Genomic DNA, 70,270 nt, shown 5'->3' with positions numbered 1-70,270 from the left:
GGAGTTCGGCAGGGAGACGGGGCTCTCGGGCCTGGAGGGTGGCTAAGGATGCGGTGACCATCCCTGTGCGGGCGCTGACTCCCGCGGGCCGCCGAGGCTCTAGCTCACTCTGCAGCAAATGCTTTTGTTCCCGGAGGCTGCCCTGGGGGAAAGACGCCCCTTACCCCTGCCTTCGACCCTGGAGAGCCCAGTGCCTGCCCGGGCAGGGCTGGAGCCGAGTCGCCCCAGGCAGAGTCCGCCGAGGCCTGGAGTGGGAGCCGCGACTTCTGGATCTGTCTCCGAGCTCAGCCAGAAGACTGCGCGCACCTCGTCCGGCGCCGCCCGGCGCGCAGAAGCGGGTCTAATGTTTATAACGTTAATAATGACACAGTTACAGGAGGGCTGGGGAGCCGGGAACCGAGACATCACCCTGCCGCCGCCCAAGCCTTTGATCGTTAAAGAAACAGACAACTAATCAGGTGTGTGGAAGTAGGGGCGGGGAAGGGGAGGGTGATAAGATTCCAAGCCGCGATCGCAGAGGGCCCCAGATTCAGAATCTGCGGAATCCAGACTAAGGCTCTTAACCAGGCTGGGACCGATCCCAGGCAGACCCAGGAATGGAGAGCTGGAGCGCCTGGCCGCTTTTGGCGGATCGACCCCTGACTTCAAAGTCGCGAACCCGGAGCGTCGGGAGGGTGGGGAAGGTTGAAACCCGTTGGATCTGGGGACTTGGTCCCGCGACTGCGTCCGTGCTGTCCTAGGGCCCAGGCCTGGTCCGCGCGCGCCCCCTGCTGGACGCCGCTTGCCGGGCGCAGAGGCGGGTCAGTGGCAGAGGATGCTGGCTGGACCCCTGCAGTCCCGCGGCGCAATATTCCAGAGGGGCGCGCGTAACCAAAGTTCCGAGGCTTTATTTCCCAGGCCCACCCAGTCTATGTCCCATACAAGAGGTATCTGCAACCTCTTGTCCCCTACACAGCACAGGCGCGGTCCCTGCTTCGCGCTGCGGAGTGTTTCTAGTGCCCAGGGCGTCTCCTAATTCTTGAGCTACAAGTCCCTGGCACGAAAGTTTTCTATACGCCTCTCCCACTCTCCCTTCTCTCTGAGGCTTATGACTTTGTCAGGGGCCTATTAAAATAAATGTGTGAGATCTGAAAAAGAAAATCTGTTGGCGCCAAGAGGGGCAAAGAAAACTGCAAAATTGGAGGTAATCGATGTTTGATCGAATGTTTAGGGCATGCAATATTGTGCAAACGATTCTGTTGCAACTGCACTCAGAGTCGTACATGCCCTTGTATTTTAATGTGACACGTGGAGGATTTAATGAACTTGCCTAAGGATGTGGGAAGGGCCTCTGAGAATAAGAAAGCTGGGGCCCAGATGGGCATCAAACATCGCAGCATAGCAGCTGGCTAAGGCTGCGGAGACCTTCCCCACAGCTGCCCTCCAGCCAGAAGCCCCCGAACATTCACTGCTTCCCATCTTTCAGCTTCTGCGCGCGGGCGCGCGCACACACACACACACACACACACACACACACACACACACACACAGTTCTCTTCAGCCCCTCACCTCCAAGAAGCTGCTTTCCTTTTCTAATTTCCAGTCGAAAGATGACTCCTCAGGGAAACCAAGCCCTGTTTATACTCCCGCCACGGGCCTTTCCTTGTACAGGCAGGCTCTATGTAGTCATCAGGAGGGCAGGTTCTAGCATCAGACTCCATCATGTACTGGCTGTGTGTCCTTAGCCAAGTTATTTAACCTGTCTGTGCCTCAAGAAGAAAAGGCATAAATAAGAGTATCACCCAGGCATGGTGGTTCATACCTGTAATCCCAGCACTTTGGGAGGCCGAGGCAGGCGGATCATGAGATCAGGAAGGAGTTCCAGACCAGGCTGACCAATATGGTGAAACCTCATCTCTACTAAAAACACAAAAATTAGCTGGGCGTGGTGGCACATGCCTATAATCCTTAGAAGACCGAGGCGGGAGAATCGCTTGAACTCAGGAGGCAGAGGTTGCAGTGAGCCAAGATCATGCCACTGCACTCCAGCCTGGGCAACAGAGTGAGATACTGTCTCAAAAAAGAAAAGAAAAGAAAAAACAGGGTATGGTGGCTCATGCCTATAATCCCAACGCTTTGGGAGGCCGAGGCAGGCAGATCACTGGGTCAGGAGATCAAGTCCATCCTGGCTAACATGGTGAAATGCCATCTCTACTAAAATACAAAAAAATTAACCAGGCGTGGTGGTGCGTGCCTGTAGTCCCAGCTACTCAGGAGGCTGAGGCAGGGGAATTACTTGAACCCAGGTGGCAGAACATGCCATGAGCCGAGATTGCGCCACTGCACTACAGCCTGGGCGACAGAGCAAGACTTTGTCTAAAAATAAAAAATAAAAATGGAAAAAAAGAGTACCTATGCTTCACTTGAGGATTAAATGAGTGAGTCAGTGTATGCAAAGCACTTAGTACCTGGCACTTAGTGCTAAGCACATGAGCTACTTTTTTTCTACAATGGCTGAATTAGCCATTATTATTGTCTTGCAGAGTTGGACACAGGTATGGTAAAATGTTCTGCTGCACACACCCCTACAGGTTTGTGTCCTGCCTCTGCCTTAGACCTCGCTCTTCACCACCACCACCCTCTCTGCACACACACACCATGGGTATTGGTGGCAACCAGAATTACTATTATTATCTGTCAAGGTTTCTAGTTTCAGACACTCAGACTCTGACTCTGATGCTAGTGACTGTCGCCAGCATGCCTGTTTGCAAAGAGGGACCTGCAACTGCAGAATTGGTGGAGGGATTTTAATTAAAACTACATTCTGTTGAAGTATTTACTGGGCTTTGTGACTTCAATTATTTTCTAGGGAAAAACAAAATATCCACATTTGCCTATGAGAAGACTCTTGATTTCAGAGGAAAGTAGCAACCTGTGGCAGTTCGCTGGAGGCAACTGAGAGGAATTTTCTGAATGGTTCAAATGAAGCTCGACATTATTAATATCTGGGATCCAGCCCATGACCCTCCTCCCAGCACTTTCATGAAATTAGCTTAACGTACTGTCAAGGACTTTTATTGCCATCAAAATTAACAATAGCTCTTCCAGTGGCAGCTCATGTAATTATCTGGGTCTGTGCTTGTCTCACTGAATAAGAGGAACTCCTGCCTGGAAGAGGCAATACTCCTGCATTCAAGGGGCAACATGGCTGAGCAAGGTGGCTCATGCCTGTAATCCCAGCACTTTGGGGTGCCAAGGTGGGAGGAGTATGTGAGCCCAGGAGTTCAAGACCAGCCTGGGCAACATAGTGAGACTTCATCTCTACAATTTTTTTTTTTTTAATTAGCTGACTGTGGTGGCACCCGTCTGTGGTCCCAGCTACTCTGGAGGGAGGCTGAGACCAGAGGATCGTGTGAGCCCAGGAGGTTGAGGCAGCCATGAGCCATGATCACACCACTGCACTGCAGCCTGGGCAGCAGAGTGAGACCCTGCCTCAAAAAAAACAAAAACCAAAAAGCAAGAGGTGTGGGGTGCAACATACTTAGCAATCTCACCGTAGTTCAGACAGGACTGGTTTCCCTAAGCGACGTTCTGAGGCAGCCAGCCCTCCATGGCAGGACTTGCCATAGTAAAGGCTGGGGCCAGGTAAGGCAGGGGAGTGGGGGCCGGGGATGGTGTGTAACATTTCCATCAGCAAACAACGAGATTCCCACCTCCAAGGATGGAACCTATTAAGTGTATCATCTCACAAAGCAGGAAGCAAGGCTGGATTCACGGCTGTTAATTCTGCAGCTCAGTGACATCACCAGTCACAAGTTCTTTCATCTCTCCCGTCTGCCACCCTTAATAGGGCTTCCAGCCCGGGGACTGAGTCCCTTGGTGCCTTAGTGTCACTGGAGGGCTTCTGCAGCCACCAAGGAAACAAACCTATTGTGGGTTCTTCTTTTTTATGAAATGGAGTCTCTGTCACCCAGGCTGAAGTGCAGTGGTGTGATCTCAGCTCACTGCAACCTCCGCCTCCTGGTTCAAGCGATTCTCCTGCCTCGGCCTCCTGAGTAGCTGGGATTACAGGTACATGCCACCATGCCCAGCTAATTTTTGTATTTTTAGTAGAGATGGCGTTTCACCATGTTGGCCTAAAGTGATCCATCCATGTCAGCCTCCCAAAGTGCTGAAATTACAGGTCTGAGCCACTGTGCCCGGCCATAAACGTAATGTTAACAGACTAGTGGGTTAAAAAGGCAGATTTCTCTTTTCTGAAGCCACAGCCTCTCCCTTGGGTCTCGATGCCTATTGGCATGGGACTATTCAGCTCCAAACCAGTCACTGGTGAAGGGGAGGAAATTGACTGGTTTAGAGTAATCACTTAGCCCTGATATGGCTATGGAGGAGTCAATCTCAAGACTTACTACAAGCAAGAAATCCCTTTTAAATAGAAGTATTGGGGAATGGCATGTTCAGAGTAGCCTAATATCGTGTCAAAATGAATTGAAATGAGAGTGACCAGGATTATAATGGACCGTACTAGATACTTCCTTATCCGGAGTTTAGATTCATCTGTATCCACAGTCTGAGATCATAGTCAGACTCAGGGCGGTGTGTGTGACCAGGTTCTGGAAACTCTGGTACGCATGCAAACCAGAGGATTCTTTGCTTTCACGGAATTCTTGGATTGATTATTTTTATATTTAGTTTTTATTTACTTATTATTTATTTATTTGGGCTGAGGATCTCACTGCATTGTCCAGCCGATCTCAAATCTTGGGCTCAAGCGATCCTCCTGCCTCATCTTCCCAAGTAGCTGGGCACACATTGCACCCAGCTCTTTCACGGAATTCTTGAAAGGATAAAAATCTGTTCTTGGAAATGCCTGTGCTGGGATCCAAAGCTATTTTGGGAGCAGTGGAAGCTTCAGTCTTTAGTCGGATATTTATGAACAGGAGATGTTTATGAACTCAAAGATGTCCCTATCTGACTTCACATCCTGAACGTGGCTCCCAGTCCTAAGGCCAAGAAGAGAGACACTTTGACTGTCTAGGTGGAAAACAGGGGAAGACTTCTACCTTGGTCTTAGGAAAAATGTGGGGCAGGGGCTTGGAGCTCCGCCGCCTGAAACCTCACTCCAGCTTCACAAACTCTCTGAGTGGTCTTAAGCAACTCTTGCCCTCTCTGCTAAGTTTCCATCCACGCAAAGGCAGGGGAACGGGCTACATGTGTCCTGAGGCCCCTGGCGTGCTGCGACTTTAGAAGAAGCCAGTTTGCAGGTTGAGTTGGGGCTTCTGAGCAGCAGGCTGCCATCTGAAGGGGCTTCCTGCAGGAAGACACCTCCTTGGGAGTCTGGGGTTGTGGATTCCCCTCTTCCTTATGGCCCTTGGCAGTTTCTATGTCTGCCCTCCCACTACACTGCAACCCACCTAGTCTCTTGAGGTCCACTTGGGACCCAGGACTGCCCCCTACCCCAAAACTGCTGTGCACTACTCTGTGGGCAGAGGGAGTCTTCCTGCTTCAAAACACTTCCCAAAGGGTCTTTCCATAGCAGGATTCAGGAGTAGTTGGGGCACTGTTATTTGAAGCTAAAATCTGATCACTGAGTATTTCAGGAGCCTGGTACATTGACCAGGGAAGAACAAGGCTGCCACCCCTCCCTGCTCTGCAACCAACCCTCAGTCCTCCCTTTCCTGGGGCCATCACAGGACATAGAGAGGCCACAATAAACACACATTCAGAGACCCACCCCCCCGCAACTTTGCCACCACCTCCTTTGGCCTCCTGCGGGCTGCAGGGGGGCCAGACCCAAAGTCTCCTCCTCCTCCTCCTCCTCCTCCTCCTCCTCCTCCTCCTCCTCCTCTTCCTCCTCCTCCTCCTCCTCCTCCATCTCCCAGACTCAAAGCTCCTGGGGTGGGGGTGGGGTGGTTGCCCAGGGCTTTCTCCTCCACTGTCCCCATCAAAGCCCAGAACAGCATAGAAAGGGCACACAGGGAGATGAAATAAAACTGACTTCTCCCCCGGAGACCTTCAGTCTCTTACCGTCAATAGGCTCTTTTCATTTGCTCTTGGAAATGGCTTCCCAGAAGCAGACTGAGACAAGGTTTTGTGTGCAGGTGGTTGTTTAAAAAACTGCCCAAGCAAAAAACAACCAGAAGAGAGAAGGGGAAGTAGGAGAGGAAGAAGACGCAGCCAAGCAAGGGTGTGATTTCAGGGACAGTCTCAGCCTTGGACTGATCCCAGGAAGCTCCAGAGTGAACTTGAATCCTGTTTGTCCCATCGAGAGGCAGGGAAGCTCACCGGCACAGAGGCACCGCAGTCGGACATCGGTTAAGCGCTGCCCCGGGGGAGTGGAACTCCCAGGCACTTCCCCTTCTCTGAGCCGGTAGGCAATCAGCTCTAATAGACTGGAAAGACTCTGTGAAGCCTGCACCCACCTTAGGGAGATGCAATGACAGCCTTAAAGGATCACAGAGTCACCCAGCATCAGAGCTTGGGGCCCAGAGGTCCTCTGTCCCTTTCACTTTACTGGGAGGGAGACAGAGGCCAAAAGAGAGGTCACAGAGCAGGTGGGGATGGGACACGTCCCCAGCATGTAGTTGTCTGAGCTGCCTCACCTGGGCAGTCTGGGTTAAGGATGTACCAAGCCTGGTGGCTGTGGGTGAGCTTGCTGACTAGGAGGCCCTTAAGGCTCTTGGGCAGATGTGGCCTTGACAGTGGCAAGGGCAACTGTCTCTGGGGTGGATGGGACAGGCGCCCCCATTTCAGGCCTCCTGTGTCACTACCCCCACTCCATTGCCCACGGGTGCTAGAACAGAATCCCATCCACGTGTGGCAGAGACTGCGGTTGTACCCTCGAGTTATCTATAGCAGGATGCTGACCCCAAATCAGGCCCCACAGAGAGAGCATCTCATCAGGCAGCTGGCTGGGGCAGAGAGTTGGAGGGAGGAGAACCCTCCCGGAGGTGGATCCTGGCATGTTGCAGAGATACCTGCAATTCTAGGCAAGGCCAGTTTGAATGGTCACGTCTCGGGGAAGCCAGGCATGATTCGGTGTAAGGGGGTCTAGGGCAGGAGATCAGGGGTTAGGGGGCTGTATCTACTGTTCACTGACTTCCTGTGAGACTTTGGAAGGCTCTCTCCCTTCTGGGCCTCAGTTTCCCTTCCTGTGCTGGGAGGCTCAATGTTCTTCCTGCCTGCCTCATCTTGGGGTTGAGTCTGCCACATTCTCACTCCTCAGGTCTGTCCCTACCGAATCCCAGCCGAGGAAGGGCGCCTCAGCGCAGCGCCTTCCAGGCAGGGATTGCCCAGGTATAGTCCTCTTCTGCGTCCTTTCTGAAGGGCCCCCAAAAGACTTTCCCGGGGAAGCCAGAGGAATCAGGCTGTGAAGGGTGACCCCGTGCAGTGCAGCATCTGTGAACCCTGCAGCCCCACCTCCCTGCATCCTTATCTCCAGACCCAGCTGGGAACTTGACGTATTTATTTGCCTCTCCTGGGGGCCCCCCTGTGTCCAACCCACATATCTGCCGGCTGTCTGGTAGCCCCGTGCAGGCAAGGAGGGAGAGGATTGCTATAAATCCCTGCAGCCTGCAGCCTGCAGGGTGACCCTGTCAGGTAGAGGAGACAATCAAGGTGGCTTGGAGAGATGGGGACAAAGGCACCAGGAGAAGAAGCTTGGGATGGAGTCACCTAGATACTAAGTGGGCTGGAATCAGGGGAGAGGAGAGTGAGAGAGGAAGGGGAAGGGAAGGGGGATAGGAGAGGGCAGGGAGGAGAGAAAAAGGGAGAAAACAGAGGAGGAGAGGAGGGGAGGGGAGAGGAGGGGAAGGGAGGGGAGGGGAGGAGAGGGGAAGGGAGGGGAGGGAAAGGGAGGAGAGGGGAGGGGAGGAGAGGGGAAGGGAGAGGAGGGAAGAGGAGGAGAAGGGAGGAGAGGGGAGGGGAGGAGAGGGGAGGGGAGGAGGGGAAGGGGAGGAGAGGGGAGGGGAGGGGAGGGGAGAAGAGGGAAAGGGAGGGGAGGGGAGGGGAGAGGAGGAGAGAGGAGGGAAGGGGAGGGGAGAGGAGGGGAAGGGAGGGGAGAGGAAGGCCGGAAAGGAAGAAGCAGACAGTGCTTTCTCATGCATTCTGGGAGTCAGCACAATGCCTTCTCTTCTAGGGTGTTGGGTGTATAGAGTTATTTTTTATTTTTGCCAATCTGCTAAGTTTAGTACTTCCTATATGTTATCTCATTCCATCCTCACAATTTGTGAAGTATGCATTATCACCCCCATCTGCATATGAGATCACAGAGGGTAAGCAGGTTGTCCAAGGTCACACAGCAAAGCTGGGATTTAAAGCCAGGTCCCTCTAAAGCCTGTCTTTTAACTTCCACACGCACAGCTCCCTGCTCTCTATACATGCACCTCTGCGAGCCCAGCCACACCCACCTTCACCCACCCTCTGCCTCCCCCTTGGTTGGTCTTTTTTTTTTTAGATGCAGTCTCTCTCTGTCGCCCAGGCTGGAGTGCAGTGGCTTGATCTCAACTCATTGCAACCTCCGCCTCCCAGGTTCAAGTGATCCTCCCACCTCAGCCTCTGGAGTAGCTAGGATTACAGTCACACGCCATCACACCCGGCTAATATTTGTATTTCTAGTAAGGGATGGGGTTTCACGACGCAGCCAGGCTGTTCTCAAACCCCTGACCTCAGGTGATCCACTTGCCTCGGCTTCCCAAAGTGCTGGGATTACAGACGTGAGCCACTGCGCCCAGCTGGTTGGTCTGACTTACTGTGCAATCAATCCACCCCGGGGTCAGCCAGGGCTTTAAGGCTCTAGAACTGCAGGAGATAGTCAGCTCCTCAATTCCACCCCCAGGCCCTCTGCACTTAGTCTGAGATGAATGGTTTCAGGAAATCAGACAAGCAACACAGGATTTCACAATATCTCCTACTTGTCTGACTGGCTAGCTTCTTGGAAAATGTCTGTGGTTAGCTAGCTAGCTTTTGTAATCTGCTTGGCTATCAAGTTTGGGATACTTATAATATTTATTTAATATTTATAAACTGATTTTAGCATAGTCCAGGCAGCTGGTCTTAGTTTACAGAAGTTTCTTGAGCCAAGAATGAGGCATTTTCCCTCACTTGACAGCAAATGCATTTTGTAAGGGTGGACAGCGACTCCAGACTTCCTGTTTTTTGTTTTGTTTGTTTGGTTGTTTCATTTTGTTTTTGTTTGCTTGCTTTTAGTGTGGGGAGAATCTGTTGAAATTCTAGACTCTTCTCTCAACAGAGTCCCCACAGGTATTTGCTTTATTCAGGTCCAGTGGGTCTGGAGCTGCTAACATCTGGATTCAGAGACAAAAATAAATAATGGCACTGGCCCTGTTCCTCTCCCAGCCCCAGGCTCAGCCCGTGCCTGTGCCTGGGACCAGGACCGAGACCACTGCAGGGGAGCGTGTCCTCAGAGACCTCGATCCCCATTCCCTTTCATCTCCCTCCGCCTGGCCCACCTACTCTCCACCCACCCCCATCCCACCCACCCTTCCCGTGATCACTTGTCACCTGCATTATAACTGGGGGTGGGGCCTTACCCTAAACTGTGCATTCTCAACAGAGGCATTATCACCCGACAGGGAATGAAAAGCGGGGGAAGGGCAGTTGACCATCTTAGCTATTACCACGGTTTCTGACCCTCCAAAGGCACACACTCCATACCTATGTCTGTATAAGGAAAGAGTAAAACCATCTCTGTCTGCAGAGGATATGATCTTGTAGCTAGAAAATTCTGTGGCATGTACAGTGTATCTATGGTATTAAAATTTCACAGAGGGAGGCGCAATCGGGAAAAAATGCTAAAAGTGGTTCTTAAGAGGACAATAATAATAATAATAAAAAGGTTCAGAAACACCTGCTCTAAAAGAAACAATTAGAATTAAAGTTCAGCCGGGCACGGTGGTTCATGCCTGTAACACCAGCACTTTGGGAGGCCTGAGGTCGGGAGTTCGAGACGAGCCTGACCAACATGAAGAAACCCCATCTCTACTAAAAATACAAAATTAAGGCATGATGGCGCATGCCTGTACTCGGGAGGCTGAGGCAGGAGAATCACTTGAACCTGGGAGGTGGAGGTTGCGGTGAGCCAAGATCGTGCCATTGCACTCCAGCCTGGGCAACAAGAGCAAAGCTCCGTCTCAAAATAAATAAATAAAATAAAATAAAAAAATAAAGTTCAAGCACAGGGACTAGAAGGTGGAGGTAGCTTTCAAGGGCCTGCCTTGTGCATCACCTGAGACTGACAGCTCAGGAGGGCATGGGAAGGAAAGATCAGGGAGACTGTCCCCAACACATGGCCATGCACCCCATGGTATGGGCCACAGATGGTGCCAGTCTAGACACAGGCTTCCTGCAGGCAAATCCCAGCTCTGCCACATACAAATTTAATGACCCTGACAGGGTACTCAGCCTTGCTGCCCTGCTGTGCTCCTCTGTAGGAGGAGGATGGGATGTAACCACATAGGACAGTCAGGATGATTAAACAAGGTTACTTCTGCTAAATGGTGAAATTGTGCTGGTGCCCAGTTATCTTACCTGGTCATCCCATGCTCTAACTCCTGGACAGGCTTGCCCACTCCTCGGTCCCTGCGATCCGCTTCGTGTACACTGACCCTGTTGGCATTATGAGCTGGGGCAGAGCCCCTGCCAGGTGCTTCTAGAAGAGGATTTGGGGGAAAAGGCAGATTGCACTTGGGGTGCCTACAAGGGGGTCTTCCTCAGAAGCTCCTGCCCATCTGTTCACAGTTTCAGGGACTTTTCAGTTGCTAAAGTCACAAAGACCTGTGGCCTGAAGTATGACTCTAACTCCATTTCTAACTAAATTCCTAATTCCTAAGGTTTATTCTCAAGCTTAAGCACCAAATGTGTCCCTCAATTTGATCTAACCCCAAATCCTAACCTGGGCCCCCCCATCCCTAACTTCAGTTCTAACTCTCACCCCGATTCTAAGCCCACCTGATCCTTACCCCAGTTCTAACTTGGGGCCTATCCTTAGCTATAATGCTCACCCTAAGTCCACTGTCACCCAGTATTTCCCCAAATTAACGGGTCATTTACTTCCACAGTCACGTTTTGCTCTACCTGTGACCCTTCCCAGCATGGAGTTACTTACTGTTTGTCCTAAGTGGATCTTTAAAGAATTCCACTTAGCGTCATTCTGAGCAACTAGATCCCAGATGGGTTGGTTGTATTGTTTCTTTTTTTTTTTTTTTTTGAGACAGAGTTTCACTCTTGTCATCCAGGCTGGAGTGCAATGGCACGATCTCAGCTCACTGCAACCTCTACTTCCCAGTTCAAGCAATTCTTCTGCTTCAGCCTCCCAAATAGCTGGAATTGCAGGCACATGCCACCACACCCAGCTAATTTTTGTATTTTTAGTAGAGACGGGTTTCACCATGTTGGCAGGATGGTCTCGAACTCCTGACCTCAGGTGATCCACCCACCTCAGCCTCCCAAAGTGAGTGTTGGGATTACAGCCTGTTAGCCACAGTGCTCAGCCTGGTTGTATTGTTTCTAACAGATGTTAAAATAAACATAAAAGGTTTAACATTTAAAAAATGTTTCTCCTTGTGCCCCCTACCTACAGTTAGCTCCCATACCATGGGAAGCACGCATGGCCCTTTAGAAAGGACTGAGCTGTGGAGCCTAAACCACCGGCACCGCCAGCGCCACTGTGGCCCACGCCCGTTGCCAGGCCCCGTGGGGGCTGCAGCGCCCTCTGCTGACAGAGCCCAGGAGCAGCCCTAGCTCAGCTCCCCTTCTCATTGGGCAGGGTCCCCAGCGTCCTACCCTCTCTGACTTGACATTTGGTGCATCCCAGCCCGGGTGCCACGCTCACTAGCCATGGAGTTTCCTTAATTGTGAGGAGCGGAGAAAGGTGCCCTTACTCTAGGCATAGGTGCTGCATGGAGGCACCTGGGGTGTGACGCGGAGACAAGGCTGAGGTCAGAGGAGGAGAGGGTCCTGCTGGCAGGGCTGGGCTGAGGGTGAGACTCTGAGGCACGGAGAGTGGTCAAGGTTGGGGCCAGGAGTCAGAGTGAGGCTGGGGTAGGGAGAAGGGTGGACATGGGCTAGGACAAGGGGAGGTGGAGGGTGGGAGAACAGCCCGGCCACATTCTGGGACAGCAGCTGGAGGTAAGAGCCAGGTTGGGGTTGGGGGCAAAGTAGATTTCTAAATGACTTTAGGGAGACCCTGGGCCTCAGAAGGAGGCCCCGCAGCAGGGCTTGGCTGAGCTGCTACACAGGAAGCTCGTTCTCTACTCCGGGCCTCAGTGATTGAAATGTCCCATCTGGGTGTGTTGGGAGCACAGCGTCACCTCCTGCCCAGCCCCTCCAAGGTGGGCCCCCTGATCTTGGCTCCCTCAGACCCCAGGACCCCCACGGTTGTTTGCTCATCCCTGATATTTTTCTTTAATCCCCTGAAAACAAACCCATGTTTTGTTTTGTTTTGTTTTGCTAAGATCTAAGATGTGTTTATTTTCCTGTGATTCATAAAGCACTTCATAAAGCAGAGATTTTAAATTTGTGTGTGAGGTTTTTTTTTTGTTTGTTTTGTTTGTTTTTAGAGACAGAGTCTTGCTCTGTCACCCAGGCTGGAGTGCAGTGGCACGTGATCTCAGCTCACTGCAACCTCCACCTCCCAGGTTCAAGCAATTTCCTGCCTCAGCCTCCTGAGTAGTTGGGATTATAGGTGTTCACCACCATGTTTGGCTAATTTTTGTATTTTTAGTAGAGACGGGGTTTCACCATCTTGGCCAGGCTGGTCTTGAACTCCTGACCTCACGATCCACCCACCTCGGCCTCCCAAAGTGCTGGTTTTACAGGCATGAGCCACCGCACCCGGCTTACCTGTGTGCTTTTAAAATATACCAAAAAGCTATCTTCACACACATTTTCTCACTGGTTTCCACAAAGATCCCTTGAAGTCAAAAGGAGCTTCATTCTCCCATTTGACCGCAGCAGAGCGTGAGGATCAGGGAGGGAGGTAAACATGCCAAAGGGGGCCACAGACTACCAAGTGAGGATTGAAACTCGGTATCCTGACTTCTAACCCAATAAGCTCGCATTAGTTGACATGTAAACACCTGAGATATAGTCCAAAGATGAAGCACAGGTGACATATTGGGACTGGATCTTCTTGGTCAAAGGGTCAAGCTGAGAGAATAAAACCTCGGGACTGGAATCTGGGCATCTGGGATGGTAGGTGGGTCAAGGGTGGTGGCACTGATCAATTCCCATCGCCTAGCTGCTCACCCACGCCAGTGGTGGACTAATTCCTATAATGCTTGTGCCGTGGGAATCCCTCAGGTACTAACCTCAGTTCCATCTGTGACAGCCAAGACAACACATTCATCACCTGTTACCAATGTCCTGGGCCTCCCACACCTCCCTTTTTAAGGGTTTTACCACCTGTCACTCAAGGAACACAGAGAAGAGTACAGGATGCGCTAGTGAGAGGCAGTGGCAAAGTTCCTGCGGACTCTGGTCTCTGACTTTCTCTAGGGGGTAATTCTTGAAATTGATGCTTCTTTCCTGCCACATGGTACTCCCTTTGGAGATGATCCCAAGGCAAGGCTACCCTGGGTCTTGGCCTTCCCCACTTGTCATGGCGGGATTCACATGCTTAATGCCCGCAGCACTGAGTAAGAAAGGGCTCTCGGCTCTGCTAAGTCCTGAAAGACACCCCACAAAACACGATTGTGCTAGGCAAGTGGCCACAAGCCTATGCCTGGGAGAGCCCCCTCCTATCCAGGCAAAAGGCTTCTCAGTGGTTCCTCTGGGGGTGCTGAGCAGAGTCTGTGATCGGAGCATCAGACTTTCAAGATTCACATCTTTATTAAAGGCTGTGACAGTGGAAGCAGGGCAGAGCACCCCTCAACTACATCTGAAGACAGCAACACATGGCGAGGCTGGAAGTCAGTGGGCCCAGTCTCCCTTCCTCCTTCAATCTACATCAATCTGTTGCCATAGGTGCTTCGGAGCCAGAGCCTGCTTTAACAGTCTGGCATCAGAATCTTATTTTAAATGCATCAACGTTCACTGTTAGAGCCAGCACTCCGTCATGGGAACAAGACCCTACAGAATTCCTCAGTGGGTCTTCAGGGCCCCCATGGGACGGGGCTGCAGTATGGACAAGCAGATCTCACTGATGTGAAAGCTGAGGTTATCAGCCATGGAGGCTAGAGGCCTGGGCTGTCTGGGAAGCATCCCAGGAGCAGGGAGCCAAGGAGGAGGGATGGGAGGGAGGGAGGAGGAGGAAGGGTCCACTGTTCTGCCAATCAGAGAGGACAACCCTGACCTGCCTGTGTTCTGCTGTTGACCTCTGGTGTGACTGCAAGTTTGGGAACTAATGGCTTGGAATGGGAGCTAGAATTCAAGAATGAGAAAGCTTCCTGCCCATCGCCTCAGAGGCCTGCTTTCCATTCCTAAAAATGCAGGATGGCACAGTCAGATGGCAGCTCTGAGACAATGGAGGCCAATCAGCCCATTTTACAGGTGGGGACACTAGAGCTTAGGAAGGGGCCTTTTCCTAGGCCACACTCACTGCACAGTCAGAGACAGGGATGGGACTTTCTCTGCTGTTTCACACTGCTTCCCATTGGAGGAGCCGTCTATGAGAGCAGCGGTTCTCAAACTTGAGTATGCACCAGCATCACCTGGAGAACCCGTTAAAAGAGAGACTGCTGGGACCCACCCTGAAGATTCTGATTCCAGAGGCCTGTGGTGGAGCCCACGGGTCTGCATTTCTAAGAAGCTCCCAGGGGAGGCCAATGCCCTGGACTACACATTGGGTAGAGTTGGACACTCCTTGGGAGGTCTAAGGGTGAGGGCAGGGCAGGAAGAGCCAAGGGCCATGCTGTGAGGGGTCTGGTGGCCAAGCAGAGGTGTCTGTGTGCCCAGGAGGAAGGAAGCAAACTTTGGAAGGTCAGGCTTTGGAACCAGGGACATGCATGGAACATCAGCTTCTGTCTTTGCTGATGAGGCCCCTCTGGGAGGAAAGGGGAAGGGAACAGAGTTGGCCGCTGGGCAGGCGGAGGCTGGGGGAACCTAACCCCGTGAGGGGCAGTTTGGTTTGGAAGGCACTTTGAGTGGGAGTGCGGCCAGCATCACCTCAGACTGCTCTCTGTGGGAGCTGTCAGCAGGTCCGCTGGCGCAGGGGCTGGGGTCAGGGCAGAGCTGTAAGGACACCCAAGGTAGTGGCAGGTGGGATGGCTGAGGCAAGACCAGGGCCACTTAGAGAGCTCAGAGGTCATGCCTCCCTCACTCAGGACCTCCCTGGTTCTAGCTCCTGGAAGGAGGAATTGGGCGCCTGCTGAACGCCTGGGGCGGTGGGTACTCAGCTTTGGAACCTTCTCTGTAGGATATCTAGAGAAGGGAAATTTGGTCCCAGAGAAAGGGAACTGATTCTGAACCAAATGACAACTGAGGGCTGGGTACCAGGACCTGCGAATGCTGCGATGGGTGGGGCCTGGCTCAGGGACCCCATCCCTCTCTGCCCATCAGAGAGCCTGAGCTGGTCACCCCCTCCTCTCAGCTCTGCTGGGAGGCCCTCTCTGCCAAGCCATGGCCAGCAAGAGGGGTGGAGACGCCTTCTGCCCCTGCCAGCGCCGGACCCTCCAATAGGCCTTCAAAGTAGGTGGCCAGAGCCTGCAGGTTGAGAGCAGGCTGGGTGGGGGGCAACGTGGTGGTCTGCAGGCTTAGGTAGTGAATGTACTTCTTCAGGCCGCCCTGCCGGTCACGGCGGTGTGCGCTCAGCAGCTCCACGAAGCTCACGCTGTGGAGGGCCAGGAGGCGGGCCTCGGCCCGGGACAGCACTGACGCCTGCACCAGGGGCTGCAGGGAGGCAAAGCACTGCAGGCTACTGAAGGGGTAGACGTGCTGGGCCAGCTGGGGGCCCGGGGAGACCTCAAGGAGGCGGCACAGGTCACGCATGGCCAGCACGGCGGCCATGGCGCTACGCTCGCTCATGTTTCTCGCCAGGTAGGTCTTGGCCAGGTTCTTGAGTTTGAAGCTGCTGGCCCCGGGAACGCGCTCCCGGATGAGGGGCAGGGCAGCCAGGAAGCCTGAGATGGCCTCCTGGAATTCCCACAGCCTGTTAATGTCCTCCAGGGCCCGGAAGAAGTTCGGGAGGCCAGGCCCCCACAGCTTGAAGCAGGCCAAGATGGGGCGACGCATGGAGCTCAGGAAGCTGAGGAAGTGCTGCAGCCCCACCTCCAGGGACACGGCCTTGGAGTAGATGCTGAAGAAGGCTGCAGGCTGGATGAGCACACGGAACTTGCTTTCCCGGTTCACTGCCGCCAGCTGGCTAATCTTCTGGGCTGGGCAGAAGAGAAGGGCAGGGTGAGGACCCAGGGGCCCACAGAGAGCTCTGGGGTGGGAGCAGGGGGTCCTCTAGGGCTGCTGACCCACCATCTAGAGACTTCATTTTGGGGCTGGCTAGCAGGAGGCACACATCAGCCCCCAAATGCAGCTCTGTCCCTGGTTCTGATGGGAGAGGGGTCAGAAGGGGAGGCTGGGCTGCCCTCCAAACCCTTTGTTCACCGGCTGGGGATCCAGCTCTCCCCTCCTCCACTACCGGCCCCAGAGTTGGCCAAACCCTATGGATCCAGGTCCCTCCATCTTCTATCAGCCTCAACCACCTACACTCAAGATCCCAGGCTGTTTGACCTTAGTTCTCCATCCCATGCTCCTTCCTCCAGTCCCCTCAAGGACCCCAGCCCGATCAGAGCCCTGGGCCATAGACAGCAGGCCTGCTTGGCTTACTCCACTCAGAGCAAGGCCCAGAGCCTCCCACTGAGGTCTGCAGGTGACTTTCCTGTACTGTGAAGACGCCTGCTGTTTCTATCTGGTTGGGCTAGCCTCCATGTTGAGTCCATGCCACAGGGTAGGTAGGACCTGTGGCTCGGGCTCAAGGAGGGGCATTGCAGAGTCAGGGCAAGCATTGGAGGAAGTCGAGGGGCTTCCAGGATGAGGGGTCTGATCCCTCTGTGACCTTGGATCTGTGGGCAGCCCTGTGCAGCCACCTGTGGGATAGGCCCTGTATTCAGAAACGTGCAGCACAGCCAGAGGCCTCACTTGGATGACTGGGCTCACGGCAATGACTGGGCTCACGCATTGTCTTTCTGTCTAGGAGTGCGTCTCCCAGGCTCTCTGTCTAAGAGAACTGATCAGAGGTGCACTCGTGGAGGCACCGCCTCCCTCGCATACTCAGGCACTGGCTAACGCAGACATCTTTATTCAAGCCAGCAAATGCCACCCCGGGAGCCCAAGTGATGAGCTGGAGTGCTCTGCCCACCCTGGCTGCAGCTGTTGGCCAGAGCTCAGAGCTCTTCCGGGCCTGGCAGATGGCTCTGCCTGCACTTCTTTTGTGGACCCAGAGACTAAGTTAGAAAGGGGTGGGGGTAGCCCCAGGAGAACCCACTTTCATTGTCAAGCTTGAGGTCAAAGAAAACCAAAGGTCTGTCTTCTGCTCGGGGGTCGGCGAGGCTCTCGTCCAGGACCCTGAGGCTGCTGGGGCCCTCCAGCTGGAGGTCACTGGACTCGCTGCTGCTGTCATCGAGCTCTCGGGAGGACTGCAACACAGAAAAACCAAGCGTCAGGGGTTCAGAGGGCCAAGGGAAGTACACGTGCAGAACACGAGCAAACTCGTATAGCTGGGGGCATCTGCATGCACACGAGGGAGGGGACGTGTGTGCACAAGAGAAGGTATGTGTGCATGAATGGGTGTGAACTGGGTGTGTCACATGTGAGGGTTACGTGTGTGAGCCAGGGCACACACCTTCATGAGCAGGGGAGGGAGGGTGTACCTGGGGAAGGGGACGTGTGTGCACAAGAGAAGGTATGTGTGCATGAATGGGTGTGAACTGGGTGTGTCACATGTGAGGGTTACATGTGTGAGCCAGGGCACACACCTTCATGAGCAGGGGAGGGAGGGTGTACCTGGGGAAGGGGACGTGTGTGCACAAGAGAAGGTATGTGTGCATGAATGGGTGTGAACTGGGTGTGTCACATGTGAGGGTTACATGTGTGAGCCAGGGCACACACCTTCATGAGCAGGGGAGAGAGGGTGACACACACAGGTGAGCATGAGTGTATGTGAACATGCACGCATGGGAGCGAATCCAAGGCTAAGTCTGTGTGTGCACACACAGTTAAGTATGAGCTGTGAACCTGCGTTGACACAGCATATGGAAGTGTGAGAGGAAGTGCCAGTGAGTGTGTGGGTAAGTGCATGGTGCTGTGTGTGCTCAGGGAAGGAGCCAACTGCTGTGGCAGGCAGGACCTGAGATGTCTGCTCCTAATTCTATCTGTTTGAACAGACCTAAAAGAAACATTAAAAACTTAGGACGGGAGAAAAAAGCCTCATCTTGAATCCCAGATGATACTTTGGAAGGGGTCAGGAGCCTGGCTTTTCTTGTCCCTAAAGTCAGACGAGGTGCCAGTGTCCTGTACAAAGGTGCAGGGAAGGACTGCTTGGCCTCCTGAAGCCACATCTAGATGGACACCCAGTTCCGTGGCAGTGAGAGGGCAGTGGAGGTCCTTGGCATCTGACCCAGTGGCTTAGAGAAACCTGAGTTTTGGGAGTCCTTCAGGCGAGGGGTTCTCTCCCGCCCCAAGGTCTGGTGGGCACACTGTTCGAGAATCCCTGGTGTGGGAGAGCCAGAGGATGGGGGAAGGGCTCCAGCTCTGAGATTTTCCCAAGGGGCTGGGACTACAGAGGGAGGTGGAGCCTCTGTGATGGTAATACAGTTAATTGCTTATCATCTGTTCAGTTGCCAAGCCCAGATATTTAGTCTTTGGAGACCAACTTGGAACCTCCCGTGAAATGCCAACTGTGGACGTTACTCGGAGACCAGCAAGGAAGGGACATGGCCAGCATCACAGGGCTGGGACAAAGTCCAGGGCAGGCCTTGTGTTTTTCCTCTTTATGAACTGCCTCTGGCTTCTCAACGAAATGGTGCCACCTGGTGCTGAAGCCTCAGTTAATTCTGGCCTCTGGCTAATGTCCCTGGCCCGGGAGACAGCACATTTCTCCAGACCCTTCCAATGCCCACGAGAAACATCTGTTTTCAACCAAGCTTCAACCGAGAGAAACAGCATTACTGCCCACAAGTAAGCTAAGACGTGGTGGGTTTTCCTAGGAGTGGCTGGGTTTCACTTGATTTGCATTTCATAGCCCTGCTCCAGGCTTGCCAGCTTTCTGCCAGTCATTCTCAGAAGCAGACACTATGAATCCATCCAGAGCTGGCTTTGCCTCTTCAGATCCAGGGATCTAGAGAGTCTGCCCAGTGCCTTGCATCTCCAGATCCTGATTTGGCCACGCTGTCAAAGCTGATTTCACATGTCTTGCTCTGGGTAAGCACACACTGCTGTCTCAACCTTCGCGACTCGGTCTTCTCCCTGTAAGGAGCCTTCTACAAGGCGTCTTCCTAGCCTGTAGCCCGGGGACTGGAGACTCCACCTTCTCCCGCTTTGGGAGAATCCAGTTTCTTCTCCAGCCTTTGCCGGGCAGCAGTGCTCTCCCATGAGCTGACGGAAGGGCTGGGCTCCCCTTCGGAGTCCTCCCTGGTTCAGATCCCTGGTGCCCGTAGCTGAGGCTGAGTCCGTGCCGCCATCCACTGACACGGCACACAGGACTTCCTCTTTTTCGTTCTTCTTCCTGCTCCAAACGTAAAGGCAAATGCCCCTTTGTGTTCCCGAGTGCCTTCACAAAGCTCTAGGCAATATCCTCGGCCTTAGAACTGGTTTCCTTGCCTTCAGATCTGCCCTTCCAAGAGCAGTGCTCCCTGAGAGCCACAGCGCTGTCTCTGCAGGCCGCCTCTCCCATCTTTACAGCAGAGTTGTTTATGGCAGCCACTGGCACCTCATTTTTAGAGCCTTCCATTGTCCTGGGGCCAGGGAAATATCCTTTGTCCTAAACTTACTGGAGCTGCCTTCTCTAAAAAACCTCTCCTGGCTCCCTTCATAAAAGGACACCCACTTTCCTCCGAGCTTGTTAATGGAGGAGAGGCTGGATCTTTCAGCCCTGGCTCGCTTCCTCCAAAATTCCTCTTGCCTTGGAGATTTCCATAAAGTATGGCCACCCATGGAGCTGGTGTCACTGGAACTCCAGCCAGCTGTAAACTCGCAGTCCTCCCCTGCCCCGCCTTAAACGCCAGCATCACGTCTGGGAAGTACAGGTGCATCTAAACAAGACTCACGTTTGCCAGCAGAGCCATCAGACGTAGTGGCCAGTGCGGGACATTGTCCCTTCCCTGCTCACTAGGGGAGACTCTCCCTTTCTGCCCCTAGACCCCACACCTTGGCCTTATTCCACAAATAAGGATAATTGGGTGTCAGGGGAGCACAGAGAGGGACAGTCACTGGAAAAGGCTTAGATTTGCTTGGAAGAGAAAAGGAAGGGGGACGGAAGAAAGTGGACGGGAAACAGCCTTGAGCCTGCATGCGAGGACCGGGAAGGAAGGGGGAAAGCTTTGCTATGGAGTGGGAGATGCCAGGCGACAAAGAAAAAGGGAAGAGGGACTGAAGAAGCGCTGCTGGGGTTATGAGCTGGATTCCCTTTAATGTTCTTTCAAAAGATGCCTGTAAATACTGGGATTTATTTCCTTATCATACTTGGTTAATGGACATTGTTTCTTTGAATGCAAAACTGCATTCAGGCTGAGCCCCGTGAGAGCTAGGATTTTTTCAGGATATACATGCAACTTGGATACACACGCAATCTGGTTCATGAGCAACATCCATCTCGCTCCCCTTCCTCATAGATCTCACGGCCTGAGCAGGTCAACTGCATTCCAACTCAACACAGCAGCTCTAACAGTCGTCCCAAGGGTGCTCGGAGGTAGTGGCTGGATTGGCATTGTCATCACCTTCCAAAAGTCTAGGAGGTGCATCAGGGAAGATCCAGCCTCTCCTCTCCACTGCTGTATCACACCCCAGTATGAAAATGTCACCTGCGTTCAAGACCGCTACATCTACAGACAAATGAGCAGCGTCCTCTACTGCAGACATGCAGTGGACACCCCCGATTCAGTGGTTCTTGACTTTGGCTAGGCATTCATAGCTTTAAAAAAAAAAACACTCTTGAAGCCCAGGCTGCACCCAAGACTGACTCAATTAGCATCTCGGGGTGTGAGACCTAGGAATCTGTAGTTGGGAAAGCTCTCCAGTGAATAGCCAGCTTGAGAACAATTGTCCTTATCACGGATTCATTCCAGGTTTGCTCATGAGCCAAACAACCACAAGCCAAACTCTCTGATAGTCAGCATCCAGCTTCTGGAAGACACAGAGCATCTGACATTCATGCTTCTCAAGAACCCTCAAGCTCCTGAAGAACTTGCTGAGCACTTAAGCATCAGCTACAGCTGGGATCAGTTTGGCAAGACACACTCTTTGCTGTCTTTTTGCAGACACAAGACCCCAGCTCTTGCAAAGCCTCCAAGGCCCCAGGAATACTGCACATCTATCAGTGAACTGGACCATCAACTTGGCCAGCCTGTGGCCTCTGCTGCCCTTCTGCCTAGCTCCCGCCTCTAGGCCAGCACGTCCATTTCATTTTCTCAGATGCACACTCACCAGTGCCACGGCCCCTCCCGTGGATCAGCCATTCCCCACATTCCTCCCTTCCTCTGCAGTCACCACTTCCACTTCTGCCACAGGCTGCCCCCTCGCCGTGACCCCCTCCTGTTGCTGCTGTCACCGAGGCACCGGAGCCAGTCATCTGTCACAAGACTGGTTGAGAACACCTATGCTAAAGCAGTGGCCCCAGGACAGGCACGTTGCTGACCCACTCTGGCAGTTTTTAAGCCAAGTCCTCACCCTAGGTACTCCACAACCAGGCCTGGGAGACTCAGTGCTCCACCCCATGACTATGCCCTGCTGCCTCTCGCTCCTTGCACAAGCAGTGTCTCGCTGAATCCCAAGGCCACAGCTGAAGCTCAAGGGAGGGGCCCCTACACGCCCTGATACACCTGGAAAGTGTAATATTGTAGCAGGCCAGTATTCTGCAACTTTCCTCACTGTAAGGCTGGATAAAAGCTGCAGAGCTGGGGAGGACGGGTTAGGTGGGAGCCGGGGTCACCTTGGAAATATCACCTCCCCACATGCTGAGGAGGAGGAATTTGCAGTGGGCTGCTGCGGGTACTCTAGGGGTACCAGAGGTCTGGAAAGGACCCAGAAGTTGGGTGAGAAATGCATAGGGGGACCTAAGTTGTTGGGGTTTTAAAATATGTATTTTCTGAAGTTTGGGACTCCTGTAACAATGTTTAAAACATGTTTCTGAAAGCTACATATGGGAAAGCAGCGGACCTCTGGCTCTCTCCCCACACCTCCAGGCCTGCTCTCTAATATGAGCTCCGAGGTGTTTAATTCATCATCACCTGAAATATGATATTATCCCCTTCCTTAATTCACTGGACAGCCCTTAATGACTCCTCGCTGCCAGCTGAGCATTAGATACTCCCCGTCCCTCCACTTGACTCTCCATGCCGTCCGGGGGACTGTTGGCATTCCAATCCTGTTCTCCACCTTTCCTTCCTAGGCTTCTGCTTCTACCCAGGGCCAGTGGTAGCTTTAATTTTACCAAGATTATGGGATGGAAAGAAGTGCCCAGACTTCAGAGGAATTTAGACCCTAGTAAGACAAGACTCAGTAACTGATTGGATGTGAGGAATAATCAAAATGGGAGTGCCCTGGGTGGCTCTGGGGTTTCAGCTTGTGCCATGGGGCAGAGAGTGGGGCGAAGCACTGAGGGGGAGGAGGAGGTGCTGAGTTTGAGGTACCTATGGGGCGTCCATGCGGAGCCGTGGAAGGTCACTGGCCACGCTGGTCTGGCAGGCAGGAGCGAGCACTGGGTATCAGCTACCCCTGGGCAGAAACTGAAGTCAGGGGTGTGGCTGAGAGCACCTGGAGGAATACACAGCCTGAAAAGAGGAGAGGGCCAGCAGCACAGCTGGAGGAGCCCCATGCCCAAGACAAAACAGAGCCTGCAGAGGAGAGGGAGGGGTGCCCAGAGCTGCAGGAGCAAAACCTGCACCCGAACAGGCAATCTTTCCAGGGGGGTGCCCGGTGCTGGTCAAGAATAATAAGGACTATAGGAGACACTGTGACTAGAGCGGTGGAGGCCACCCTGGTGCTGGCGGGGAAGCGCAGGAGGTGGGGTGAAGAAGGAGCAAGGAGGGGGCTGAAATGTGAACGAGGAGAGCAGAGGAAGGGGAGCCAACAACTCAGGAGGGAAGTGGGTGGCATTTTCTGAGATGAGAAAGACCTCATTCAGGGTGTTTAGTTCAGAAGGCAGTGGATGCATTAGAAGATGCAAGACAGATGAGGAGGAGGAGTGAGGCTCCCAGGGGGTCAGGGGTTGGGGCCAGGACACAGGGTGAGTCCTGGAGGCAGGTGGACGTCCCTTCTACACTAACGGGAAGGGCAGGGAAGAGACGTGATGGGGACAGATAAATCTGTACATACAGAGCAAGATGTCAACTGTCCCTATGCCATCGGAGAGCTTCTGTCTTCTCCCTGGAGCAGAAGGTACTGCCACCAGCTGAGGGTGAGCTGAGACAAGGGCCCAGAGTGAGGAAAGGCAGGCGGGGGCTGCCATGCAGAGCGGAAGGATATGCTGGACAGAGCGCCGAGGAGCCCTTAGCAGTTACAGGCAACACTCCTAGTTTTCCCAGATGTGTGGCTTCTTTCCCACATATCTCGGCCTCCAGGTGGCAGCACAGAGGCACCAAGCGCCTGAGTCCTTACAGGATTTTCTGCTGGGCAGGGAGGTGCGATCCTGATGAAAGATGGGATGAAATGGGGAGTGCGCGGGGCTGGAGGGAGGCGAAGGCAGGACCGAGAGCTCAAGGAACAGGAGGCTGCTGTCAGAGTCCGAGGGGGCCAGCTGGGGGACCGACAGTGCTCGGTGATGGCGAGGTGCAGGGCACACCCACGGGGCAGGTGGCTGATGGGGGAATGGGGTGATGGCCCCTGAGAGATCAAGGAATGGCAGGCAGGGTGGTGGACGCAGAAGTTACCCAGCAGGAAGGCAGGACCTGAGCAAGGTGAAGAAATCTGGGAGGCGGATGCTCAAGTCTGCCCTCAGTGAGGGGGAGCAGGTGGGTGTCAGAGATGAGCTTAGGGAGCATGGGTACCCCCCACCTCCCGAGAGGGACAGAGGATCCTCAGAGGCACAGAGGATCTTACCAGGAAGCCAGAAGGGGGCTGGAACAGTCCAGAAAGCACAGGGCCTTCACCCCACCTCCCACCTCTGTTACCCATGAGTGTGGGAGGAAAGGGGACATGGTATCCCCAGAGGAGAACCAAGTTCCAGTGTAGGGAAGAGACCAGAGCAGCCTGCAGAGAGGAGCTGGACCCATCAGAGAACGTGATGGTCGTGGAATAAGGGTTCGCAAGGGTGATGGTTCAACAAGTGTTTATTGAGCAGCCATGTCTGCCAGGTCTTGGGATAGCCAGTCCCTGTGCTCATGGGCTTAGATCCTGGCAAAGGCCCTGTGGAAAGCCTTGGGGTGGGGGATGGGGCAGGGAGGGCTGTGCTATTGGCCAGGGACTCAGAACACAGGAGGGTGTAGGGGTGAGATAAGCTTCCTTCTTGGGCAAAGAGGCCTGGGATGGTGACCTGAATCTCAGCCATGCCTTAGCCTTCCCCTCTCAGCCAGAGAAGACCCAAGTCTCCCTACCCAGAGGTCCATGCGTAGCCATTCATTCATTCATTCGTTCTTTAACCAACAATTAATGAATGCCTACTCTCCAGGGCCTGTAAGAGCATGGGCTGGAGGAGGCAGCTCAGGGGCTGGGCAGGGGTGTTGGCTGCAAGGTTACAAGAGAGGGCTGGCATGCTCAGAGGCCTGCTTGACGGGGCCCTGGGACTGGGCTGATGGGAGGCCTTTCTGGGGAACAGGGTGGTGGGATTGTAATTGGAGAGGCTTCCCGAGGAACTTGGACTTGAGGGGCTTCCATGGGGCCTCTGTCAGAATCCCCAGGGGGAACACCTGTTCCAAGAGTCTGGGCTCTGCCTCCCCCTGCCCCCACCATAGAAGAAGTGTCAAGCTGGGGAGCCATGGAGAGGCGGAGGGCAAAGAAGTGGTTGAGCCACTGGGATAAATGAGAGGAGCCCCGGAGGAAGCGGCTGCGGGATCTCACGGCCCCTCGAATCCGGCGGGGTGGGCTGATGGCCCTTTGCAGCTGGGCAGGATGTTCCTGGGCATTGGCAGGATGGTTGAGGGGCCCTGTGGTGGCAGGAGTGTTGGCCTGGACCACATGGTGAGACCAAGTCCGAAGTGGGGCCCGATGCAATCGAGGGTGCAAGTGGAGGGCATGGCGAAGGCGGATGGCTCTCTGTGCTCTGCACAACAGGTGGCGGATCCCACGGTGGACGGCAGGGCGCTCCTGGTGATCGGCAGGCTGGCTCTGAGGCTCAGCGTCGGGAACCACGGCCTGCTCAGTGGGCTGGTGGGGAGGCGAAGCTGGGGGACGGCACATATCACGCGGCAGGATGGAGGCTTCTTGTGCTCTCAGCAGGGACTGGGCTGGTGAGGTCTGTGGCTTGGTGGTCTCCGTGGGCTCCATGCACTTTCCAATACAGAACCTCAGACTGAGGGCTGGAAGAGACCTCAGGGGCCACCCAGTCCATCCTTTCACTCTATTCAGATCCCCTTTTCCCCTGGACCGGTGATAGCCCAGCCTGTAGTAATAAACCTCCAGGGACAGAAGGGTCACTACCCATGAGGCCACTTGTTTCAGTGTGGAATGGATTTACAGCTCTTTCTTACATGGGTAGAGTCAAACCTCGCTTGTTTGGCCTCTGTACAGCTCCCCTGTGGCCTCACACCCCTTCACTGGCCCCCACTGGCTGCAATTAACTAGGAAATGGATTCTTGTCCAGCCCTCCTCACTGAGGACTCAGAGGACAGAAAATGCATAAGGGAGCTCCAGAAAAAGGCCCTGGACATTCCAGAAAAGAGACAGGGTTCTGGATGCACACTATCAGCATTTCAGAGGAGTACATATGGCTACTGAAGGCCCCTGCCCCGGTGTGGTGGGAGGGCTGGGGTGGTCCAAGCATGCAGCTGGCATTTGGAGACTATCCTCAGCACAGCTTGGGACTCACTGCCACACTGGAAAATTGCCCAGGTGTAGGCAGATCTGAGAGTCACCTGCTGTGGCTGTGCCCCTTGGGACCTGAAATGGGGGTAGGCAGGAGTCCTGGGCTGAACTTCTGGGCCACTCACCGAGTTTTCGGCATCTGAGTCTTCCGAGCTGCTGATCACCACAATTCGCTCCTCTGAAACGGGGAAGGGGAGCCGCATTACTCACTGCCTAGGACACACGCTGGGAGGGGTGTGGGTGTGCACCTGTAGGAATCCTTGCAGACCAGTGTACTGAGGGCAATGGATGCCGATGCCCTGCAGGGGGACGGGAATACCCACTGTGTGTGCCAGTGTGAATCTGCTTTGCATTTGGGGAGCCACATTACTGCCTAGGACGCGCGCTGGGAGGGGTGTGGGTGTGCACCTGTGGGAATCCTTGCAGGCCAGTGTGCTGAGGGCAATGGATGCCCTGAAGGGGGACGGGAATACCCACTGCGTGTGCCAGTGTGAATCTGCTTTGCATTTGGATGTAATTCACAAATGGGTTTCCATCATTTCTTGCTGTGCCTTATCTATGAATATTCAATTAAGTTATTTGCCCAGCAATCAGAATTTGCTCCTGGCACAGGAGGCCTGACAACCACCACCTGGTCTGGAACCTTCTGCAATCCTAAAGAAGCACAGCGGTTTGGCCCAATTCTCAGCTCCATCAGCTGGGATGTCTAGAGTTAAAAGATGCCTCATTTAGTTAGTCAAAACCCATTGATTACCAATAGCATCGGTGGGTAAGGAATATCGGTCAATGCTCAGTGTGTGATCAGAGCTAGAGATGAGTCTGGGACCTAGAATGAAGAACAAAGCTGTAGTCTGGGTGAAGAGATCCAGAAAGAACTCTTGTTCCAGATTTCTCTGGGTTGACCTCAACTTCTGTCCAGCTGACTCCCTGCCTGGCAGTGTCCACAGAGAATAACTCAGACAAATGACATACTCGGTAGGTGGCCTTTGCAGAAACACCTGGGGAAATGATGGGTATGGACTGGGAGGGCACAGTTAAGGTCACGGGGAGTCCAGTTTCCTGTGATGGTGTGCCCAAGCCCTCTGGGAGTGTGCGAGGCATCTGCCAGCAAACATTTCTTCTGGAGACCTGCCCTGTGCAGAGGTGTGGTGTGGGCACTGTAAGATTAGTGTTTTGGGGAAAGGACTCACAGAACTGTGCATTTTAGCCTGACAGGCTCCCCACACCTTAATCATGGCAAAGCACATGGTAACCTGTATCCACCCTCACCCCCACACACACTGTGAACTTTCCCTGCCTTACTCAGTGGGAATAAGGGACTCCTGTTGGCTTTGGGCTTTCTGGATGGAGCCAAAATACAGAAGAGGGGCCCTACCCAGACCCTGGCAGGCAGCACACAGGCCACTGCCCTACCCACCTCCCTACCTGCCTCCCCGGTGCCACTGGCCACATGGTTGCTGTTGGGCAGGACGACCTCACTTCCTATGTCGGGGCTCCCGGTGCTGGGCAGACCATCCAGGTGGGGTGGCGAGACTGCCTTGGAGGTGCTAGGCCTGGGCTGCTCGGGGGAGCTCCGAGCCAACCTCGCCTCCTTCCCCTCCTCAGACTCCATCTTGATGACCTTCCTGGGGCACTGGGTCTGAATGCTCTTCCTCTTCTGGCCTGTGGTTGTAATGGAGACCTCCTGCACAGAGGGAGTCACAAAGCCAGGTCAGGTGCCTCCAGGGGTGAGTGGGCACAGCCTGCCCTAGGTGCCAGGGGCTTGTGGCCACCCTTTTGCTCCTGCTGTCCCCTCTCCTCTGCTCTCAGCTATGCAGATCATGTCTCTCTTCAGACAGGAAGCCTTCCCAAGCTGGCACCATCTGCTATCTACCAGTCTCTGCTGGCCTCTGACAGCCCTGAGTGTCTCAGCACCCCTGCTGTGCTGGGAGTGGCCCATGCTTACCGGGAGCTCCCTGACCAGACAGCCAAGAACAGTGGACAGCACAGAGAAGGCGCTGAGTGAACACTTCCCCACGAACAGCTGACCTGATGAAGGCCTGGATTCCCCCACTGGCACCACCTCACTTTCCTGGTGGAATCCGGGCCTTCAGGAGGGGAGGTCGGGGCTGGGGAGAACCTTACCTCTCTGTAGGAAGGGCCTTTGATGGAGAAGGCGTACACTGGCACAGGGTGTGCCCCGGGGACTGACTGTACCACAGCCACAGGTTGGGTTTCAGCCAGCCCCAGCGCCTGGGCCTGGGCCTTCACTCTCTCTGCCTCCTCGGGCTGCAAAGTTGGGAAAACTGGGTCAGAAATGACTAGGCAGCAGCCCCACAGCCAGGTACCCCAGACCTGTGGTTGGCCTAATCCCTGGGGCTCACCCACTCACAGGTTCAGGCTCCCTGACTCAAAGCTCCGAGCTCACTGGGGACAAGAAGTCCTCCAAACTCTCTATCACATCACCTCCTTCTTTAAAGAAAAAAAAAAAAAAGGTAGAGACAGGGTCTCACTATGTTGCCCAGGCTGGTCTTGAACTCCTGGGCTTGAGCAATTCTCTGGTCTCGGCCTCCCAAAGTGCTGGGATTACAGGCATGAGCCACCACACCTGGCATCACCCCCTTCCAACTCTGAGTTACTGGTGCCCAGGGACTGCTTTGGTTCTTGAGCGTTGTAACAGGGCTTGAAGGTACCCCAGGAATCACACTGCCCAACTCAGGACATGCTCAATAACTAGCCCAGCTTATACATACACCTCCAGGGACACACCTCACTACTGGCAAAAGCAGTTCCTATAACAGTGAGAAAATCCTCCCATTGAGCTGAAACTGGCCTCCCTCAGACCTCACCTCTGCCTCTCAGTCTTAACTCCACCTGAGTCAGCTACTACACAAGTTGGATGAATTGCTTACAACTCTTTGGGCCTCTGTCCCGCTCTGTAAAATGGGAATAATAACATCTATCTCATATGGTAATGTGGATGAAATGTGTTAATACAAGTAAAATATGAAATACCTGGCACTTAGAAAATGCCATTGATAATGTTAAATTGATAATGCCAGGCACGTGCTGAGTGCTTCATGTACCTAACTGCAAGTGAAATAGAGGCAGTTCCTTAAAAAATTAAATGTAGAATTATCATATGACCCAGCAATTCTACCCCAGGTATGCACCCAAAAGGGAGAACAGACGTTTAAATAAAAGCACGTGAATGTTCAGAGCAGCACTATTCGCAATAGCCAAAAGGTAAAACAAACTAAATATCCATCAACTGATGAGTGAATAAACAAAATGTGGTATAGCCACGTGATGGAACATTATCCAGCCATAAAAAGGAATGGCGTACTGACATATGCAACATGGATGAGCCTTGAACATATTATGTTAAGTGAAAGAAGCCAGCTGGGGATGGTGGCTCATGCCTGTAGTAATCTCAGCACTTTGGGAGGCCGAGGTGGTGGATCATTTGAGGCCAGGAGTTCCAGACCAGCCTGGCCAACATGGCGAAACCCCATCTCCACTAAAAATACAAAAATCAGCTGGGCATGGTGGCACACACCTGTAGTCCCAGCTAGCTGGGAGGCTGAGGCATGAGAATTGCTGAGCCCAGGAGGTGGACATTCCAGTGAGCTGAGATTGTGCTACTGCACTCCAACCTGGGGGACAGAGTGAGACTCTGTCTCAAACAATAATAAAATAATAATAATAAACTAATTTTTTTTTTTAAAAAAAGAAGCCAGACACAAAATATACATTGAATAATCCATTTACATGCAATGTCCAGAGTTGCTAAATCCATAGACACAGAAAGCAGACTGATGGCTACCAGGAGATGGGGGAGGGAGAAATGGGACTGACTGCTTCATGGGTGAGGGGTTCGCTTTTGGGGTGATAAAAATATTCTGGGGCCAGATAGGTGGCAAGGCCTGTGAAGATTATGAAAGTACAGGAGGCTGAGTGGGGGAATCACCTGAACCTCCCACCTGGGCAGCATAGCAAGACCTCATCTCTGAAAATCAAAAAGAAAAAAACTTAATCATTTGAGCTGGAGCTGCAAAGAAAAAAAATAAAAATTTTTAAAAAGATTATGAATGTAATACCACTAAACCGCATACTTCAAGAGAGTTAAAATGGTGAATTTTATTGCCATAAAAATTAGAATTAAAAAAAAGTGGGTACCATACTATGATTATTGCCAATCTTCAGAGAAGGCAATGGAGTCAGAGAGAGGTGAAGTGCTTTCCTAAGGTTATACACCTCGGGAACCCTGGCCTGGCTTGAATCCAGTGGTTTGGTTTTGTTGGTTTCTTTGTTTTTTTCTTTTTTGAGACAGAGTCTCACTCTGTTTCCCAGGCTGCAGTGCAGTGGCATGATCTCGGCTCACTGTAACCTCTGCTTTCTGGGTTCAAGCCATTCTCCTGCCTCAGCCTCCCAAGTAGTTGGGATTAAAGGTCCATACCTCCGTGCCCAATAATTTTTGTATTTTTAGTAGAGATGGGGTTTCACCATGTTGGCCAAGCTGGTCTCGAACTCCTGACGTCAGGTAATCCATCTGCCTCAGCCTCCCAAAGTGTTGGGATTGTCGTGAGCCACTGCGCCCAGCCAAATCCAGTGTCTTGAAATGGAGGCCTCTTCCTGCCCCCACATGCTCTTCATTTTCTTTACTCCCTGAGTCTTTTACGTCCCTCCCCACCATCTTTCTGTCTTATGTGAAAATGAAGCATTCATTGGACTGATTGTTGAAAATGAGTTAAGTGGCAGAGGTATGCCTTCCTCATGGGGACAAGCTCTGTCTCTCCTGTGTGGGCCTTCTGAGAACCGCCCAGGGAAGCTGAGGCTGGGTGAGGAGGCTCACCACAGAGGCTGCAGGGTGTGGGAGTGAAGGCAGGGGTGGCTCCAGCACAGTGCTGGCTCGGGGGTGTGCCAGGTACCAGAACCCCATGGTAGGTCCTTCTCGTGGGCTCCCACACCATTGGCCATGATGGATTGACTTCCTTCCCTTCTCCCTTCCTTCCTTTCTTTTTCTCAACATCTTTAAAAAGAAGGAGAATGATCTCTGGATTAGAGAGTGTGAGCCTGAGTCTGGGGAAGCAGAGAGGACAGATGATCTCCCAGGATCTGTCTCCGCCAGGCCTCTAGGAAAGTCTATAGTCACTCTTAATGCCAGTGCTTTTCAAACTGCAGCTTCTGACCCATTAGTGGATCCAACCATGAAAGCAATTTAGTGGGTCGTGACCAACATTTTTCTATCAAAATTAATAGTATAGAATAGAAATTATTAGCGTACATCCCATGTAACAACCATAATTTATTTTGTAAAATTTCTCTCTTTTTTTTTTAAGGCAGAGTCTTGCTCTTGTTGCCCAGGCTGGAGTGCAGCCGTGCAATCTCGGCTCACTGCAACCACCACCTCCTGGATTCAAGCAATTCTCCTGCCTCAGCCTTCTGAGTAGCTGAGATTACAGGTGCACGCCACTGTGCCTAGCTAATTTTTGTATTTTTAGTAGAGACAGGGTTTCATCATGTTGGCCGGGCTGGTCTCGAACTCCTGACCTCAGGTGATCAGCTTCTCAGCCTCCCAAAGTGCTGGGATTACAGGTGTGAGCCACTGCGCCCGGCCTATTTCATAAAACTTCTGCTTCAGCTACAGGTATGTGTGCGCATATGTACACACTGTAAGTTAAGATGTAAAATATAGATATATATATAATTTTAATAGAGGATAGTGGTCAAAAAAGAGTTTAACCCACCTCACACACATTAGAATGACTTATTTAAGAAAAAAAAAAAAAAGAGACAATATAACAAATGTTGGCCAGGCGGTAGAGAAGTCAAAACCTTTACACAGTGCTGGTAGAAATGTCGAATGATGCAATAAAAAAATGGAAACCAGCATGGTGATTGCCCCCAAGAAAATTAAAAATAGAATTACTATATGCTCCATCAATTCCACTTCTGAGTAAACATATAAAATAATAGAAAGCAAGGTCTCGAGATATTTGTACACTCGTGTTCATAGCATAATATTCACAATAGCTGATGAATGGAAACCACCCAAATGTCCATCAATAGATGAATGGATCAACAGAATGTGGAATATACACATAACGGAATATTATCATTCAGCTTTAAAAAGAAAGGAAACTGGCCGGGCACAGTGGCTCACCCCTGCAATCCCAGCACTGTGGGAAGCTGAGGTGGGCGGATCACGAGGTCAGGAGTTTGAGACCAGCCTGACCAACATGGTGAAATCTCGTCTCTGCTAAAAACACAAAACAATTAGCCAGGCATGGTGGCATGCACCTGCAATCTCAGCTACTCAAGTGGCTGAGGCAGGAGAATCGCTTGAACCTAGAAGGCAGAGGCTGCAGTGAGCTGAGATCATGCCACTGCACTCCAGCCTGGACATCAGAGCAAGATTCCATCTCAAAAAAAAAAAAAAAAAAAGGAAATTCTGACACACACTACATGGATGTACCTTGAGAACATTGTGTTAAGTAAAATTAGCCAGTCAGGAAAGGGCAGATACTGAGTGATCCCACTTCTGGGGGGTACCTAGAGTACATCACAGAGTCAGAGAAAATCACTGAGTCAGAAAGTAGACAGGAGTCACCAGGGCTGAGGGGAGGCAGCCTGGGGAGTGACTTTTTTATGGGGACAGAGTTTCAGCTTGGGAGGATGAAAATCGTTCCGGAACAGGTGGTGGTGAGGGCTGCCCGGCAGTGTGAATGTACTCAGTGCTACAGAACTGTACACTCAGTGTACACTCAACTGAACATTTTGAAAGGGTCAAGATGATGTATTTTATGTTATATGTATTTTTACCACAATTAAACTTTTTTTAAAAAGGAGTTTAAAAGTTCCTTCTCTATCCTTCTGGGATCTGGCTGTGCAAACTGCTGGTATATAAAAGACCCTCTTCCAGACAGGCCACAAACTCCCCGAAAGCCAGGCTGGCCTCCTCTCTGCCTCTGTCCCAACCTCCCTGACACCCCCTCCATCCACGTTAATAAAACAGGGAACACACCAGAGGGCTCAGTAGAGAAAAAAAAAATCGTAAGGACTGATTTATAATTTTTATAGCTTTAAAATAATAAATTTATTTTTTCCATTAAAGTATTATAACATGATTACAAAAGGCCTATGAGAAACAGAGGAGGGAGAGCACCCGAGCTGCAGCCACCCCGCTCAAACAATCCTAGTGAAGCCTGCTGAGCTTTCTCTTCATCTCTTCCAGGCACATAGTTGCAATGAAACAAACCAGCAGTTTCGAGAGGGATGAGCACTGGAGCTAGATACCCAACTCCCGCCTTCTAAGGCAGAAACACGGACCCAAGAGCTGCTGCTTCTGTCCTGGCATGGCTGAAGGAGCCACTTTCCCTTGGGACAGCCATCTGTGCCTGCCTCACCTGTCCTTGCACTCACACTGTGTCCCCTACTTCCTTCCCTCAGCTCCACCACCACCCCCAGGCAAGGACTGAAGCCAGAGACTTTGCAAAGAGAGCAACCCTCTGGTAGTCCAAGTTCAAACTGCTTCATAGCTGATGGTCAGAGGCCACGTCTATTCTGGTTTTATCAAGACAAAGACCCAAAATACCTTGACCTTCACACAAGACAGTACAGGTTCTCTTGCTATTCATTCACCAATGACTAGCACCTGGAAGACAGCTGCGTCTGTAGACCAAGGGCACTTCCCTATTATTATTTCGATTTTATTTGTTTGTTTGGTTTTTAGACAGGGTCTCACTCAGTCGCCCAGGCTGCAGTGTAGTGGTGTGATCACGGCTCACTGCAACCTCCAACTCCCTGGGCTCAGGTGATCCTCCCACCTCAGCCTCCTGAGTACCTGGGATTATAGGCACATGCCACCACACCTAGCTGATTTTTATATATTTTGTAGAAACGGGGTCTTATCATGTTGCCCAGGCTGGTCTCAAATTCCTGGGCTCAAGCAATCTGCTCGCCTCAGTGTCCCAAGGTCCTGGGTTTACAGGTGTGAGCCACTGCACTCAGCCTTATTACTTCGTATTATTTATTTGTGAACATTAATCATTGTAGCATTGTTTGTAATTGCAACACAACCTAAATATGCAGCAACAGGGAACTGGCTAAATAAAACCTGCCATATCCATTCAACAGTCCATTATGCCACTGCAAAAAGGTATCAGGAAGCTCCCTACCTTAGGATAAGAATTCTGGTACAATACCATGCGTATATAGTATTACGTGAACTTTGCAAAACATACAATGCAAAAGGCAAATCTCTATAATAATATTTGCTTGTAACTACATACATAAATTCCAGAAGGATATATAAGAAATAAAAAAAGAGGCGGGACGTGGTGGCTCATGCCTGCAATCCCAGCACTTTTGGGAGGCTGAGGTGGGTAGATCACTTGAGACCAGGTATTGGAGACTAGCCTGGCCAACATAGCAAAACCCCATCTCTACTAAAAATGCAAAAAATTAGCTGGGCGTGGTGGTGCACACCTCTAATCCCAGCTACTCAGGAGGCTAAGGCATGAGAATCGCTTGAACCCAGCAGGCAGAGGTTGAAGTGAGCCAAGCTTGTATCACTGCACTCCAGCCTGGGCAACAGAGTGAGAGTCTGTCTCAAAAGAAATTTTTTAAATCTAGGTATTTAGGTATGTGAACTGGGGGCTAGAGTGGGAGTAAGACACTACTGATCACTTTCTATGTTTTTATTTCTGACTATGTGAATGTATTACCTATATATGTATTTTTAAAAAGTCCTCTTTTTACTTTTGAACTTGTGTGTATAGGAGTGCAGTACCCAAGGCAGTTAAGAGTCAGCTTTTAGTCCTGCCCCTAACTTGCTGCGTGTAGTCTTGGGTAAGTAACATCCCCTTTCTGGGACTTAGCTTCATCCTCTGTAAAAAAAAAAAAGGGGTTAAACTCCATGCTCTTGCCTAGCTCTAAAACTCTCAGACTCTAAGTCCTGTCCCTTTCAGGAAGCCTCTTGATTACCTCAACCTACACCACTCTCTCTCTCTCCTGTGGGTCATGCCATGGCAAAAGCTAGGCCCCTATCCCCCACCAGAAGACCTGCAGTCCATGAAGGACTGGCCAGTTCTGGGCCAGATCCTTGATAGGCCAGGCACACTTGAACCTGAGTGACCAGGCTGGGGAAGAGACCAGATGCCAGGTCCAGGAAGGAACCGAGGATGCTTATTCTGGTGGGGAGGAGCCATACTTGTGAGTGCCAAAGGGGGCAAGTCAAAGGGACACCACTGCATTTCCACCCAGAGAAGCACTTTCTAAGTCAGAGCAGTCCAGAGTTGGGAGCAGCTGTCTCTAGAATGAGCAAGCTTCCTGTCCCTGGAGATGGGTGCATGAAAGCTGGACAGCCACAGGTCAGAAGTGCTGCAGAGGGAATGCCAGCATTAGATGGGTCATGGGTACCTTCCAACCCTGAGACACTCTGCTGTTACATGTATGGTGGTTCTGGAATCACACTAGCAGAACCCAGGCAACTGGGATTGAGATCTGACTCCTGGCACCATTCCCCATTCCTTTCCAAGAACCACGTGTAGGGGAAGAGCGGGGGAAGGCCCACCTACATTGACCCCAGGAGAAGGCTCACACATTGTGGCGGGGGGCGCAGGAGGGGAGAGGATATCTGTACCATCCCTCAGGGCTGCTGACCCTTTATCTAACCATACATCTAACAACCATAGTTTCTCATGGCTGGAAGGTACCCATATGCCATCTAATGCTGGAATTCCCTCTGCAGCAGCCCTGACCTGTGGCCATCTGTCTACCCCGCATCTAACCCCCATTGAACCTGGCTCATGGCCCATCAAGAGCACCTATGGCATTTAGGAGCCTAGAGCCAGTCAGCCAACCCTTCCTTAACGTCTTCCTTTACTCCCTCCAACTGAACTGTCCAGTCCAGCCACTTGCTGTCCCTCACTCATACACTCTCCCTGCAGACACAGGGACAGGAGGACTCACAACCTGCCTGACCTGCTGGGCCCCACCACCTCCCCTTCAGACCTCAAACCCATCTCACCAGGTCAACATCAATAGGGTCCCTGGGAGTGCTGGCAGCCTCTGGCCTGGCTTTCTTGGATACAGCTGCATCTGTAGAACACAGAGAAGGTCACAGGCAGGTCAAGAACATCCTGACCTGGGACAGTGATAGAGAGGAGGTCCCTGTTGCTTTTCCTGGATACCTATATTCCAGGGCATCCCACAGCACTGGACAACCGCCTGGTGGTACAGCTGGAGGGAGAGCTCTCAACTGCAGTGGGCAGGAACCCAGCCAGAAGGGAAAGATAGGTGGCATCAGAGTGCTTGCTTTTGGCTCCAAACCCCAAGTACACCCCTCTCCATCTCTGGGCCACACTTAGCAAGGCTAAGTGTGTGCAATCACAAAGCCAGTGTTACCCACCAACTCTCTGCATACCGTGAGACCTCCATGATCTTCCTTATCTGCAGGCTGGTTTTTGTTAATCTGAATCTCTTCTGCTTCGGAATAAAATAACCCTTCTTTCTGCCATTGCCCAGTTATAATACCCAAGGCAAGCTGTGTAAACTCTGTGGGGTCATTTCCTTGATATGGGTAACACTCACTGCCTAGGTGGAGAAGGCACAGGTCTAGGCCCTCTAGGAGTATCCTTCATGACCCACGTCCAGCTCCAGGAGAAGTAAGTAAGCTCTCTGTCACTGGCAGCTGCTTAGGTGCCTTCAGATTCTGTAGCCTCCCTCCCCTTTCCCAATAAGTACATCCTATACCAGCTGCTCAGAACTCACGTTCCAGCTTAGAGATTTAGTCAAAGAGTCCCGGAGACCCTTTTGTGTACTCCCACCACCCCTTATTTTGAAAGCCCCCCTGCTCCAGCTAATACCGAGCCGCTACAATTTCCGGATTTGGATTGCAGAGCTGAGCACTGTCTCATTCTCCAGCTCTGTGATGTGGCTCTGGCTCCTTGATATCAGGAAATGGTCTGTATCTCCCTACCTCTCAAGTGCCCAACACTAGGCAGGGTATACAAAGGTTGGCAGACAGCAGGTCACCCTGCAGACAAGGGATAACCTCCACTGAGCAACTGTATGGTTTTGGGTAGGCACCCAACCATCCCCAGGAGGTTTTCTTAGCCCACTTCTGCCCTAACCCCAGGTCCCAACTGACTTTTCTGTTTCAAGACAAGAGGCTTAAGAGAACCTCCTGAAGTGGTTGGTCCCTCTGGCGCCAAAAATGATACTAGGTCTGATTCTTAGCTTTGCAGTTTCAACTTTCACATGTTCCCCATGAGTCATCGCTTGGTCAATCCATAAAGCCTCGTAAATTAGTAAAACATGTCCCCTCTGGGTGGCTGCAGCCCTTTTCAAAGTCTCATCTCCCCCTATCCTGTACCCTGGAACCTAAGAACCCCAAAGACTGAATAAAAACCCAGTTTCCATTTCTGTTAAATGGAGTTGATCTCTTCTGACTCGCCTTCCCCAGCGTGCAGCATCGAGACACAGGCCACCCAGGAAGGTGGCTCGCTTGCTTACCTGTCCCCTGGGTGATGCAAGAGATGAGGTCCTGCAGGCGCACCTTGAACTCGTCGAAGCCATCGGTGCGCACGGCGGCTTGAAGGCTCTGGGGCTCCTCCTGGCGCAGACGGCAGAGCGCCTGGCGCAGGAAACCGTGCATGTCCAGCACCTCCTGGTCCGAGGCGTAGCACTTCATCCTCTGCACAAGCGCGCTGCCCGTGCGGATGCGCTGCAGCACAGCGTCCAGGCGGCCCAGCCGGCTGGCCATCTCCTCGTAGTCGCGCTGGTACCGCGCCTCCACCGCCTGCAGCAGCTCGCTCTCCTGCGCTTGCACGTGAGCTACCACCTGGCGAACGCGCGCGCGGATCAGCTCCTCGGTGTCTGCGCGCGCGCGACCCAGCTGGCCGACGGCCGCGTGCATCTGCGCGTGCACCGCGCCGAAGGCGCCGTTCTGCTCCTGCAGCGCCTGCGTCATGGCGTCCAGCTCTTCCTGTCGCTGCTGTATCTCCGCGCTGATGTCGCACTTTAGCTCGCTGTGGCCGCTGTCAAGGAGCGCGCACGAGCAGCACAGCGGCTTGGAACAGCCTCGGCAGTAGATGCTGTGGACACACAAGGTCGGCCTAGTTTAGGGCTCTCCTGACTTTTTCCTCTTAAAACGTTCGTTATTAAACTCCTCTTGCAAAATTACCAGACTTTGAATCATGGGATGTTTCTAGGTTCCTGCTTTTCCCAGTTCGGTGTTTGTGGTTATGATGATAGTTTCCAAACTACCAGTAACACATGAGTATAAAAAATAACTGCAGTAGGCCGGGCATGGTGGCTCACGCCTGTAATCCCAGCACTTTGGAAGCCAAGCGGGGTGGAACGCGAGGTCAGGAGATCGCCAAGAATCCTGGCTAACATGGTGAAACTCTGTCTCTACTAAAAAAAAAAAAAAAAAAAAAAATACAAAAAATTAGCCGGGTGTGGTAGAGCGTGCCTGGAGTCCCAGCTACTGGGGGGCGGGGGGTTTAGGCAGGAGAATTGGGAGAGGTGGAGGTTGCAGTGAGCTGAGATCAGGCCACTGAACTTCAGCCTGGGGACAAAGCGAGACTCCATCTCAAAAAAAAAAAAAAAAGAAAATTACTACAGTAACAATTTCAAAATCTGGAAAACAATACAAAGATATATGAAAAGAAAATAGTCTCTGTCCACCACTTCTGAATTTCCCTTCCCCACCAAGGAGGTGCCAGGTGAGCATCGTGGGGTGCACCCTTCCACACCTCTCTCCATTGAAACCACCTTACGTCAATGCCAGGCTGGGCTGCTGCCTGCAGGATGGCACAGACTTGACGCATGTCAGGCAGGCAGCCCACTTAACCGCTGCAAGAGCCCCTTGGGTGTAAATTATTGTTCTCTACATTTCCCAGAAGAAAAACAGAACATGTTAAATGATGAACCCAGATATCTACAACAATTCTGGGGACTGATGTTTGTTCAAAAGAAGGAAGGAAGGGAGGGAGGGAAGGAAGGAAATCAAGTCATATACTTTGTAACTTCCTCTGAAGGAAGGAAGGGAGGGAGGGAAGGAAGGAAATCAAGTCATATACTTTGTAACTTCCTCTGAAGGAAGGAAGGGAGGGAGGGAAGGAAGGAAATCAAGTCATATACTTTGTAACTTCCTCCTCTCACCAAACTGTCACTCAGAGCATTCCTCTAGGTCCATAGGCACAGATCGGATGTATTCTCTTTAACAGCTCTGGTATATCCCAGATGGGCCACAACTGATTCAATCATTCTCGTTTTGCCGGCATTCAGGTAATTTCCTGTTTGTGCATTTTCTTTCTTTCCTTTTCCTTTCCTATTTTTTCTTTTGGTGCCAATATGGACAACAATTTAGTAACATCCAAGTTATATAGCCTAATCACGGATGCTTTTGTTTCTATGAAATAGATTTATAAATATAGGCTTGCTCAAAGAGTTTGTATTTTAATATTTTTATTTAGTTAATATATTTTAGCTAGTAGATACTTCCATAGCATTTTTTGTGTGTCAGACACTATTATAAGCATTTGGCAAATATTAACTCATTCAATCCTCCTGACAATCCAGTGAAATAGGTACCATTATTATTACCATTTTAAAGATGGGAAAACTGGTGCAAGAGGCAAAATAATTTGTCCAAGGTCACACAATTAGTTAGTGGTAGAGTCTAGATGCAAACTCTAGTAGGCAGAATAGTGGCCTCTAAAGATGTCCACATCCAAGTTCCTGAGACCTGTGAATAGGTCACCTTACTATGGCAAAAAGGTCTTTGCAGAATGTTATTCAATTAAGGACCTTTAGATAAAGAGATTATTCTAGATTATCTGGGTGGGTCCAGTGTAATCACCTGAGTCCTTACAAAGGAAAGGGCAGGGAGGTAGGAGAGTGAGAGATGTGATGAATGAAGAGGTGGGAGTGTTGTGATGTTGCTGACTTTGAAGACAGAAAGGGGCCATGCACCAAGGAATGTGAGCAGCCTCTAGAAGCTGGGAAAAGCAAGGAAATATTCTCCCTGAGAGCCTGCCAAAGGAACAAAGCCTGCTGACACCTTAATATACCTCAGTGAGACCTGTTTCAGACGTCTGACCTCCAGAACTATAAGAGAATATATATGTATATATTCTTTTCTTTTTTTTTTTTCAAAGTCTCACTCTGTTGCTAGGCTGGAGTGCAGTGGCATGATCTCGGCTCACTGCAACCTCCGCCTCCTGGGTTCAAGTGTTTCTCCTGCCTCAGCTTCCCAAGAAGCTGGGACTACAGGAACATGCCACCACACCCAGCTAATTTTTGTATTTTTAGCAGAGATGGGATTTCACCATGTTGGCCAGGATGGTCTCGATCTCTTGACCTCGTGATCTAACTACCTCAGCCTCCAAAAGTGCTGGGATTACAGGCGTGAGCCACCGTGCCCGGCCTATATTGTTTCAAGCCCCTAAATTTGTGGTAATTTGTTACAGCAGCAATAGAAAACTATAAAAACCCAGGCAGTCTGGCTCAGTGTCCATGTTCCTAACTATTACACGGCTGCCTCTTCAAATATTACCAGGGAAAATATTATTTCCCCGGAAATATTGCTGTAATTTACCGTCACCAGCAGTGATAAGAATAAGTCTTGGTGGCATAAGCCTGTAAATCCCAGCTGCTCGGGAGGCTGAGATGGGAGAATCACTTGAACCCAGGAGTTGGAGGTTGCAGTAAGCCAAGATCGCACCACTGTACTCCAGCCTGGGCAACAGACTCCATCTCAAAAAAAAAAAAAGAATAAGCCCACCTGAGGCCAGAAGGAAGGGTTTCATCTAGGGCCACATTGAGATCAATTTGTTCTGAAACCTTCAACAGAGAGCCTACTGTCCAGCCAGACTGATACAGAGTACTCATCAATGCTACGCTTAATTAGAAATACGAAGCAATTATGAAAAGAACTAATAACTCTGCAGAAGGCAATTTGGCAATACCCGTCAGAATTACAAATGCATTTATCCCAGCAATCCTCTTTCTATGGATCTGCTCGCAGCTCTATCTCCACACATACCAAGACAATATCCATACAATTTATTCACTGCAGCACAGTCTACAATAGCAAAGAATTAGAAGCCGCCCACACCAGCAGGAGGCAGTTAGTTACATAAATTATGATCCACCGATACAATGGAATACTATGCAGCTGTAAGACACTGAGGAAGCTCTTTATATACTGATAAGGAAAATTCTCCATGGAGAAATGAGGTTAATAGGAGTACTGGGTCGGGTGCAGTGGCTCATGTCTGTAATCCCAGCACTTTGGGAGGCCGAGGTGGGCCTGAGGTCGGGAGTTTGAGACCAGCCTGATCAATATAGAGAAACCCTGTCTCTACTAAAAGTACAAAATTAGCTGGGTGTGGTGGCGCATGCCTGTAATCCCAGCTACTTGGGAGGCTGAGGCAGGAGAATCGCTTGAGCCCAGGAGGCTGAGGTTGCAGTGAGCCAAGATTGCGCCATTGCACTCCATACTAGGCAACAAAAGCGAAACTCTGTCTCACACACACAAAATAATAATAATAATAATAATAATAATAATAATAATAATGGGAGTACTGAAAGGATTAAATGAGTTAATATATGGATAAAAGTTAAAAAATTGACTGGCATATGAAAAGTGTTCAAGAAATGCTAGTTATTAGTATTATTATATATATTTTAAGTTAGGAATCAAGGTGCAGAAATGTGTGTATCAGATGCCACCTTTTGTGTAAGAAAGGCGGAAAATAAGAATATCTTTGTATTTGATTGTATTTGAATAAATACATCTTAGAAGGATACACAAATTAATAAAAGTGTCTATGGGATGGGGTGGGATGAGGGCAGAGTGAGACATTTCACTGCATGCCTTTTTAGATTGCTGTTATGTTTGAGCCTTGTGAATGTATGAATGTATTCCCTCCTTTTGAAATTAAAAAACAGAATACTAATAAGCGTGGGCAATTCTATAAGGTATAGGAATAGGAATAATATTGTAGGTATGGGAATTCATATTACAGGAATACTAATATAGGAAATAATATTATAAGTATAGGAATAAAGGGAGAAGAATGAGAAACAGTTGTCATTTTCCTACTTTGGACCCAAGGGAGATGGGCTGTGTCTGATGTTGGATCCCCTTCCGTGGAGACAGGGCTCCAAGCCTGGAAGGGCATACCTCAGGCAGCCTGGCTGGATAGAGAGCAAGACCTTCTGGACGCCCGTAGCCTCTGCTGGGTCCTATTTCTAAGCTTCTGTCCTGAATGGGGTCTCCCTAGGGAGACTGGCCCCTGCTCCCCCTCGAGTTGGAAATGGGCAAATGGGCAGCAGGTGTCGGAGGTGGCCAGCCTGAATCAGACACCTGGGCCTAAAAGCCCCCTGCCCGCTGGTAAGACTGAGGTGCAGACCCTGAATCAAAGGGCTGCCACCCAGGGCCAGGAATGACCTTCTTAGCCAAGCGGTTCCTTAACCTTTATTCAAAGGACACTCACTCAGCACCTTCTGTGTGCTCAACACTTTGGAGGAGGCAGAGGTGAAGTGGGCACCTCCCTGGAAGGGCTTCATGAAGAACCCAGACTTAACTATATCTTCAGAAAGGCAAAATAACATCTATTTGCTTCTGCAATACTCAAAAGAATGAGCAAAAACACCACTAACTTAGTAAGAAATTGCTCAGCAAAGTGGCTAGATTACATAATAATTAAGAAACGAAAAAAGCATAATTCTATCTTAGCAGAGCAACGAAATATGGAAAAAATTCCATGGTCCCATTCACAGCAGCAATTTAAACAATTCTACAAAGCCATGGTTGTGTGCCTATAGTCCCAGCTGCTAGGGAGGCTGAGGTGAGAGGATTGCTTACATCCAGGAGTTCAAGGCCAGCCTGGGCAACACAGCAAGATCCCCATCTCTAAACAACTTTTTTTTTTTAATTAAAAAAAAAAGGTACAAAATACCTAGACATGATCCTAAAAAGAAATATGTAGAAATGATATGAAAAAAATGACAAAAACCTAGTAAGTGATAAAGTCTAAAAAACAGAAGACTGCGTGAAGGTCCCAAAAAGGGAGACTAAATATTGTAAGATTATTAATTCTCCTCAAGTTAATAAGAAGCTTTAAGGCAATTTAAATTATTTTTGAAACTTAATCAAAGGATTTTAAATTTCTTTCTTTCTTTCGAGACCAAGTCTCACTCTGTTGCCCAGGCTGGAGTGCAGTGGCACCATCTTGGCTCATTGCAACCTCCGCCTCCTGGGTTCAAGGAATTCTTGTGCCTCAGCCTCCTGAGTAGCTGGAACTACAGGTGTAAGCCACCATGCCTAGCTGATTTCTTTTGTATTTTTAATATAGATGGGGTTTAACCATGTTGGCTAGGCTGGTCTTGAACTCCTGACCTCAGGTGATCTTCCTAGCTCGGCCTCCCAAGTGCTGGGATTACAGGCGTGAGCCACTACATCCAGCTAGGATTCTAAATTTTATATGAAGGAACAAATAGATAAAATAGCTAAGAAAAAAAAATTTTTTTAATTAAATGGAGAGTCTCACCATTTTGCCCAGGCTAGTCTCAAACTCCTGAGCTTAAGTGATCCTTCCACCTTGGCCCCCCAAAGTGCTGGGATTTCAGGCCTAAGCCACTATGACCAGCTGCTAAGAAATGTTTGATAAATCAGCATAAGGAAAGGATAACACATTATAGAAATGGCATTAATAAGAGGATATGGTTCTAGTTCAAGAGTCAAGAGAAGGATCAGTAGAACAGACCAGATAGACCTGATGTAGTCCCTGAAATCTGTAGAAATGTAGTATTTTATATAACAAAAAAAGTAACCCAAACTGATGGACATGAAAGGGGTTTTCAACAATTGGAATCAGAGAAACTGGCTAGGGAGGAGGGCAGGGGTCAGGAATCAAGTTAGCGCCTTGCTTCTTGTCTCAGACCAGATACGCTTCCAATGGATCACAGAGTTCAATGTGATTCATCACGAAGGTGAAAACACAGTTGACTGTTTACTCTCACCATAGTAAAGACATTATAATTACAGAAGAAATGAAAGAAACCATACAATCAAGAGATGCCACTGCCAAAAAAATTCAAAACTATTTATTTTTTGGAAAGATATTCATGACTTACTATTTATAAGAAAAGCAAATTAAACAACACTAACTGTTGTTCATTTTGTTTTAGATGATGACAGAGATAGCAAAGACGAAAGGAAAAGGTCTAGCGTGATAGGAGTTCCCTCTTTCTCTCATCCCTCCTTTTCACCTATTCACATTTTCCAAAAGTTTCTATAATCAACTCTAAGTAAAGGAGTTTGGACATCAAATAGGAAGCAATGGGAAACACTCAAAAAAATCCCGTCTAGGTATTACAACAAAGCTCTTTCTTTTCTCTGGGATGTATTGTTTCACTTACCCCTTTATGACTCTTCAGTGAAATAACCACACTGTTAATTTTTTTAAAGTATATTTTATTGCACTTTAGGTTCTGGGGTACATGTGCAGAACATGCAAGATTGTTGCATAGGTACACGTATGGTAAAATAGTTGCTGCCTCCATTCCCGTCACCTGTGTCTGGCATTTCTCCCCATGTTATCCCTCCCCCATTTTTTTTTTTTTTTCAGAGACAGGGTCTTGCTATGTTGCCCAGGCTGGACTTGAATTCCTGGGTTCATGCGATCCTCTCACCTCAGCCTCCTGAGCAGTGTATTTTAATAGAAGCCTCAACATGCTTCCTGGGTTCTCCGTCTCCCCATCCTAAAGCTGTCCATGTCTAAACTGCCATGCCAAAAGTGGTATGTGTTAGCTCTTCCAATTTCTAGCTACAAGGCCTTGAGCAAATTACCCGTTCTCTCTGAGTCTTAATTCCCTCTAGAATGGGAGTAATAATGCTTCCCTCATAGACTGTTACAAGCACAAAGACAGGCTGGTGTATGTGAAGGGCTCAGCACAGTGCTACGTAGTCATTGGACAGTCTGGAGCCATGAAAGAAGAGGGGGCATTACTCATGGAATGGGACATCCCTGCTGTTGGGTGAACCTGTCAATCTCAGATCTGCCGGGTCCGCTCTCCACTTCACATAGGTCACTATAGCTGCACTGCCTGCTTGGGCCAGGGGAGGATGCTACTTCTGCCATTCTAGGAAACTGGTAGTTCAAAAATGCAGGAAGCAAAAATGTTATGAAATAGGACCAGTGACGGAGGGCTGGTACCCCCAGCTTGCCTGAATGGTGACCAAAATCTTTCCTCCACCTGTCCCACTTCCATGCAGCAACTTGGCGCTTTCACTTTGGCAGAGTGGAAAAAGTCAAGTACCTACAGTTAAAAGTATTCATCCATCATTTACACAGTAGTAAGAATGCATTTAACCAGATTGGTTTTATGCTGTCTCCTGGGTGACACCACTGAAAAAACAAGATTTCTGAAACCAGGAGAGATGGGTAATTCTAGAGCCTGGGATATTTGAAGAGAGTGAATGCATTATTCCTTTTGAGATCCGCTCCAATGATGTATTGGTTGAGAAGGTGATGTTGGAAGAGGGGAAAGCCTGAAGTCTTGGAGAGGAAGATACCAGAATAGAAAAGCAGCAAGGAAAGCAGTGAGAGGAAGCACGATCTGTTTCACACTCCTGTCTTACGCTGGTGCCACAACCAAGAATGGAGAAGGGAAAGTGTGCTTTTTCTTCTCCACTCTTTTCTACACAGGTACCTGCTCCCAAGGCATACAGCTGGTGTATCCATGGTGGGCAGTGTTCTGCTGGATCATGTCACTCATTCAGCAGGTGGCAGGTACGTTGCCACATGGTTCCCTGTTTCTCCTGCCATCTTTATGGACGGGAATGGCACCACCATTCAATGGCCACTCCCAGATGCCTCCCTGTCCTCTATGGCTTCAACAATATTTTTTTATTAAGTCTTCTTGCTCCTATCTTCATTTACTTAAAAAATATACTGAGTACCAGCTGGGCATGGTGGCTCACACCTGTAATCCCAGCACTTTGGGAGGCTGAGGTGGGTGGATCACCTGAGGTCAAGAGTTCATGACCAGCCTGGCCAACATGGGGAAACCCCATCTCTACTACAAATACAAAAATTAGCTGGATGTGGTGGCGCACACCTGTAATCCCAGCTACTCAGGAGGCTGAGATAAGAGGATCCCTTGAACCCAGGAGGCGGAGGTTGCAGTGAGCCAAGATCGTGCCACTGTACTCCCACCTGGGAGACAGAACAAGACTCCATCTCAAAAAAAATCCCAAAAAACAAACAAACAAAAAAACCTTACTGAGTACCGACTAGGTCTAGGCATGGGGCGGGAATGTAAAGATGATTAAGGCAGAATGCTGGCTCCTAGAGCTGCCCCAGCAGTTCCCACTGGTACTGCCTCTGTTCTTGCCTCAATTTTTGCTTATCTACTTGAGCAAGATGCCTTAAGAGGCCTCCCTTCCTCTGGTCTCTCCAGTTCCAATCAGCTCTTCTCAGTGTCACCCGCATGGTATTTCTAAAATATGGTTATCTTCATATGCTAAAGTGATGGCCAGTATGCCTGTCATAAGTCCAATCCCAATAGTGTGATGGCCAGTATGCCTGTCAAGTCCAATCCAAATAGAGACTTTTTTTTTAGGCATCCTACGTATTATATGTTATTAAAGGAGATTCAAATTTTGGAACAAAGTAGATCATTGGGGTAAATTCATTGACTTTCATGACGATATAGTATTGTCACTACAATGATATAGTATTGAATATTGACAAACATTAACACGATTTGCATTTACATGCCAGTAAATGTTGCAAGAAATAAGACAGTTTATCATGTAAATACTGATTATCAAGCTATTTTATTTAAATCTGATCTATTTTCAGTAAATGAAATGTCAAGAGATGGAAATACCTAAAATAATCAATTAATTAAAGTCATGTATAAGAAAAAAAGATACTTGATGATTAAGATAAAAATAGCACGGCGGGGGGAAGGGTAAAAAAATTTTTAAAAAATAACGTGGCATGTATGAGTTAAGTAACATATGGTGAGAACAGGCAGCTCTTCTATTCAGTCATGCCAATCTTGAAATACCTCACCAACTCTCACAGCTCTGGCAGAACATAACCAAATTGCGAAATATGCCACAGCAGCAATTTGTTACAAAATCCAAAGAGTAAAGTTAATCATTAAATGTTAATAGAATCTGGTGACACAGAAAACAGGCAGTAACTCCTTATGTGACAGAAATAATTCTGATATTCTCAGGCACTTTTATAAAAATATGTATCAAGGGAATGTATATGGTAGTTCTAATCTTGGTTACTCATTCACTAGTCATTAAGTAAATAAGTTCCCCCACCCCAAATGGTAGCAGTACTTGTTATAGTACTAAACTGAACACACCTCAAGTTAATAAATTACAAATTGTGATACTGTTGGTAATAGAGCAAGAAAAAGAAGGAAATGAATAGGAAGAAAAGGAAGATGTGGGAGAGATAATTTAAGCAATTGAAATAAAGAGAATTTTGGAAGAAGAAGGGGCAAGAACAATCCCTGGACCGACCAAAGCCTGCCTGCTCCTGCATCCTGTGCCCATCACCTACGTCCCACCGCCACCATCCCCAAGAGAAAGGCTGAAGGGGATGCTAAAGGAGATAAAGCCAAGGTGAAGGATGAATCACAGAGAAGATCCACGAGGTCGTCTGCTAAACCTGCTCCTCCAAAGCCAGAGCCCAAGCCAAAAAAGGCCCATGTAAAGAAGGGAGAGAAGGTACCCAAAGGCTGATGCTGGCAAGGAAAGGAATAACCCTGCAGAAAATGGAGATGCCTAAACAGACCAGGCACAGAAAGCTGAAGGTGCTGGAGATGCCGAGTGAAGTGTGTGCATTTTTGATAACTGTGTACTTCTGGTGACTGTCCAGTTTGAAATACTATTTTTTATCAAGTTTTATAAAAATGCAGAATTTCATTTTACTTTTTTTTTTTTAAGCTATGTTGTCAGCACACAGAACACTTCCTTGTTGTTTTGCGGGGAAGGGGCATATGCCATTAATAGAATGTCTCTGAAGCTGGATTGATGTGGGGAAAACACCTTTTCCTTCCAGTTTTGAGAAACTTCCTCCTGACGCACAGGAGGAGGGACTCCCTGACTTTTACACACATGGCCACCTTGGCACAAATGCCTTGTGGTATGGAAAAATGAATTCTTTTTTATGTCCTCTTCTTGCTTTCCATCTTTCAACATAGACTTAACTCCCTTAAGGGCAGACATCTGTTGGGACCTGACCCCCAATCATTGGTTACCAGTGTGTCAGGCAATCTGGACTTTCCAGTGATGCCACTGAGATGGCATTTGCCAAAAGAGCAGTGGTTCCATTTCTAGATTGTAGATCTTCAGATAAATTCTGCCATTTTCATTTCACTTCCTGAAAGTCAGGGTTGACTTGTGAAAAGTTGTTAAACAACATGCTAAATGTGAAATGTCAACCCTCACTCTAAACTTTCCCTGTTCAGAGCATCAGATGAGGACTTCATTGGGTTTTATAGTGGCTTTCTGGTTTTTGGTAGTCCATCGAAGACGGGATTTTGAAAATTGTTGTATACTGTTAACAATTGTCTGCCCATGTCCTGCCTGAAATACCATGATTGTTTATGGAAAGTATCTTTAATAAGGCTGGATACAGTTTGGCTTGAAAAAGAAAAGAAATAAAGAGAATTTTTAGATTGAAAGAGCATGCTAGGTTCCAGAATAATTTGGTACAAAATGCTCAACACCAAGACAGCTTGGTTAAATTAATACATTTCAAGAATAAAAAATATCTTTAGGCATCAAGACAGAAAAAGCAAGTCAGTTTAGGCCCAGAGCTGTCCTAATGAACATTTGATGATGGAAGACAATGCAGCAGTATCTACAAAATTTTGAAAGAGAGTGTGACCTAAGAGTATTATACCCAGTCAAGATATCATTCATCAGAGTAACCCAAAGACATTCTCAACACCAAGTGACTCAAGGAATTCAGAACACAGAAGTCCTTCTTGAAAAAAAAGAAACTGCTTATCACAACATCTATCCAATTAAGAGTTCAGTCAAAATACAAAACTTGGGAAAAGTGATGTTAAAGTAAAAAGACCAGTGCTGAGCCTTATAGTCCTATTGACATGGAATCAAAATTAGAAGGATGGAAGTCAAGCATCTTGATCTTTCTTTGCAGAGACTAGTTACTACCATGTAAAATAGAAGCAATTTATTAAAAACAAACAATATGAAGCTGGGCACAGTGGCTCCTGCCTGTAATCCCAGGACTCTGGGAAGCCAAGGTGGGTAGATCACCTGAATTCAAGAGTGCAAGACCAGCCTCGCCTACATGGTGAAACCCCGTCTCTACTAAAAATACAAAAAAAATGGCCGGATACAGTGGCTCATGCCTGTAATCCCAGCACTTTGGAAGCTGAGGTGGATGAATTATGAGGTCTGGAATTCAATACCAGCCTGGCCAAGATGGTGAAACCCTGTCTCTATTAAAAATACAAAAATTAGCCAGGCATGGTGGCAGGCACCTGTAATTCCAGCTACTTGGGAGGCTGAGGCAGAGAATTGCTTGAATCCGTGAGGTGGAAGTTGCAGTGAGCCGAGATCATGCCACTGCACTCCAGCCTGGGCAACAGAGCCAGACTCTGTCTCAAAAAAAAAAAAGAAAAAAAATTAGCATATTGGCCTGTGCCTGTAATCCCAGCTACTTGGGAGGCTGAGGCAGGAGAATCACTTGAACCTGGGAGGCGGAGGTTGCCCTGAGCTGAGATTATACCACTGCACTCCAACCTGGGCAATAGGGTGACTCTGTTTCAAAAAAAACAAAAACAAAAAAATGATATGACTCCAACCTCTTAATGTCTTGGTTTTTTTTTTTTTTTTTTTCTTAATCTTAGAGGGATCTTTTAGGAAAATATTTTAAGATGAAGACCTATTTCTTTGAAGTTTAGCAAGTCTAATTTTACGTTAGTTTCTTTTTCTTCTGTAAAAGTCAGGAAAAATGTTAAACATTGCTTACGTTGCATGCTTACTTAAGATACACTCTAAATTCTAAAGAAACAACTTTTAGAATTCTTTTTGCAACTCAGTGCAGTTGTTAGCTGTGGGCTACCTGAATGTAGAGTAGGAAAGGGGAACCCATTCTGCAGTCAGGAAACTCTGCATCCTGTTCTGGCCCTGGCTGGGACAAGCTCTCCCTTTTGGGAAGCTCCTGTTAACTCTGTGGCCTCTTGCCTTGTTTGTACAAAGGGAACAGTTCTCTCTTCCTCAGTAATCTTACAGGAGGGTGTGAGAATTATGAGACTAGCACAGGAGAAGCATCTCAAATGGCAGGATAGCGCTCCACTTTGTTAACAGGAAAGGTTAAATGCAGCCCTAACCTCGTTGGAAAGAGATGACTTCCTATTGAAAAGAGGCTACCCAGGTACCAAGGGGTCAGGGTGTTTCACTGGAGGTTGGCTTCACACCTGTCCCTGCACTTCGGTTTCTGTTCCACTGCCTTCCATACACCTGGAGTATTTTTTTCTTCTTTGCTTTCCTTTACAGTGGCTACTGGATGTTTTTTCTAAGATGTATTAAAGGAACATTCTTCTTTCTTCTTATACCAATATGAAACTGGACTTTGCCTTTAGGTAGCCACACATTCTTGTTCTTAGTCCCTGAGCTTTGGGGAGTATATGACTCAGGCTTAAGCTAATCTGAGCACCCCCTAGCCTGAGCCACCCTTGCATGGAGAGGAACCTGACCCAATCAAAGACACACTGAGATTTGGCTTGGAATGCTGGAAGAGATTCATGCTCCCTCCTTAATATGGGGCTGAGGGTGTAGCTTCTGGAGCTGTTGCAATCATCTGGCACCCATGAGGAATAAACTCTTCTGTGAATGGACCAGTCTTGGAAGAAAGCCAGGTCACAAGAAATACAGAGAAAGTACCTCCTGGTGACACAATCTGAATATCTAATTGGTTAGGTCAGAGGCCAGTTTCACCCCGACATAAGCTATCAATCCGGCTTTTGCTTAAGCCACTAACTAAAAAAGTGTCACTAATTTATAGTTTGTTTTAGAAGCAACTTATAGAGACAAAAAAACCTCTTCAAGGTATAGCTCAAATGCTGACTAAAATATCAGGGTTTCCCTGATCCTCTTACCTAAACACAAGTTTTCCCTTCTTAAAACTGCCGTAGCACTTTATCTGAATGTGTCTTCTGGGACCTCTGGGTTCTTGCAATAGAGTACAAGGCTGCACACACAGGCAACTTATCCATAGACTGAAACTCTCCACACATCCAAGCTTCAAAGGCAGGCATTCTTTTTCATCTGGCAATAACTATCATAATACCAGGCATGAAGTAAATGCTCAATAAGTGATTGCTCAATGGCTGTCTGGCTGTGGCTCTATTAATAGCTAGTTTAATTTTATCAGTTAGCTTGTTAATTTCTTTTTTATGAGACAGGGTCTTGCTCTGTTGCCCAGGCTGGAGTGCAATGGCATGATCATGGCTCGCTGCAGCCTCAACTTCTCAGGCTCAAGCAATTTTCCCACTTTATTCCCCCTAGTAGCTGGAACTACAGGTGTGCACCACTATGGCAAAAGCTTGTTAATTTCAAATCTTGTTAAAAATTGTTCTAAAGACTGAGCACAGTGGCTCACACCTGTAATTCCAGCACTTTGGGAGGCCCAGGCAGGTGGATCGCCTGAGCTCAGGAGTTTGAGACCAGCCTAGGCAACATAGTAAAACCCCATCTCTACAAAAAAAAAAAAAAAAAAAAATTAGCTGGACATAGCGGTGCATGTCTGTAGTCTCAGCTATTATACTTGGGGGGCTGAGATGGGAGGATCACTTGGGCCTGGGAGATCAGGGCTTCAGTAAGCTGTGATCACACCACTGCACTCCAGCCTGGGTGACAGAGTGAGCCCCTGTCCCAAAAAAAACAAAACTAAAATCCTTGTTCTAAAATGTTCCTGACCTCCATCGCTGAACAGCAAAGGCCACTCCCACAGCTGCAGGAAGAAGAGGAGATTGGCCTTCAGGAGAAGTGAGATGGGAGCACTAGCCGTAATCCTGATCTTGGCTGGAGCTGCTTTAAATGCCTTGCTTCTGGCTGGGCCCGTGGTGGCTCAAGCCTGTAATCCCAGCACTTTGAGAAGCTGAGGTGGGTGAAGCCCAGGATTTCAAGAGCAGTGTGGGCAACAAGACAAAAACTCATCTCTACAAACTAGGAGGGCTAAGGTGGGAGGATCGCTTGAACCTGGGAGGCTGAGTCTGCAGTGAGCCATGACTGTGCCACTGCACTCCAGCCTGGGTGACAGAGCCAGACGCTGTCTCAAAAATAAATAAATAAATAAATTTCTTGCTTCTTTCTCCAAAACATCAAAAGAGACCAGGAGGAAAATCCCTTTTATCCATATATTATTCTACAAATCTACCTTCGAGGTAAGTTCATAGAAAAACTTGGAAATGGGTCATTTATTGTCCACATCTTTCATCATATGGCCCAGCTCCTGGAAGCAGCGTTTCTTCTGCCCATGTGATGCTCCTTGCAGGCCAGGAAGCAATCCAAATAACATCATCAATCCCTAATAAAATGCAATTTACCGCTGACGTCACAGAGGGCACCAAGAGAGCACCAAGCAGGGCTAGATGCCGATCTTTCCAGCTTCTGGTCTTGGAAACTCTTTCCCCAGCAGTATGATCTCATCACACCTCTTCTGCTTGATTAATAGGTCTTTTGTTTCCTCCATTTAATGACAATTCAAGCTCTTTCTGGCTGCAGGCTTTGATGGCCCTGGATTATTCCCCCCACTCCATCCAGCAAACTTTAGGATCTGACACCCAGACGCAAACAAGACTCAGGTCCGCCTGCAGCCCGAGACCCACACCAAGCTTGGGTGGAAGCACTCCCGAGAACGTCCGGTCAGGAAAGTGCTGGCAGTGCGAGACCGCAGCCGTCTCGGTACCCCTCCCTCTCTGCATTCTTGCGGGCCTCACCCCTACCTGGACCCACGCCTGAGTCTACCCATGAGGCTCCCTTTTCGTTGGTCCAGATTCTTTACTTCAGTTTCTGTTGGATACGTACCCCACATATGGTGGCAAATCCCTCAAATTCTCCATGAAATGGGGTGAAATATAAATAAGTCTGCAGCCAAAAAAATACTGATCTCCCTGTTCCCAAACGTGCCCACTTTCATCAAAACACCAGAGTGCACAGAGAGAATCTGATCCTCCCACCACTCCTCAGTGCCCGTCAGTGGGTTTTCAACAGAGCCCTCCACAGAGTCCCATTCCCATTTCTTCCACAAGTTGGCCACTGGTGAGATTAGGTTATATGAAGGCAGGACAAAGGAGAAAGCTGAGAACACTGAATGTTCTGGAAATTGCAGCATAGAGTCCTGACTCCTTCCAAGCCTGCCACGTCTGACCCCAGCTCACCCTTCCAGTGCCTGCCCTCACATCAGCCTTCTATTGCAGCTCCTGAGATGCCCCAGGCTCACTAGTGCCCCTGCCTTGCACGTGTGGTCCCTCCTGTCTGTGGCGTTTCTCTTATACATCACACCAAATGTGACAGCCTCTTGGAAGCCGCCTTCCCCAGCCAATCTCGGCAGGGTAAGTGGCCTTTTCTGAGCTCAGCCGCCTTTCTGCCTGCCTGCCTGCCTTCTTCCACAACTGACTGAGCACAAACCGGATGTCAGCCCTGTGCCAGACAGGGCATGCTGTGGGGGGCAAACAACGCAGAAGACAGTATGACAAAGGCAACTATCAAAACCCAGTCACAACAGACAGCAAAGTGACGCGGGCTTCTGCACATTATGCTACCACCTCGATTGTTAATGGCTGATCTGTTTATCAGGCTGTGACCTCAAGGAGGGGCTGTGTCCATTCATATTTCTACCCCAGCCCCTAGCAAAGAACATGCCACACAGTAGGTGTGACATGAACATGAAAGAATGGACTCCACAGGCACGTGGAGTAAATACCAGTGGCCCCAGGGCAGACACCCCAGTCCCAGATTTAAAGCCTCCTCTGGGGCTGCTCCCCAGTGTGAGCTGTAAATCAGCTCAGTGTCAAAGAGCGAGGTGGCTGCTAACTGACTTGTGAACAGAGGAAAGTTGTGAGCTCTTATTTATGGCATTGAGGTTTTGTGCAGAAAAAAGGAGACTGTCCGGTAACCACTGGTAAATTGTGAAACAATGTGAATTGTGTGAGTGGGAGCATATCATTTTTCAGGTTTTTAAAGGCCATACACCATGTTCAAAGGACAGGAATCCTGCCCTCTTGCTGGCTGAACCTTCCCTGCCCATTGTACCTGACAGAGGGGATAAAAATATGCCACTCCAAAATGTGCCACTTTGGCTTGTGATTATTTTGAGCTGCAGGCAAATGAAAACCAACAGATGCAGAGAGTAGCCTTCTAAGAGCTTCTCTTATCTGACTAATAGCAGAAACTTCTGAGAAACGAGGACTGCCATGAATCTCCTCTCTCAGGGGAGTTTTACAGTCGTGAAGACGGAAAGCTGGCGCCAAGTGGACCCGCACAAACAAACCTTACTCCACTGGTGTTCCCATATATTTACCAAATCTCATGTTGAAATCTGACCTCCAGTGTTGGAGGTGGGGCCTAGTGGGAGGTGTTTGGGTCCTGGGGGTGGATCCCTTGTGAATGGCTAGGGGCCATCCCATGATAATGAGTAAATTCTCTCTCTGTTAGTTCACGGGACAGCTGGTTATTTAAAGGCGCCTGGCACCTCCTTCTCTCTCTCCCTCTCTCTGGCCTCCTCTCTTGCCATGCGACAGGCCTGTTCCCACTTCACCTTCTGCCATGAGTAACACCTACCTGCAGCCTCACCTGAAGCCAAGCAGATTTCTGGTGCCATGCTTGTACAGCCTGCAGAACCATAAGCCAAACAAACCTCTTTTCTTTATAAATTACCCAGCCTCAGGCATTCCTTCTAGCAATGCAAAACAGAAACACACCTTCCGTTGCCACGTTTGGAAGTCTAAAACCCCTTTCTTGTATGCTGTCACTTCTCTAAACATTTCTTTTTCTTTCATTAAGATGCTATATAAGTTGTTTAACCAATGCTTTGAGTTACTCATCTCTGGATACTCCCATATATAAGCACGATACCCATGCTAGATGCACATGCTAAAAAGCTCCTGTTTTATCCTTTTTGTTTTTTCTTTTGGAGACAGAGTCTTGCTCTGTCACCCAGGCTGGAGTGCAGTGTTATGATCTCAGCTCACTATAGCCTCCACCTCCAGGGTTCAAGCAATTCTCCTGCCTCAGCCTCATGAGTAGCTGGGATTCACAGGCGCATCCCACAACGCCTGGCTCATTTTTGTATTTTTGGTAGAGATGGGGTTTCACCGTGTTGGCCAGGCTGGTCTCAAACTCCTGACCTCAGGTGATCTGCCCACCTTGGCCTCCCAAAGTTCTGGGACTACAGGCGTGAGCCACCACACACGGGCTGCTTATGAAGCAATGTTTATGTATTCTGAGGTGAAAACACCGTGACTGTGACCTCAGAGTTTTACACCTAGCTAAACTTTCCCTCATATGTAACAGCAAAAGAAGGACATACAAGTTAAGCACTTGAGGTCTCAGAAAGTAAACTCTGAAATATATATTTTTTAATTACTTGATGGAGTATTCCTGCCAAATAGAAAATTAATCACCTTAAATGATTCAAGAAAGGAGAAGAAAAGTTAACAGTTAATTTATATCTTGTTAGCCTGATTTACAGGAACCTAGCTGGACATTTAAAATGGGTACAGAAAAAAGGCTTTTTCCATCCCTAATGGGGAGAAATCCACCTCTGGCCCCCACAGTAGAGGTGGGACTGCTTACAAGCTGACACCCTCTGGGGCTCACGGGGAGCAGTCCTGTTCCATTGCAGGGATTGAGTGTGGGGTGTAAATTGTGCTTTACACAATGATGCCAGCCCACACTAGCTACAATACTGAACAATCTGGATGTCAGCCTTTACAGGGGAGCAGATAACACAGACCACAGGACCTATGAAGAGAATCAGCAGCCAAACTGAGCAAGTGTCTCAGGCCCCATTGAAAAGGGATCATGTAGGAAACACACACCTCTGTAAATGCCAAGTGTGTTTCTCAGAGAGACTTAAGAACATACTACATTGAGAAAACAAGAACAGGCTGCCAAGAAAGAAGCATCCTGAGAATATTAAGCTCTTTTAGCAATTAAAGAAAAAAAGATTGCTGGGGGGGAAAAAAACCCACAACTCAACAGAGTGTCAGATAGAAGAATGGAGTCGGCTGCAAAAAGATGAGCTGGTGAATCAGAAAAGCAATTCGAGGAGCTCTCAGAATCTGGAGGAAAAGGCAAAGCAACAGAATTAATGGGGAAAAAAATTTTAAAGATGTAAAATATGTTCTTGGAGTTCCAATATCCATATAACAGCAGTAGTAAAAAATTTAAAAATAAATGAAGGGCTGTCAATACATTAAAAAGTAAGGGCAGGCACAGTGGCTCAAACCTACCACCCCAGCACTTCGGGAGGCCAAGGAGGACAGATCGCTTGAGGCCAGAAATTCAAGACCAGCCTGGCCAATATGGCAAAACCCTGTCTCTACTAACAAGAAAATACAAAAATTATCCAGGTGCAGTGGTGCAATGCTGTAGTCCCAGCTACTTGGGAGGCTGAGGCATGATAATTGCTTGAGCCTGGGAGGCAAAGGTTGCAATGAGCTGAGATCATGCCATTGTATTTCAAGAGTGAGACTCTATCTCAAAACAAAAACAAAAACAAAACATTAAAAAGCAGAATACAATTTCCCTGAGCTGAAGAAAGCCTTGAGTTTTGCAGATCAACAATGGTGATAGAAGATTATTGAAAAAAGGAAAAAATATATAAAGATCTTTAGCAGGCAAGGCATGGACTCAAGCCTGTAATCCCAGTGCTTTGGGCAGCTAAGGCAGGAGGATAGCTTGAAGCCAGGAGTTTAGAACAGCCTGGGCAATATAGTGAGACCCTTTCTCTACACACAATTTTAAAACTTAGCTAGGCATGGTGGCAGGTACCTGTAGTCCTAGCTACTCGGAGACCAAAGCTGGCAGATCTCTTGAGCCCAGGAGTTCGAGGTTAGAGTGAGCTATGATCACACCACTGCACTCCAGCCTGGGCAACAGAGCAAGACCCTGTCTCTAAACAAACAAATATACAAATGAAAACCACCCAACTATATTTATTAGCCAGGAGTGGTGGCAGGTGCCTGTAGTACTGGCTACTTGGGAGGCGGAGGTGGGAGGATTGCTTAAGCCCAGGACTTTGAGGCTGTGGTGAGCTCTGATTACACCACTGCATTCCAGCCTGAGTGACAGAGCAAGACCCCATCTCTAAAAAATAAAATAAATAAAAATAAATAAAGACCCTTAGCAAACAAAAACAGATTACTCACAGAGGAAAAAACAGACAATAAGTGGACTTCTCATCTGTAATACCAGGGACTAGAAATTTATGAAGCAATGTTTATGTATTCTGAGGTGAAAACACCGTGACTGTGACCTCGGAATTTTACACCTAGCTAAACTTTCCCTCATATGTAACAGCAAAAGAAGGACATACAAGTTAAGCACTTGAGGTCTCAGAAAGTAAACTCTGAAATATATATTTTTTAATTACTTGATGGAGTATTCCTGCCAAATAGAAAATTAATCACCTTAAATGATTCAAGAAAGGAGAAGAAAAGTTACAGGAAAAATTATCATGAGCAGTAAAACAAATTAAAGTCTAAGGTATGGCTAAGTAACTGGGTTGTAATATGACCATGAAGCTTCATACCTATTCAGAAAGGATGTTTACAAAAAATAGAGAAAAACATCAGAAGGTTGGTAGTAATCTGGATCTAAAAGTTCACATTATTTCAACTAAATCTGAAAGAGGGAATAGGGAAGAAGAAAAAGTATACTAAATGTTTTATTTTCTCTGGAAGAATAGTTATATTCATATTCTACTCTTTGTGGTTGTGTGTGTGTGTGTGCACATACATTTTTTTTTTTTAAGATAGGGTTTCATTCTGTCACCCAGGCTGGAGTGCAGTGGCGTGATCATGGCTCACTGCATCCTTGAACTGCCAGGCTCAGGTGATCCTCCCTGAGGAATACCTCCACCTCCCAAATAGCTGGGACTAGAGGCATGTGCCACTGTGCCCAACTAATCTTTGTAGAGATGGGGTTTTGCCATATTGCCCAGGCTGGCCTCAAACTCCTGGGCTCAAGCAATCCACTGGCCTTGGCCTCCCAAAGTATTGGGATTACAGATGGGAGCCACCACATCTAGTCTATTTATATGTTTTAATGGGGAAGTTACCTCTCTATAATTATCATTCAGAGAACTAGCGAAACAGAATGGAAGGAAAGAAAGGTAGAAAGTTTCAATAGAGTGGAGATACACACACACACACGCACTGGAACTTACATATATTTGGATATATACATAAAAATATATGCATATATACATTATATACATATATTTGTATATGTATATATATGTGTGTACTGTACAACAAATATAGTTTTTCAACTCTAAGGATTATTGCTAGGAATATGTGAGTCCAAGGAATATCCTAGGCCACTAAGAAAATCTCAATATAGTCTTAGATGTAGAACTCGTACAGACTGTATAAACTGGCCATAGTGCAGAAATTAACAAAAATATGAAACTGCACCATCACTTTCCAGCCTGGGTGACAGAGCGACAAACCAAACATTACAAACCACTTGAAAATTTTAGAGAACACTCTTCTCTAAAATTTTTCAAAAGAAAAAAAAATTTCTTTTTTGAGTCAGGGTCTGGCTCTGGTGCACAGGTTAGAATGCAGTGGCACCATCACAGCTCACTGCAGACTCAAACTCTGAGGTTCAAGCAACCCTCCTGCCTCAACCTCCTGAATAACTAGGACTACAAGCATGTACCACCAACCATGCCTGGCTAATTTTTTTTATTTTTTGTAAAGATGAGGTCTTGCTATGTTGCCCAGGCTGGTCTCGAACTCCAGATCTTAAGAGAACATTTTTAAAAAAAGACTGAAATGATATTTGAGAAATGATTGACTATGAGAACACTAATAAAGTTACAAAAGTTATAGCATACAGCCAAGCCATATACAGAGAACTTATGCCTTAAAAAAGTTACTATTAGGCTGGGCGCTGTGGCTCATGCCTGTAATCCCAGAACTTTGGGAGGCTGAGGTGGGTGGATCACTTGAGGCCAAGAGTTCGAGATCAGCCTGGTCAACATGGTGAAACCCCATCTCTACTAAAAATACAAAAATTAGCCAGGCGTGGTGGTGGGGGCACCTGTGGTCCCAGCTACTGGGGAGGCTGAGGCAGGAGAATCACTTGAACCCAGGAGGCAGAGGTTGCAGTGAGCCAAGATTGCACCACTGCACTCCAGCTAGGGCAATAGAGAGAGACTCTGTTTTTTTAAAAAAAGTTATGGCCAGGTGTGGTGGCTCACACCTGTAATCCCAACACTTTGGGAGGCCGAGGCGGGCAGATCATAAGGTCAAGAGATGAGACCATCCTGGCCAACATGGTGAAACCCCATCTCTACTAAAAATAAAAAATTAGCCAGGCGTGGTGGCACTCGCCTGTGGGCCCAGCTACTCGGGAGGCTGAGGCGGAAGAATCACTTGAACCCAGAAGGCAGAGGTTGCAGTGAGCCGAGATTGCGCCACTGCACTCCAGCCTGGCGACAGCGCAAGACTCTGTCTCAAAAAAAAAAGTTATTATTACTAAACAGTAAAGATTGCAAATAAATGAATTAAAAGTTCAGGAAGCTAGAAAATGAATCATGACAAAAGTTAGAAGGAAGAAAATGACAAAAGTAAAAGGCTCAAACAGAAGAAAACGTTAAAATCAGTAAGCAATCTAAGGAAAGACTGAAGGTACAGTACTTTGAAAAGACCACTACACCACAGATACACAACACCAGAAATAAAAAGGTATGGTTACAGGCACAGAGGAGATTTTTAAATTATGAAAGATAACCCAGGATAAACTGGAAATTTTCCCAAAATTCTCACACAAGAGCCAGAACAGATAGATTAATGCCATGGCAAAAATGGGAAAGGGTCTCAAAAATCTACTACAAAAAAGTCACCAGTTCCCAGATGGTTTTCCAAAAAACTTTTATAAGCCTGAATTTCTTATATTCTTCAAACTGTTCTAGAGCAGAGAAATTATAATAGAACTTTAACATTTACTGAGTATTTAATACATGCCAGCCACTACGTTAAACAATTTATATGTCTATGTTTAGCATATATTACCTGCTAAACAATTTTTCAAAGGAAATAACAACGAGTTAGCCCTCCGTATTTGTACGTTATGCATCGTGGATTCAACAAACCTTGGATCAAAAATATTCAGGAGAAAAAAAAAGTACCACAATAAAAAAAATTCAAAAATGGAGTAAAACAACTCTTTATATAACATTTACATTGTATTAGGCATTATAAGTAATCTAGAGATGATTTAAAATACACAGGAGGGGCTGGGTACAGTGGCTACACCTATAATCCTAGCACTTTGAGAGGCCTCTGTGGGAGGGTCACTTGAGCCCAAGAGTTCTCGAGACCAGCCTGGGCAATGTGGCGAAACCCTGTCTCCACAAAAAATTTAAAAATTAGCTGAGCGTGGTGGTGCATGACTGTAGTCTCATATACTCTGGAGGCTGAGGTGGGAGGATTGTTTGAACCCAGGAGACTGAGGCTGCAGTGAGTGCAGCACTGTACTCCAGCTGGGGTGACAGAGCAAGACCCTATCTCAGAAAATGAAAATAAAATGAAAAATAAAGTATACGGGAGGATGTGTAGAGGTTATATACAAATACTATGCCATTTTATAACAGAGACTTGAGCATCCATGAATTTGAACCAATCTCCCATGGATCTTGTGGGATGGCTGTATTATCATGTTCAAAACATGAAACTTACAAATTCATTAAGAAATTAGTATAAGGCTGGGCGCAGTGGCTCACGCCTGTAATCCCAGAACCTTGGGAGCCAGAGGCAGGTGGATCGCCTGAGGTCAGGAAACCAGCCTGACCAAAATGGTGAAAGCCTGTTTCTACTAAAAAAACAAAAAAATTAGCCGGGAATGGTGGCGTTCGCCTGTAATCCCAGATACTTGGGAGGCTGAAGCAGGAGAATCGCTTGGACCCAGAGAGGTGGAGGTTGCAGTAAGCTGAGATCACGCCACTGCACTCCAGCCTGGGTGACAGAGAGAGCAAAACTCCATCTCGAAACAAAAAACAAAAAACAAAAAATTAAAAAAAAAATTTTTAATCCAGAAGATACAACCAGAGATAAAGCCAATTTTCACTAATTTATTGCAATTTCAATCAAGATCCAATGAATATGAAGGTTTTAAAGCTGCATAAAGGGTAAGAGTGAAAGAAAAGCATACATTTCTTTCCTTCAGGGAATTTTTTCCTGAATTCCTTAATTAGTACCTTAATTTCTCAAAGGAAACAACAACCGAGGGAAGGACCTAAATAAGCCATTCACAAGCGAAGAAACACAATGGCTAATAAACAAGTGGAAAACACTCAACCTTACAGGAAGGGAAGAAACACAATGGCTAATAAACAAGTGGAAAACCACTCAACCTTACAGGAAGCTAAGAAACACGGTGATATCAGCGGTTAAGAGCTTATTCTGATAGCGAGGAAACTTCACCCTAAAGCAGGAAGCAAACCACACTCAGTTTAGCAGGTATGTGGTTTAGCTGTATATAGTTCTCAGTTGTCAAATACCAGTGGAAAATGCTTTCATTTTGCAAGTGGATCCCTAAGAACCACCGAGAAGAGCCTTCTGTAAACAATCTGTTTGTGATGGTCAAAAGTTCATATAGTTATGCTACCTTTTTGGCTAAAAGAGGTAAAATAAGACCTGATCAGACTGCTCCTACCCGCCTATATATTCGTAAAGAAACTCAGAAGAAACATTCAAAACTAGTCACAATGGCTATCTGTGGATGAAAGAGGGAGAAATAGTGGAAATTGGGCAGTTGGGGCTGGACAGAAGGCTGCTGTCTGTCTGTCTGTCTCTGTCTCTCTCTCTCTCTCTCTCTCTCTCTCCCCCCCTCCCCTTTTATAAATTTTGTTTGTGAACTGTACAAATGTATTACCTATTAAAAAACTGAAACTGAATTCAAATATGCTTAATAAAAATAATTACAACTGGATGTGATTTTTTTTCCCCATACAGACATTCTCAGACAGGACTGCCTGGTGTTAATGGTTTCAGCTTTTCAGACAGAAACTAACTACCTGCCTTTGATCCCAGAATCCAGCCTGAGATTCCGTGTCAGTGCTCATGGAAAATTCCACTTGACTTTCTAAAGGGCATTTTGATAACATGTATCAAATGTAGAATTTCTGTCCCCCTACACCCAGCAGTGGCACTTCTAAAAATTTATCCTAAAGAAATTACTGGATAAAGATGCAAAGATGATTCTGCAGCATTATTTATTACAGGAGGAAACTGGAAACTTACTATCCTTATGCGTGAGGACTGGCAGCATAAATTGTGGTCATCACCACGGACACTGCATATCTACAGACCACATGTTGGGTTGCAAGGCCCCAGAAGCTCCCTGTCCTCACCTATGTGATTCTTTGGATCTTTGCTCCTCTCGCCCTCTACCTCGCACTGGGATGCACCACCCCACCCTGTGCCGGCCCACTCACCTGGTCAGCATAGGGGTGCGGTGGTTGGGGTTAGAGCAGAAGATGTTGTTGGTCTTGCGGGTGCCGTCCAGGAACTCACGCACCGACTGGTTGCGCAGCTCTGCCAGGGGCCGGGCCTCGTGCTTGAGGAACCACTGGTGTGCCTCGAAGCACATGGCGCAGAGGAGCTGCTCGCACTCAAAGCACCAGAAGTCGGCCGACTCTTTGCAGCGGGTGCACACAGCCTGTGCGTCCACGATCTGCCGGTACACCAACAGGCGCCGCTGCAGACTCTCGAAAAAGACGTTATCCAGTGCGGGCGTGTCTGCACCTGGGGGCCAGGGCGCCCGGCAGATAGGGCACTGCATGCCCGATGCCTCCAGGCATCCCGAGCACAGCGTGTGCAGGCAAGGCAGCAGCTTCGGGCACTTGGCTTCGGCCTGGCATTTCTGGCAGCGCAGAAACTGGAATTCCTCCTCCGTGGCTTGCTGGGGGACCAGAGAGGTGGGTGAGGCCTGGAGAAGTCTCAGGAGCCCCCACCCGCCGGCTAACCACCCTTACAGCTGGAGCCTGGAGTAGGACCTCTTATTCCATTCCAGCCAGTCATTGGATGATGCAAAACCCTGGCTTATCAGCACCCCAGTGCTCCTCCCATTTACTCAGGCCATCCAGCTCTCACTGCACCATTTATTGAGCATCTACTTCTCATCAGACACAGTACTAGGCCCTGAGGTACAAGAAGAGGTATAGGATACATTCTGCCTTCAAGGAATTCAGTTTGGAAGGCAGATACACTAAGTACCAACCTCATGTAAATTGCTTCATGCAGCTTGGGGGTTCATCAAAGAGGTAAGCATGGAACAACCATATGACCCAGCAAAACCAAAAGATCAAAAAACAAGGACCCAAACAGATACTTGTGCACCACGTCCATAGCAACATTATTCACAACAATCAAAATGTGGAAACAGTCTAAGTATCCATCAATAGATGAGATAGATAAACAAAATGTGGACTGCATGTATAATGGAATATTATTCAGCGTTAAAAAGAAATGAAATTCTGATACATGCTACAATATAGATGGACCTCAATGATATTATGCTAAGTGAAATAAGCCAGAAACAAAAGGACGAATACTGTATGATTCTGAGGCAGGAGAATAGGGTCTGGAGGCAGGGAACGTAAGGCCGATTCCCGCTGACTTCCTAGAACTACTAAATCGAAAGGAAAACTCCAACTCTCCATGCCTAAGTAACAAAAGGACCAGAGGCTACTCCCTTTGCAAACCACCTCCTTTCCTGCGGGGCAGATGGAAAATGGAAAGTTCCTCTGATTGGTTGCATATAGCTTTATGCAACCAATCAGACATTTGCATAGGAGTGTAATCTTTGTAACTTCACTTCAGTCTCTGATTGGTTGTGGAAAGAAACCCAATCAGACTGACTGAGGACCACCACTTCATTTACATGGTGTGAACACCAAGTGGCCAATGGAAAACCTTTAGGGGGTAGTTGGAACCCAGAAGATTCTGCAACTGGGGCCCTTGAGCCCTGCTTCAGCTGCTCCCACCCTGTGGAGGGTACTTTCATTTTCAATAAATCTCTGCTTTCATTGCTTCATTCTTTCCTTGCTTTGCTGTGCATTTTGTCCAATTCTTTGTTCAAAACACCAAGAACCTGAACAACTTGCAGTCAAGACCCTCTACTGTGACAATTCCACTTATATGAAATATCTAAAATAGGTAAATTTACAGGGATAGAAGGCGGAATAGAGGTTTACCAAGGGCTAAGGGAAGGGGGAAATGAGGAGCCACTGCTTTGCTGGGACTCGGGACATGCCACTTCAAAATATGACTGCAGGAGGCCAGGATATGCCACCCCTTAAGTATACTTCATTGGCATATTTTAACCTGGTTATTCTGAGGAACTTGCTGATGCAGGAATACCTCTGAAAAGCTTTCCTTTTGTAAAAAAGAAAGACATTTACATCTTAAAATCTACATTAGTAAAATGATCTATATTAGAAGAGGGTTGCTCCAGACATCTTTTATTATCTAAGAACTTTTTTTTAATTGTATTTTAGGTTTTGGGGTACATGTAAAGAACATGCAAGATTGTTGCATAGGAACACACATGGCAGTGTGATTACAGGGAGGGGAGCATCACACATTGGGGTCTGTGGGGGGTGGGTGGAAATAGGGGAGGGACAGCGGGGGGTGGGGAATTGGGGAGAGATAGCACAGGGAGAAATGCCAGATATAGGTGATGGGGAGGAAGGCAGCAAATCTAAGAACTTTTTATCTGCATACCAAGACAACCTCTATTCACCAAACAGCTCCTCCCCTCACCCTCCCATAACTTATGTCATCACCACCACCCAGGAGCTCCAAGCTCCTATCGTTTCTGTAGCTCAGGATATGATATAGGCTTCAATCATCTGACCTTTCTTTGAGTCTCGTACTTTTTGGGACTCCTGCGTATACGTATGTAATTAAATATTGGTTTTCCCTTGTTAATCTATTTTATGACCCTTTAATTCATAGCCCAGCCAAGGAAACTAGAAGGGTGGAGGGAAGCCATTTTTTCCCTCCCCTATGATTTAAAGGGTACAGAGTTTCTGGAGTAATGAAAAAGTTCTGGAAATAGATGGTGGTGATGGTTATACAATATTGTAAATCTACTTATAGCCACTGAATTGTACACTTAGAAATGGTATACACAGAAACTTACGCGTTAGGTATATTTTACCACAATTTTTAAAATACAAAAACAGCCAGGGTATGGTGGCTCACACATGTAATCCCAGCACTTAAGGAGGCCAAGGGGGGCAGATCACGAAGTCAGGAGTTCAAGACCAGTCTGGCCAATATAGTGAAACCCCGTCTCTACTAAAAATACAAAAAATTAGCCGGGTGTGGTGGTGCGCGCCTGTAATCCCGGCTACTTGGGAGGCTGAGGCAGGAGAATTGCTTGAACCCAGGAGGTGGAGGCTGCAGTGGGCAGAGATCGTCCCATTGCACTCCAGCCCTAGCTACAGTGCGGGACTCCGACTCAGAAAACAAAAACAAACAAAGAAAAAACTCAAAGTGCTTAATAAAGTACCTGGCACATGCGACGTGCTCATAAATGTTAGCTAGTATTGTTAAGTAATATTATTCTTAGTTGTAATAATGCTAACAAAAGTTACTGTAACACGGTTTCCTCTGTGCTTTTATGAAGGGGAGCGAAAGGGCCTGGAAGGCAGCAGAGCGCGAAACCCAAGTAGTTCCTTTGGGGCTGGGGGTGGGAGGTGGGCAGGAAAGGCCTGGCAAGAGAAGGGTTCGGGAGGCTTCCGTAAGCAGAAAGCAGGTAAGCTGGGAGGCCTTGGCGAAGATACCTCTTCAGTGTGGGCCACAGTGTCTCCCCTCGGATCTGCGAAGTCGGTTTTAGTTTTGCTGTGATGGGACATGCCCCTGGCTCCAGACCTGCGCAACAGGGCTACTGCCTCCCTCCTCCCTAATCTGTGGTCCGGCATCTGAGGCAGCAGGGTCGAGGCAGGGCTCCAGGGTGGGCCGGAGGGCCCAGTCCTGGAGGCCACAGACCCTTCTTGCCCAACTGCTCAGTGGAGAACCGCAACCCAGCGAGACTCCCCCCGCAACTCCTCCGGGTCCCCTTTTCTACTCTATCCTATCCTCCCTTCCCTGCCCCAGCCGAGAGGGTCAGGACCCCTGTGTCTGGTCTTCCTGCTTTGTGTCACTCTCTAGGGTACTTGACCAAGTCCTTCGTTAGAACGTCTCTCTTCCGCCCTCTCCCCACCACAGCAAACCAACAAAGCCTAACCCCATCATTCCCTAACCCAATAGTACCTCTGCAGGGCTGTGGCTGGGGCTGGGCTGGCGGCCTTCAGAGGGGGTGTCGGGGGGAGGCATGGTGGGCGCGTGGGGCCGGGCGGGGTCCTGCTGGGGCCCCGGAGATCGGGCGGGTGCAGGCTCCTGCTGCATGGACCCCAGCTTAGTTTCGATTCTCGGTTTAGATCTTGGAGGGCGGGACGAGAAGCTGAAAGGGAGACGTGAGCCAGATGGCAGAGCCCCCAGAGCGGTCCGAAAGGGGAGGTGCCAGTTCAGGGCCCGCCTCTGGAGAGGAAGTGAGACAGAAGCTGGGGGCGGTTCTAGGGGCTGAGAGGCAGACTGGGGGTTTTAAAGACACGCCCAGAGCGGGGAGAGGGGAGAGGCTGGGGAGCCGCGGACCCACACCTGACTTATGGTAAAGCGGGAGAGGCAGGGCGGAGCTGCAGGGGGCAGCCTCGCCCCCGGCTTTGATCTATTCATCAGTTCACACTGGCACTGCCTCTTGCCACCTCCTGCCGGGAGCTGGGCGCACAGAGATGAGCCACGCGCGACTCCTGCTTTCAAAGAGCCCTAGATGGAATGGAAGAGTAAGCCTGCAAACGGAGACATTCTGGAAAGGAGAGCCCTGAACTGGGACCTGAAAAAGCAGTGGGAATTCCCCAGGGATTCAGGGTTGTAGGTGGTGGGGTACAGGGGACACTTGAAACAGAAAGGATAGGCCGGGTGCGGTGGCTTACGCCTGTAATCTCAGCACTTTGGGAGGCTGAGGCAGGCAGATCCCCTGAGGTCAGGAGTTTGAGACCAGCCTCGCCAACATAGAGAAACCCCATCTCTACTAAAAAGATTAGTCGGGTGTGGTGGCACATGCCTGTAGTCCCAGCTACTCGGGAAACTGAGGCAGGAGAATCGCTGGAGCCCAGGAGGTGGAGGTTGCAGTGAACTGAGATTGCATCACTGCACTCCAGGCTGGGCAACAGACTGAGACTCCATCTCAAAAAAAAAAAAAAAAAGAAAGAAAGAAAAGAAAAGAAACAGAAACAGAAAGGATAGCTCTTGCAAAAGCCATGGAAATTTGAAACACAAACGCCTGTTTGGGAACTAGTTTTGGTCATTTTCAGATTTAAGAGAGAATTCATGAGAAATGATGCCCAAGGAGTGTGCTGAGACAAGAGCCTAGCTAAGGAGATTGGACCAGGTCCGTGAGTGATGGGAAGTTGGTGAGGGATTTGGAACCAGGGAATAACACCATGAGCTGTGCAAGCTGGGACAGTTATTCTGACAACCTAGGGGCAAGTGGCCTGTGGACAATGGCTGTGGGATGCAGAGGAGGCACTTGAGCCAAAGACCCTGGGAAGCCAGTGACTGGAGGTCAGGGAGCAGGGTGATGCCTTGAGTGACAATTGGAAAGGCTGGTGGATCTGAGGTGGTGGGGTCAAGAGGGAGGGGGAGAGCTGGAGAGCAGGTATGAAGAGGGTAAAGGGAGAGCCAGCTAGGTCTTGACCAATGGAAAAACATGCCAGACTCCCAGCTGCTAAGGCGAAAAGAGCAGAGCTCCAGGTGACCTCACTGGGCCAGTGACCCTGGCCTCAAATTTAAACCATCACAACCACTGTGCTGGCCCCTGTGTACCCATTCTGTGCTCTGCTCCAACTTAGAAATAGACTAGAAAGGATGGTAATAGGGCCTGGCTCTTGCAAAGCTTATAGTCTGTAGGGTGGAGGGCAGGGGCTGGGGGAAAGACCCAACTCCCTAGGGACTGTAAGAGGCCTCAGGAGCCTGTCCTTCCCTCCAGCCTGGTCAGTACTCCCAGGCCTTTAGAGAACCAGTCCATTAAAGCCAAATATGGTGGGCTACCATCTGCACAAGGGACCTGGAAGTGGGCTATGGCAGGATGGGGCTGCAGAAGCCAGAGGCGGTTGGCTGAGGAGGCAGGGCTGGGGAAACTTTATTCATTTCTTTGCTTGCTTTGGAAGATAGCTTGCTCCCAGACTGCTCCAGTGTCCTGTTGGAAGTGAATACTTCTCAGAGTAAATTCACAATTTGCATTCGGGTTTTCTGGAGCCCTGGAGAGGCAAGTTAATTCCAGGTACCTGGATCAAGGGGCCTGCATGTTTCTGGATGCAGGACTGCGGGGCTCACCTTTGTGGTGCTCTGGGGCCCCTGTCCTCATGTAGCTCTGTGCTATCCCCTTCTTTCTTACTCAGCCATGCTCCCTCAGGTCTGCTTGTGAAATTCCTTTCTTTTTGTGCCAAAGTTCAGGCCTTCCTGGTCCACCGTGGTCACAGTGACTCTATGCCAGGTCCTGCTTGCTGGGCTGTGGGTTCACAAAGACGAATAATTTGCAGACTATGTCCCAGAGAAACCCAAAGTCCAGATATGGCATGCCCTGCCTCCAGTGTGAGAGAAGGAGTGCTGAGAAGGCTGATATAGCATGTCCTTGATCCTGGAGAAGATTCGCTTCCTGAAAACCCTGATGAGATCTTGCTCTCTCACTCCAGCTGCAGTGCAGTGGTGCCATCATACCTCACTGCAGCCTCAAACTCCTGGGCTCAAGCGATCCTCCCGCCTCAGCCTCCCAAGTAGCTGGGACCACAGGCAGGGCACCACCACGCCAGGCTAATTTTAAAAAATATTTAGTAGAGACAGGATCTCAGTATGTTGCTCAGGCTGATCCTGAACTCCTGGCCTCAAACGATCTTCCTGCCTGAGTCTCCCAAACTGATGGATTACAGGCATGAGCTACCGCGTCCAGCTTCCCCTCCAGCTTTTCTAAGGCTGGGTAGGAGAAGAGGCAAGGAGGCCATGACCCCAGTGGGCTCCCGGGAACGGCGACCACACCCCTTAGTCCTCGGCCGCAGTTCGGTCCTCCCAGCGCAGGGGGCGCCGTGCGACGGCGGGAGCGGGCCCCTGCCGGCCTCCTCCTCTTCCTGCGCCCGCGCCGCCGCCGGTGGCTACGCGGGGGAAGCCGGAAGCAGCAGCCAGCAGGGCGGGGCCGCCTAGGGCCCACTGGTCAGGGCGGGCGCCGTGCGGAGGAGCGGGGCGTGTCCCCTGTCAAGAGCCATGCTCGGGAGGTCTGGGTACCGGGCGCTGCCCCTGGGGGATTTTGACCGTTTCCAGCAGTCGAGCTTCGGCTTTCTGGGCTCGCAGAAGGGCTGCTTGTCCCCGGAGCGGGGCGGCGTGGGGACAGGGGCGGGTGAGTGGCCGCCCGGCACGGCGGACCCGGAAGGGCCAGCCGGTAACCCCCAGGCCTGAATCTGCCTCTGAGGAGTCGGCCGGCCCGGCGCCGTCGCGCCCTACGAGGGGGAACTGAGAAAGGGATAAGATGTGGAGACGGGGCTGGATCGGGCGCCAGGTGGTAGCGCCGATCCGCCCTCCCTAAGGTCACGGGGCTGTGGCCCCAGAGCCAGCCTGCGTTGCTCCCATCTTCCAAAACCTCACCTCACCACGTTTCTCCTCGGCCCTTACCAGCCCTTTAGGCCTGGGAAGACGTTTCAGGTTCCTATTTGGCATAGAAGAAACAGGTCTAGGTAGAGGACGCCACCAGCACCCTAAAGGCATCTGCTGCAGAGAAATGGAAGAATTTTCACCCTAGGGTGCACCTCTAGAAGCCAGGGAACTAGACATC

General features: G+C 49.1%; 2 protein-coding genes across 13 annotated transcripts in view; one reads left to right on the top strand and one right to left on the bottom strand.

Annotated features, from left to right (window-relative positions):
• Window positions 1-13,805: 13,805 nt before the first annotated feature.
• PML (PML nuclear body scaffold) lies at window positions 13,806-66,894 on the bottom strand. Of its 9 annotated transcripts, none has more exons than XM_012475892.2 (9): window positions 66,664-66,894; window positions 62,838-63,304; window positions 37,600-38,180; window positions 36,113-36,183; window positions 28,225-28,368; window positions 27,526-27,784; window positions 26,226-26,278; window positions 17,414-17,564; window positions 13,806-16,310 (listed from the first exon to the last, which is right to left on the bottom strand). In XM_012475892.2, exons 1-9 carry the CDS (start codon window positions 66,796-66,798, stop codon window positions 15,523-15,525), a joined length of 2,649 nt encoding a protein of 882 aa, XP_012331315.2. In that variant the 5' UTR covers window positions 66,799-66,894; the 3' UTR covers window positions 13,806-15,522. The 9 variants fall into 9 exon arrangements, with proteins under 9 accessions (XP_012331315.2, XP_012331317.2, XP_012331320.2 ...); XM_012475894.2 differs by having other exon boundaries at window positions 16,212-16,305; XM_012475897.3 differs by lacking the exon at window positions 13,806-16,310 and having other exon boundaries at window positions 17,474-17,564; window positions 27,518-27,784.
• A 2,768-nt stretch (window positions 66,895-69,662) lies between these two features.
• STOML1 (stomatin like 1) overlaps window positions 69,663-70,270 on the top strand; it is a 13,677-nt gene continuing 13,069 nt past the window's right edge. For 2 of the 4 annotated variants that reach the window (XM_012475903.2, XM_012475902.2), the window contains exon 1: window positions 69,663-69,838. In XM_012475903.2, the coding sequence (XP_012331326.1) occupies window positions 69,706-69,838 (133 nt within the window). In that variant the 5' untranslated portion in view covers window positions 69,663-69,705. Of the gene's footprint in view, window positions 69,839-69,959 lie in introns of those variants that run through there. The other 2 variants (XM_012475904.3, XM_021671385.2) reach the window with 2 other exon arrangements.

Source organism: Aotus nancymaae, unplaced genomic scaffold, assembly GCF_030222135.1.
Source record: "Aotus nancymaae isolate 86718 unplaced genomic scaffold, 86718_ANA_hifiasm-v0.15.2.pri h1tg000003l, whole genome shotgun sequence".
In the NCBI taxonomy this organism is placed as follows: domain Eukaryota; kingdom Metazoa; phylum Chordata; class Mammalia; order Primates; family Aotidae; genus Aotus; species Aotus nancymaae.
Note: the sequence above shows the minus strand (reverse complement) of the source record. Positions and strands in the feature narration are given on the sequence as shown.

What these genes read in the sequence shown, in the direction of transcription:
- PML (XM_012475892.2), bottom strand. Translation starts at nt 66,798, where the DNA reads ATGCAGCAGGAGCCTGCACCCGCCCGATCTCCGGGGCCCCAGCAGGAC. An exon ending in CGCACCCCTATGCTGACCAG is followed by an intron (nt 38,181 to 62,837) that starts GTGAGTGGGCCG and finishes GTGTGTCCACAG; the next exon opens with CATCTACTGCCGAGGCTGTT. An exon ending in ACTCAGATGCCGAAAACTCG is followed by an intron (nt 17,565 to 26,225) that starts GTGAGTGGCCCA and finishes TCTGTGTTGCAG; the next exon opens with TCCTCCCGAGAGCTCGATGA.